The sequence below is a fragment of the Wolffia australiana genome, chromosome 4, assembly GCF_029677425.1.
Source record: "Wolffia australiana isolate 7733 chromosome 4, ASM2967742v1".
NCBI classification, from domain to species: Eukaryota; Viridiplantae; Streptophyta; class Magnoliopsida; order Alismatales; family Araceae; genus Wolffia; species Wolffia australiana.
In genome coordinates this window covers 7493898-7565472 of record NC_135838.1, presented here as the reverse complement: position 1 = coordinate 7565472, position 71575 = coordinate 7493898, and the positions used below count along the sequence as shown (strand labels likewise).

At 42.5% G+C, this 71575-nt stretch overlaps 4 protein-coding genes across 9 annotated transcripts in view; 3 read left to right on the top strand and 1 right to left on the bottom strand.

Annotated features, from left to right (window-relative positions):
* The first annotated feature begins 42991 nt into the window (after nucleotides 1-42991).
* Nucleotides 42992-46643, top strand: LOC144701787 (lysine-specific histone demethylase 1 homolog 1-like). Of its 3 annotated transcripts, none has more exons than XM_078573549.1 (2): nucleotides 42992-45474; nucleotides 46256-46643. In XM_078573549.1, exon 1 carries the CDS (start codon nucleotides 43019-43021, stop codon nucleotides 45356-45358), a length of 2340 nt encoding a protein of 779 aa, XP_078429675.1. In that variant the 5' UTR covers nucleotides 42992-43018; the 3' UTR covers nucleotides 45359-45474; nucleotides 46256-46643. The 3 variants fall into 3 exon arrangements, with proteins under 3 accessions (XP_078429675.1, XP_078429677.1, XP_078429674.1); XM_078573551.1 differs by lacking the exon at nucleotides 46256-46643 and adding an exon at nucleotides 45894-46175; XM_078573548.1 differs by lacking the exon at nucleotides 46256-46643 and adding an exon at nucleotides 45889-46175.
* Nucleotides 46644-52208: 5565 nt separating this feature from the next.
* Nucleotides 52209-58662, top strand: TSD2 (S-adenosyl-L-methionine-dependent methyltransferases superfamily protein). Of its 2 annotated transcripts, none has more exons than XM_078573543.1 (9): nucleotides 52209-52792; nucleotides 52910-53669; nucleotides 53745-53874; nucleotides 54556-54796; nucleotides 55006-55228; nucleotides 56363-56535; nucleotides 56617-56920; nucleotides 57192-57330; nucleotides 58280-58662. In XM_078573543.1, exons 2-9 carry the CDS (start codon nucleotides 53053-53055, stop codon nucleotides 58445-58447), a joined length of 1995 nt encoding a protein of 664 aa, XP_078429669.1. In that variant the 5' UTR covers nucleotides 52209-52792; nucleotides 52910-53052; the 3' UTR covers nucleotides 58448-58662. The 2 variants fall into 2 exon arrangements, with proteins under 2 accessions (XP_078429669.1, XP_078429668.1); XM_078573542.1 differs by having other exon boundaries at nucleotides 52902-53669.
* Nucleotides 58663-58925: 263 nt separating this feature from the next.
* On the bottom strand, nucleotides 58926-61411 carry LOC144701784 (Outer arm dynein light chain 1 protein). The gene is made up of 4 exons (XM_078573544.1): nucleotides 61212-61411; nucleotides 60073-60872; nucleotides 59828-59974; nucleotides 58926-59469 (listed from the first exon to the last, which is right to left on the bottom strand). Exons 2-4 carry the CDS (start codon nucleotides 60626-60628, stop codon nucleotides 59012-59014), a joined length of 1161 nt encoding a protein of 386 aa, XP_078429670.1. The 5' UTR covers nucleotides 60629-60872; nucleotides 61212-61411; the 3' UTR covers nucleotides 58926-59011.
* A 6700-nt stretch (nucleotides 61412-68111) lies between these two features.
* Nucleotides 68112-71575, top strand: part of LOC144701785 (5'-adenylylsulfate reductase-like 3) — a 5599-nt gene continuing 2135 nt past the window's right edge. For 2 of the 3 annotated variants that reach the window (XM_078573546.1, XM_078573545.1), the window contains exons 1-3: nucleotides 68112-68367; nucleotides 69814-70001; nucleotides 70086-70210. In XM_078573546.1, coding sequence (XP_078429672.1) covers nucleotides 68149-68367; nucleotides 69814-70001; nucleotides 70086-70210 — 532 coding nt within the window. In that variant the 5' untranslated portion in view covers nucleotides 68112-68148. The remainder of the gene's footprint in view (nucleotides 68368-69813; nucleotides 70002-70085; nucleotides 70211-71575) is intronic. The other variant, XM_078573547.1, reaches the window with a different exon arrangement.

Sequence of the window (71575 nt, the reverse complement as noted above, 5' to 3'; positions counted from 1 at the left end):
CATTTATGTTGTAAAATGGGGTCTTTATTGGGCCCCTTGTTGGAGTCTTTGTAAGGGGGCCATCATGGCCCTATGTAAGGCCATGATGAGCCCCACGTTCAGATCTAGATCTGGAAGTTTCAGTTTGGCAGTTGCACATTGTTTTCAGATCTCGCTCAAGAAGAAGGAGAGGGAGAGGAAGAGGAAGAAGAAGAGAAGGAGAGGAAGAAAAGCAGAGGAGAAAGGAGAAGAAGGGGTGAGAAGTCGGGATGAGGAACCCTATGACGCCACCCAAACCCCTTTCACCGCGACCTACTGCCAAGTTCTGCACATCTCAATCGACCGCGCTCTCGTGGCCCCCCCCTTGCACAGTGATCTGACATGTTCCGACGATGACCATCGATCCACACCTACATGGCCAACGTTCTTGCATTGAGAACGCAGGACGTCGCTAAATCTATGTGAAAACTGACGGCGCTCGGCGTCATGTTGGGGCCTTCTTTCTATCAATCGTCGACTGCGCCTTCATGTGCATCGTCTGGCACTGACTTCGCGCTGCGGAATCCGTCGCTTGTCACATTGCTACATCGATCTGTCAGCCTTCTCAACGTACCAACATTGGGACCAATAGGGTAACCACGTGATTGGGATGAATCTCCATTCTCGCAGGGGACTACACAACGCGAAACAACATCAACTCGCACCCGGTGATAATTGCTCAACTGCTTCACTCGCACAGAGTCATCCCTCGGCACGATTTTGATTCACAAATCCATGACCAGCTGATTGTGTATAGTGGTGTGTCACGTGACCCTCCAGCCATGTGCCCCAGCTCGTCGTCAGCTCAGCTGTGCGCTCATCTGCCCGCGTACTTCCAAGCGCTGCCTTTCCTGCACGTGACTCCAAGCATCGCCAGTTGTTTTATACGCTGCGGCACATGAGCGTATCCCTACATGACATCTTTGCTCCAACTGCATTAGACCACGTTGTGATCATGTCCTGCAAGTCGAGCCAGCATCGGCACCTGCCGCTGATCACACCGGTGGTCTACTTTCGCTTGCGCCGTCCAATAGTTGCGCCTGCCATCTGTCGAGCCATGCCAGTCCCTTCTCCAGCGCCACTCCAATACTCCTGTCCATCCCAGCCTGTGTACCATCAAAGAATTGACGACGAATGTCACCACCAATGAGGTACATCGTTTCCCCTTGCTCGTCAAGTTATATTACGTCTTTCAGTATATTTTCGATTGCACTCCACCGTGCTCGGGTTAGTTTAGGTGAGAGAGAATTATTTTCAAGAAAACTACTTGCGAGCGTCTTCCAAGGTAAGTTTCGAGCCCATCCGTTATGTGCGAGCCCCTACGGAAATATTTCGTTGGACGCCGTAGTCACCCTCGTCATTCCGACGAGGGTCAGAAGGTCACCATCAACAGCCGCCCATTTCGGAGCTCAGAGCTTGGTGAATCCCACGAGTCGGGTCCTACATGTACATCCGCCTAGGTTCATTCGCATCACATAGTTACATTCACTTTAGTGAGTTCCTCGTCGGAAGACGCCATTGACGACGTCCGGCATCACTATCTTTTCGGACCCGCTAGGCATCATTATTTTGATGCTTTGCTGGCCAAGTGGAGAAAGAAACTGGATGGATGGAACCTTCATTTTCTACCTAAGGGAATACATCCAGCTTATTAGACATGTCCTTATGAGCTTCCCACTGCATACCCTCGTGGTACACTCAGTATCGTTCATAGTCCTCCACTCTGTGAAGTGACTATGCGCACGTTTCTTATGGTCTGATCACCTCGAGGGAGAGAGTCGCCGCCACTAGGTTTCTTGGGAGAAAGCTTGTTGGCCGTATGACGAATGGGTATGTAGAGAGATGGATATCTGGGGCCATCGTAGATGGCGATTTTGGTAGGGACATTGGCTAGCGATAGCATGTCGGCCATGGCAAGATTAGTGCGTGGTATGATACATGGCTTGGCGATGAGCCTTTAGCCCGCTAGCCCAACTTTGCACCCAATCGATTGAGATTGACTGTGACACAACTGCTCACGGCGTGCCACTTTTTGGAGCAACATGGCCTCCCCTTAGGCACGCCATCCCCGGCTCGAAGTACTCTCATCGAGTCTGCTCATGACCGTCCTATTTCGACGCTGGCCCTCGATTGGTCCTTTTACTATAGATCTTCTTGGGAGGATTTCTGTGAGAAATCCCCCATCCAGCATTGGGGTCACTGCATTTGGCATTAGGCGATCATCACCCGCGCCTCTTTCTTCCTCTACAGACATATGCATCACGGCCTCCCGACTAATGATGACTCGTATCGGTCACTCTTCTCAGTTCGCATTGCCATTGTTGCCCCCCATCTCCCTAGGCTGAGACTATGGAGCACCTTTTCTTCCATAGTGAGACAACCTGATGTAACACGATCGGGGTCTTGGATCGAATGACTCGTGTTACACCAAAGGAGGGGCTAATGCGGTCATATCATAGAGCAAAGATGAGTAACGATGATGTCATGATAGTGATAATACGACAATAAACTCGATGAGAAGTATGAATTTGGTGTCGACAAGCGCCAACACCCACTAGGCCACGGCAAGCAGGACCTGGGAATGCCACTAGGTTCCCGATGATCCGGATATCGGGTTGAAGGCCGACGGTGCAAGCTCGGCTACTGCCGCTTTTGCACACAACCTCAACGGCCCCAACCAAGGATGGCTCGAAGGAAATCCTAACGCTCAGAGCGTGAATCCTATCTATCACTAGCCTAACCCCGGCGGTGGAGAAAACGTTCGGAGGCACTGAAAGAAATAATATAATGACGATGGTGAAGTCAAAGAGCGTACCAGGAATGATAGGCCCGGGGGTGTCTTCTTCGGCAGCCGTGGAAGGTGAGCAGCAAGGTGCGGTGGTACCACGATCAGCCGAGATTGGATGCTGGGGCTGACCGAGGCGCGACCCCGGGGGCGGGCACGAGGCGTCCAAAGGGAGACTATGGGGCGCTCGTAGGATTGAACGGTGCCTGCGAGAGAACGGCGGTCGGATGGCCGAGGGGCGGTTGCGGGCCCGGTGATCTAGGGATGGCGTTGACGGTCGGCCCTAGCGGCGCAGTCAGCTTGGCGGCCGCGGAGGTTCGGGCGGCCCTAGTGGCTTGGGCGGCCGCGGTTGACCCTGGCAGCCACAGACGCCGCTGGCGGCCGCGGAGGCCTGGGGTGGCCGCGGCGTCCCATGCCTCCGCGCGCTCGGGCGGCCGCAGAGGCTAGACGGCCGCGGAGGCCTGGGACGGCCGTAGTGGCTCGGGCGACCGCGGAGGCCTGGGGCGGCCGCGGTGGCTTGGGCGGCCGTGGAAGCTCAACGGCCGCGATTGGCCCTGGCGACTGTGGACGCCCTGGCGGCCACGGAGGTCTGAGGCGGCAGCGGTGGCTCGGGCGGCCGCAGCGGCTTTGGCGGCCGCGGTTGGCCCTAGCGGCCACGGTCGGCCTTGGCGGCCGCGATCAGTTCTAGCGGCCTTAGCGGCCGTGGTCGCCGTCGGCGATCGTGGGCGGCCGCTGGCGGCCCTCGGCGGCTGCTGGTGGCCCTCGGCGGCCGCTGGTGGCCCGGAGGGTCAGCTGGCGGCGCTAGGCAGCCTCAGGAATGGTCGCCAGAATTTCGGCAACGGTGGCGGAGACAGCGGTTTCCGGCGATTGCGGCGGCGGTTTCCAGCGATCTTTAGGGTTCTCTCTCTCTCTCCTAACTTTGCAGTGGCATTTTCATAAATATGTCGAAAACTAAAAAAACACTAAAAATCAGAAAAATAGCTAAAAATCACATTTTCTTGAGTCTTTTTTCTTCTTCTTCCCCATGGGCGCCCCCCACCTTTTATAGGGGAAAATATGGGCCTTGTCCCCTTAAAAATAAAGGAGAGAAAGGCCCAATTAAAGAGTAGGGCCCCCCTATCAGGAGAGAGGGAGAGCGTCACACGACTATACCTACACATGCGCTAACACACAGCAACGTGCAGGTTTTACAACGGTTTAAACACGCGCGAATAAACAAAACAAGCAAACAATTGGCCGACGTACATGGCTGACTAAACAAGAAAATGCAAGTAAAGATAACGTCAAACCTTGCTGGGCCGTTGACGAGGTCGCGTACTCCGAAGACTGGATCATACGCGTGAACCTTCACGTGACGAAGTGGATGAATGAAGGCTTCGAAGTGGATGGTCCCCCATCACAACCCCTAGACTGTTGGCGTCAAATTACACATCATTGATGCCCACTACTTTGTACTCCTTCTACTCTTACACTAGTAGAGTGTTTTGAAAACATTTTTCTCTCGCCAACATGCTCTAAGCGGAGCCCATTCCTTCACGTCATCATAACTTACTTATTATGGGAGATCTAGAAGGGCAAAATTCTCCTCATTTTGTAGGGACCCCCATGCGAGCACTAGAAATCATGTGATGATTCCAACAGTGGATAAGATGCACTCACCATCTCATACCGCCCCTCGCCTACAGCTCAGCCCTCACATGCGATCTCCTTTGCACTTGGGGCATTTTGATGACCCTCGCCCCCATCACCATTCAGCTATATCTTGTCCATTGGCACCCACCGCCAATTGGAATCCTCAAGTTGAATGTGGATGGTGCTGTCAAAAGGGAACCCAAAACCTCTCGGAGGGGACAATATCCTCCGCGATTACATAGGGAGTATTCTCTTTGCCTTTTATTTTTTTATTGCCTCCAATCTAACATTGCAGCCGAGGCTATGGCGATTCTTGATGGTTTGCTCCTCTGCGAGGTGTGAAACCTTCATAATGTTGTCATAGAATTGGAGCCACATGTTAGTAAACATGCTCCGTGCATGTATCTGCTCTCAGTGGTGATTGCAGCAAGTATGACAGGACATCATACGGTGTCGATCCCGGTTGATCAGTATCTGTCACCAGTTGTGTGAAGGAAACCAGACTGCAGATGCCCTTGCCAGCCATGCGGTATGCCCTCGAGCCCCTTCTACTCTTCACTCGTCCTGACAGGAACTCCCTCGGGCAGCTCATAGTAGCCACCGCGTTGAGTGCCTTGGCTTGGCGAACCTTCACACTCGTGGTAGCCACCACACAATACCCCCGTGACTAGTGTATTGCGTGGAGCACTGATAAGCCTAAAAATGATGTGTAAATACGTCGTTGATTGGGCTTTAGACTTATGCAATAAAATTTATAAATACCCTTAATCATTAAATACAGTGTATGGAGCGAGCAAGGGGTCGAACCACAGGGAGGCAACAAGCAAGAATATTTATCCAATATTTAATAAATTATTTCAAGAATGAATTAGATTTGCAATTAATAAACCTTAATTATACTTAATTATGCTTTTAATTAATCAAAATTAAGATAAATAAATTTAATTATAAGATCAGATTAATTCAAATCAGTAATTTCCCAATTATTATAAAATTTTAAAACAATTTTTATGAATTAAAATTGGGAATTAATAATCAAAAAGGGGTTTTTGAAATTGGACTTTAAGATGGACGAATTGTTGGATGAAATTTTATATTTAGGTTTTTCATATATTGAATTGAATTTCCAAACAATCAATTTTGAAATCCAGGGAGAGAAAATAGACAAATTAACCAAGAGAGAGAAAGTGAAGAATTTGGGGAAAAAGTGAAATCTGAGCCTAATTTAAAAATCTAAAAATGCTGAATTGATCCAAATCTATTTAACACTAAAGATTAAAAATCAGATCTCGAATCAGACTCTAATTGCAATGCTAATTTTATTCAAAACAACTTCTAGGGCATGTATATTTCACCCATGCCAAGGCGTTTTAGAACCTCTCAAGAAGAAGTTCAAAATACAAATCATAAACTTAAAACATTGAATGCAAAATCAAGATCTATCGACTTCCAAAGCAACTCCTATCTCCTTCCTGGCCAAATCCTTGGGGAGAGCTTCAAAAATTGAATTTTGCCTTTTTCCAAACTCTATTTAAAGATCCAACCGTATGGATTGTAGAGGGATAAAATTTCAGCTCAATCGAATGCCTAGATCTCAAGATATCGTCATTTTACTAGCGTTTAACTGCAGCCGTTGGATCTTTTATCTCTCTTCAAAAAATCTCATAAAATGGCATTTTCTGATTGGCTGGCGCTTATTTTCTTGTTTTCCCCCTTCTCGGATTGTGTTCTGACATGTCCTTGTGCGCGTCCACAGCGCGCAATCATTGGAGAATGATCCTTCAATGAAACGATTCGCAAAATGCCACGTCGCCCTCGTAAGCCCCTTTAAAATAAAAAAAATCAATAAAGTGGTGAGATTACCACCATTTTTTAATGCATGCATCGTCAATTTCTGCATGCATTTAATGCATGTGGCAAATCGAGGCTGTAGATATTAAATAAAAGGGACGTTCTTTTGTGAATAATAATTGCATGTATGTCGGTTAGCGCATGCATTAAATGCAACTGGCTAACCGATTTCACATGCAAAGAATATAGGATATTCTTGTTTCATAAATGCACACGGAGATCGATTCTCCGCGTGCATTTATTGCATAAAAAAGTAAAAAAAATGTTCCTTTTCTTATCGCCGATCGTGCCACCTTATTCTTTTCGATCTAATGATTTGCTCATTATGGCATCACGATTTGTGATGCCATGATGAGCCAATAATGCTCTCTCTTTCTATCATTATTATTTAAAAATATGCATCCAGTTATTCGCCCAAATTTCGGGTGAATGACGTGGATGCCACATGGTATATGTGTAAAAAAATTATAAAAATGCTTTCTTAAAATGTCAAATAAATAAAATATGTATTATTTAAACCCGTAAAATTATTTCTTGGCTAAATATTGGTGAATAAATTATAAAAAATATGGAAAAAATCCATCAAAATTAGGAAAACACTTACCAACCTTTAGCTAAGTATTTTTAGCCTGGTAAAAAATATTTCTTCAATGCAATGAGGTTAAATACCATGTAAAAAAATACTAAAAAATTAGAAACAATAATTAAATAATTTATATCATTTTTCTCCATTTATATATTATAACATGCAAATATGGTCATTAAAACAGATAAATATAATGTAATACTCATCAATTAAACATGTTAATTTTCAAGTTATCAAGCACTAGAGGCAAGAGCGCTGGCCCTCTCGCCTGACTGATGTACACACCACACACCTCAACTTTGACACCTATTTAAGGTGTGAAAAGCTGTGGACACTTCATGCACCATCACAACTAGGGGGGGGGACCTTGTGCAACGCCCGCACGAGCGACCTTCTCGGAGTATCTCCTAGGTACACTCATGTATGTTTTCTTTTATTGCACCATGGGCGTGGATGAGTAGGATACAAGTGTAATGGGAATGTTTATGCTCGCTCCACGCCTATAAACGCTGATAAACAACCCACTTCATATATAAAATCCCCCTTGGGTGGCTTCTATGGCATGGCTGGATTAGTCTACGGGCACAACCGCAAGGTTGGACGTACCCTACACCATGTATTTTGCCAAAAAAATTCTTCCATCACATCCATTGGTTAGATCATTATCACTTCTTCCACCATTCTATTTCACCACTATCCATCCACATCCACTCACATCCATTTTCCCATTTCATCATCTTATCTTCTTATTCATCTTCAACATCTATCATCACTTCACATCATCAATCTCATAATCGCATTTCCGTTTGATCTAAACACACCCTCCTATCTAGTCATCATATTATTATTCACATCATCCTTATAATATAATAACTAGCACCCTCTCAACACCTTGAATCCATCACATCTCCATCCCTTATTTTATATGTATATCCTTTTATCCTCCTTGAACCATCATTTAAAGAGTGTTTAAACCCTAATATCCATTCCTTGTGGAGGAGACCCATGCTCATCACCAACTAGTCAAGTTATTTTTTGACTAAAGGTTTCCAAATTTTATTAATAAAAATTAACTTCATAACAACTAAAATTTACTCCTAAATTTGAGTTTATCATGTACACGAGGTTTCCCTACCCCTACTTTGGCACCACCCCTGGTCAACGAATGCTTTGCACAAAGGCCAACGTTGACTCCCTATCAGTCATTCCCTAGGACCAGGACCCGCATTACCCCCCAAATGTTGCATGCATGGCGCACGTGAAGGATGCACACACACACCGTCAATTATGGTGCGTTTGCCATTATTATCGTAAACCAGGCACGCGTGGAGAGCTATTGTTTGTCCCTCAAAATGTCAACCACCGTCGCTGCCAAGAGTGTGTATACTGCTGCCACTCTTATGGACAGGTAGCAAGATGCCCAGCCTGTGTGGGATGCCATTGGGAGCATGCCTAGATGGCACCTTCCTACCATGCGTAATGCTACTAAGGAGCTCAATCACGGGAGTTGATGAACCATAATTTTGGTTAAATAAGTTGTTTTAAGGCTCTGATTTATGCAAAAATATTTATAAATTTATTCTTACTTATAATACAGTAAGGGTTGAATCTAGAAGGAACAGGTAATGAGAGATTAAATTGTAATTCAAATATATATAAAAATAATTTTTAAGGTGATTTTATATTATATTTTTTCTATTTGACAAAGAGAAAATCAATGAAATAAATATTTATTTTGTTTCCAATAGTTTATAATGACTTTTAACAAATTTCTGGTATTTTTAGGGCAAGAAATAAATTTCAGGGCAAACATTGTTGGGTTCTATGCCTTGGTTCTGCCATGAAAAACATGTTCCATGGATGCAAAAGAGTGTCGATTGATTAAAAATCGATCTTCAAAACAAAACATTTGAAAGTACCTTTTGGGGAACTCATTCCACCCTTGACTTTGCTGCTCCGAGATCATTTTGAAGCCATTCACTCATCCTCCCTCTTGAAGTATCTACGCGATCACTCGACACTTGGATCTCCATGTCTTCTTCTTCAACTCTTCTTGAAAATCTAGAAGATCTCCTCACCATGAAGACACTCCTCCTTGGATGAGTGGAGAAGAGAGTGGAGAAAGGGAGAGACTCTCAAATCAGTGTTGCATGTGTGCTTAAAATGAGACCCCTTTTCCCTCTTTATATTTCACTTAAGGTTTTTCTCAAAAACCCTACAAAGGAAAATATATCCACCAATGCCCTAATGAACTTGTGCGTGTGACCCTCTAAGGCCATGTATCATTCTAGTTAATAACTTTAATGGCCCAATTACATTTATTGACCAATCTTATTAATTAACTTTATCAACACATAGATTAATTAAATAAGGATTGATTTAACCAAATCGATAGGTTAAGTTTCCAACCTGTGGGGTGCCAAGCTACACCTCGTGCTCTAGAAGATACCGAGTAGACTTGAATTCTCTCATGAAACCTTTACCATCATCAGTTATTGTATATGTATAATCCATCATCCGCGTGAGACTCTCGAACGACTTAGGGCACGGTTTATTGTCAAACCCTAATCCATCATTCGATTTGTACTGATACGTAACGGGGATCATTGGAGAATGCCTTCTCTAATATCCTCACTACCCTGGCCAGGGATTTTTCTACATTGTCTTCCTTGACTCAATATCATCTTAAACCGAGGATGGATGATCCCGTCTTGACCACTCAATCATCTCCATAAGCTTCTTAGTACATCCAATCTACAACTTATTTGAATCCCATGATTAGAGGCTCCTAAGTTGTATTCAAAACGTAGTTGTCCATTCACAAAATGTCCTTGGTGTCTCAGGTCAATGGATCACTTATACAATTGTGACTTGAATCAACTAGATTGACGTTAGGTATAATACCATTCAGGGATTCGTACGGATCAATTCAGTGAAATCTTTCTCTAAGGAGAACCCACTATTTTTCCTTAGTGTCATCACATTAATAGCTACAAGATCAGCTATACTTATCGTATAAGTAGGATTAGCTATACTTATCATATAAGTAGGATCGGCTAGTGCTATTCTATCTGGATAATTTGATGTCCGTCTTGATTATCCGTCGAATAGGAATATTTAGAATACATATTTAAAGACTAGTGATCACTATATTATGATATCATCATAATTCACTGTATTATGATATCATCATAATTCACTAGGTCATTGCACGTATTCATGGACTTCATTATAAACATCACACGGAATAATAATGAACACAAATATTTTATTCAATTAACTTAAATAAATATGGTAGTATGATTGGCTTGACTAATACATAATATCCATCAAATAGTGCCTTAGGCCTCCCTTCTCGCAATGAACATTGGTTGCACTGCGGAGTGGCAGAAATAGGAAGTGGATGAAAAATATTTGGACATTTTCTACAAGAGGCATTTTCTAATGTTGTTTGATGCGTTGGACATCTTAAAGTCTAGGCAATCCACTGGAATATTTACCTAGATAAAATGATGAGAAAATTCAAATCAGACATCCAGGAGATCGCACAATACTTGTTGTCACTTCCCCTAGGGCCAAGTGATGATTTTTCTCCAAGAATGTTGATCACCCTTGAACTCTGTATCCCAATCTCTTGCAGAACAATAATGGATAAAAAAATCTAATGCAATAGGCCTCAAATTATAAGTTGGTATCAGAAATACAAGATGATATACAAAGAGAGGGAAGAGATTAAATAAAAGTGCTCTAACTCTCCCAGGAATTGAAATTAATTCCAAGGGTTTGGAAGGCTAGGATTTCATGTTTTTAAGCATGGATGTATATTCCTTCCTTCCCAGATTTGAAAACAGTCCTTTCAACTTCAAATTGTGGGTTAATTTCAGAATTCTTGGCTTTAGTTGACCAGATTATTGAAGAGGTTTGAATGGGCTTCAAGAGTGGACATTTTGTACATTGGGCCTCTTCTTATTATCAAAGAGATATTTAAGTTTATTGTTTTGTCACATTTGTATCTCAAATTCACCATTTTATTTACCTAATTTTTGCATTTCAATTAAAACTCCAATAGCATGTGACAATCCACTAGTAATGAGCCAAGTGGGGTTAGTCTCAAAGGTCAGAAAAATAAATTAGATAGAGCTTAGGAAAATAAATTATAAATTTATCATTTTATCCTTCAAATTTTAATAATACAAATGCTAATATAAAAAAGAGAGGTAAAAAAAGTATAAAAGTGTAATTTTATTGATCTAATTTGATGTTATCAGGCGGCCCTATTTCCCATCCACCAGCTACACTAGTGGTGCAGATGTTGGGCTCACGAACAACACAATAGAAACCCAACTAGATGGGGGGCCTCACACTCTCTTCCTCCCTCTCATACTCCCTCTTCTCCCTCTCTCCTCCTCTCTCTCTCTGCCTCTCCTTCTTTCTTTATCTCTCTCTTCCTCCCCCCTTTATTTCCCTCTTTCTCTATCTCTCTCTCTTCCTCCCCCTCCTTGACTCCCTCTTTCTCTATCTCTCTCTTCCTCCCCCTCTTTGTCTCCCTCTTTCTCTATCTCTCTCTCTCTTCTTCTTCCCCGTCTTTGTCTCCCTCTTTCCTTATCTCTCTCTCTCTTCCTCCCCATCTCTGGCTCCCTATTTCTCTCTCTTCCTCCCCCTATCTGTCTCCCTCTTTATCTCTCTCTCTCTCTCTCTCTTCCTCCCTCTCACCCTCCCTATCTCTCTCTCTTTCTTGCTCCCCCTATCTATCTCCCTCTTTCTCTATATGAATCTTCCTCCCCTTCCGTGTCTCCTTCTTTTTCTATCTCTCTCTTTCTCCCCCCTCGTCTCTTTCTTTCTCTATCTCGCTCTTCCTCCTCTCTCTGTCCCCATCTTTTTTATCTCTCTCTCTTCTTCATCTCTCTGTCTACATCTTTCTCTATCTCTCTCTTCCTCACCCTCTCCCTCTCCCTCTTCCTCTCTCTCTCTCTCCCCCTTATCTCTCTCTTCCTCTCCCTCTCCCTCTCTCTAGCTACCCCCCCATCCCATATCCCATCTCTCCCTCTCCCTCTCTCTCCCCATCCACTTAGTTGTATATACCTGAATTAGAGCCTTCCAATTGGTTCTATTTGTAATAGGATATATGACACTCACTCACTACATTTTAATCATAGCCCTATATAACCCCTCAAGTTCAATCCCAAGTAGTTGTAACTTTATCATGTATACATGTTATACGATGTTCTAGATTTCAGTCTATATTGAATCTTAGTTTCTAGATCTATCAAGGAGAATAGGTGTACATGTTGTTGATAAAAACATTTGTGAAATCTCATATTATAAATCCTATAGGCCACTAGATTATTAGGATAACCTTATGTTAAATCCTATTGATAATAACAAATGCTGGATATGCACCAGATGGCTGAGTTGCTGACTTCTCACCATATCCCTCTCTGCCCCTGTCTCCACCTCTCCCTCTCTTCATCATCCTCTCTCTCCCACTCCCTCTCTTCCTCTCACTCTCTCTCCCTTACCCTTCTCTCATTCTCCTTCTACCTCTCTCTGTCCCTCTTTTCCTCTCCCTCGCTCTTTCTGTCTCCCACTCCATTTCCCTCAGACTCTTTCCCTCTATCTATTTGTTTCCCTATCTCTTTCCCTTTTCCTCTCTTTCTCCCTATCACTCCCTCTCTTCCACTTCCTCTCCCCCTCCCTCTCTCTTTCTCTTTCTCTTCAGATTCTCACAAGTGGTTGCATCAGCTCTGGCTGTGTTGGTGGCAATGAGAGGGAGAGAGAATGAGAGTGAGAGATCAGGAGAGAGATGGAATGAGAAAAAGAATTAGAGAAAGAAGGAGACAATGACTGAGAGGTTGAGACAAAGTTGGAGAGGGCAAATGACTCTGGCAGGAAGGACATGGGGGGTTATGTGTGAGAGGGCTATTTTTCTCAATAACCTATGGCAAATCAGATGAAATTAGGTGTTGAAGGTATAAGTTGAAGAATAAAAAGTGGACAAGGATGACATCTGGTGATGGGACAAAGATGGGATGTGAGGGCATGTGATGTGCACTGAGGTTTTGGAAACCCAGGGATGTGCAAAAGGATGGGATATGTGATGAGCTATATGTCACAGTTTTGTTTCTTACCTATTCCCATCTGTCACGTCACGTCCCATATGTCCCATCCGGAACATGCGAAACTCTATTATCATGTTTCTCATCTCTCATCCGGAACATGTGAAACTCTATTCACATGACTGTAAATCATACCTTGCTCCATTGCGCCTTTTACATTGCAAATCATAGCATTATGCTCTTAAACCTAACTGCCTTTCCCTAGTTGATACTCGAAGTGTACTAGGATCCACAAAAAATATTTCTATTTATTTAATATATATACTCAAAAAAATAAGAAGAGAATTCGAATCACAAATATTTTAAGGGCAGTCAATAAGAAATAATAACTTAATGTATTTGAAGGAAAATACTTTGAATGTTCAATATAGTATAACAATATGGTTGAATATACCTTGATTTTATCTGTCTCAAGATTATCTTGTTTCTGTCTTCTTATCTCGATAATCAGGCTGTGGATCTCTATTTAATATTGCTCAAGATGAAACTCTCCAGCATTTATAAATGTATATAAATCAGTCTTTGTCTGCAGTATCTCTAGAGTTGTTATGTATATTTCCTTATCTTGAATATTACCTTAAAAATAAGCAAAAATGATTTTGTGATGATTCTTTGAGTGAATCTCTCATAAATCATATCATGATGGGCTAGTTCCTTTTCTTTGTGATTTTAGAATTCTCTAATTTACTCCTATAACTTATTCAATTATGCATCAACTAGGACGGTTCTAGATGATTTGAGTTTAGAAATCACTAGTTTTTCAGCAAATGTTTTTTTAAAACTGGGGAAATCTCCAAAGGATGATCTCAAGGACAAGGTTCTTGATAATGTAAGGCTTTGGTCACAAAATCTTCATCCTTGATGTTTTATGAATCATGAATCAACTGGAACGAACTTTAAATCCTGTAAATTTGTATGGATGTTCTAAAATAATTTGCATCTTTTCTTTCATATTCAAATGAACATGTAATTTTTTAACTTCCTCTTTTCCTCCATATTATGCAAATTTTCACAACATGGCTCACCTAAATCAACAATGTTGAGCTTCCTAACACTAAATAGAGATTATGTTCCAATTATCTTTAATTTTCCTAACACTTTAATATTCTAATAAGACAAAAATAACTGAATTTCTCTGAATTCGAAACATAAAATTTTTTTCATCTGAATGATGAATTAAAAAAGTGTATATCAAGTCTAAACAATGACCTGTCTTTAATCGTGACATAAATGCCCTATTACATCCATTTTAGCTGAATCATCATTCTCCGCATAGATGACCCTTTCAGCCTAATGTGGTTTCTAATAATCTCAAAATTGGTGTAAAATTATGTCATTGTGAAATTGAGTTTACTCAATAACATTTAAAAACCTATACTCATATAATAATTTAGTTATCTAGTGATGAGTAAGGGTGGTCTCCACAGGGAACATATATTAGAGATAGAAGTCTCTCGATCGGGTGAGTTCGAGAACATAAGATTAGTTACGTATGGTGCAAGAGGTAGTGAATGGGTAGTAATTTTAAGGTTACGATAGAGCTAGGAGGAATTTAAGAAGAAGGATGAGTAGCGTGTTCATACTAGTAGTGGATCCTAAGGAGATACCACTTCCTCATGAATTTATCTTCAATCGCGTGGTGCACGTTAGGGCACACCACATCATCTCGTTCTACCTGAAAACCTATAAAAAAATGACACATGCATGTCACTCGTACATGTGCAGGCATGTGTTGTGTGTGACACATCAACATAGGTGCTATTATTGATTGGTTAGATGAGAGACATGAAAGTAATATTTTCTTGATCAGTAGCCCCATATTAAAACCATCACATGTCAAAGGATAATGATGCAAGATTAACTTACGAACTAACCTGAGAAACCAGATTACCTTTCTTGGCTCAAAACACATGATTCTTAGGTCAGTACATCTTAATATATCCCTTTTCCCTAAAATGGAAGCAAGTCAAAACTTTATCTTGCTTATGTTGCTTCTTTAGATTTGGCTCAATGGCAGCCATGTTCGGTTTTTCTGCTTCTTCCTTTTTTCCTTGAAAAGTTTTGGCCAACTTATTTCTTTCATGATGGGGGACCATCTAGCTTCGAAGATCCTGTCTCAACTACTCCATCGAGCGAGGGCTGAGGCACATGACGCTGCCTTCAAAGTACTCGGCCTTGTCAACGGGCCACAAAGATTTGACTTTATCTTTCAATATATTTTCCTTGCTTAGTACGCCTTGTATTTTGGCCGCGTATTTGTTTATGTCTGTCTGTCCGCACATGTTTGGGCTGCTGTACGGACCTACACGTTTGTGCGAGTGTGAGCCCGTGTGTGGGCATGTTAGTGGGTCTCTCTCTCCTATGAGGGGGGCCCTAGGACCCTTTTAATGGGCCTTCTCCCCTTTATTTCTAAAAGGGAAGGCCCATATTTACCCCTATAAGAGGGGGTGGCACCCATAGGCAGAAGGGAGAGAAGAATTTTGAAAAAATGTGATTTTTAAGAATTTTTCATTTTTTTAGTTTTTTTTAAGTTTTCCTCGAAATTACCAAAATTCCACTACAAGTTTGAAGGGTCAGAAAACCCTAGAATCACCAACACCGTCATCGCCACTGCCGCCTCCACCGCCATCGTCGCGGCCTCCACCGGCGCTCCGGCCGCCGACGGCCTTACCCCCTCCGCGATCGATGCTCCCTCGGTTGCCTACGCCAACCTGCGGCCATTCCGCAGTCGTCCCATGCCGCCTGCACCCCCCGCGCTCTCCCGCAGCCCTGTGGGTGCCCTCGTCACTTCTGCGGCCTGACGCGGGCAGCCTCGCCGCTTCTTTGGCCTCACCTTGTTGCCCTAGCCACTCCAGCGGCCGCCCTCCCCGATTCAGCTGTCGCCCTTGCTGCTCCTGCAACCCTCTTGCCTCTCCCATGCCTACCCTCACCATTTTGGTAGCCGCTAGGGGCCTCCCTTGCCGCTCTTGTGGCCACCCTTGTCATTTCTACGACCACCCTTGCTGCTCTCGCTGCCGCCCTTGCTGCTCTTGTAGCTGCCCTCACAGCTCCCACGGTTGCCAGCAGCTGCCCTCGCCGCTTTTGCGGCCGTCCTCGTGGCTGCCCACGGTAACCAGTGGCTGCCCTTGCCACTTTTGTGGCCACCCTCGTGGCTGCCCGCAGTCGCATGCGCTGCTTCCCCGGCCTGCCGTGACCTGCCACCGCCTCGCCGCCTCTACCATGCTGCCGTACTGCTGCACTGCCATTGCGCCTCTGCGTCGCCGCCGTTGTGCCGCCGACACGCCATCGCGCCACTTTGCCTTATTGCTGCTGCGCTGCCATCGCGCCTTAAGGTTACTATTCTGTGGTGCCACCACACCTGCTCTTGTGCCCGTTACCGTTTCCACCGTAGCTCTCGGTGCTGCTCCCACTGCCGCGTTCTCCTCCACCATGCCTGCCACCACCGCGTGTGCCGCCTCAACGCCATTGCTGTTGGTCCACTACTACAGCACCGTCGTTGCCACTCAACCATGTGCGCCGAAGCCGCTTGTCAGCACCAGCCGCCACCACTCATAAGCTTATGTCATCGCCGCTCATTAGCGCTCGCCACCGCCTGTCATCATTGCTTGGCCTCACACCCGGCCGCATGCCCGCCAGCTCGTTATCATTGATACAAATGTCAGGCCCGCAACGAATCAGGTACACATACACTTCTTCCCTTGTTGCATTATGTTATTTTCTTCAGTACCTCTCGAGCGTGTCTACACTATCACGGTTAGGATAGTGATAGATAGGAGTAACTTATAGTGGGATAGGTTTCTATCGGTACGACCTTGGTTAGCGTGTTGACACTGCACGCACTAGCAGCAGTGGTCGTGGTTGCACTATTGACCTTTAACCTGCCGTCCGGGTCATCAGGAGTCTAGTGGCATTCCCAGGCCACAATTAGCATAACATAGTAGTCGTTGGTGTCCGTAGACATCGTGTTTACACTTCTTAGTGATTTCATCGACGCATTATCACTTGCATCACATCCACTTTATTCATCTCTACTGCATGACATGAGCTATTCGATCTCAGCGTCCTTCATGATACATCATTTCATGACTCTCTATATTTAACTTTTTTTCTCAAGCATGTAGTAAAATAAAAATGTTAGTGTTCCTTTTATCATGCTGAACCTTGTATGCCAACTTGAACATATTATATTTGTGTAGGAGTTGAATATTGAAAAAATGCAGGAGCATGATTTTAGACAATTCCATGCCCAATTGCCCTATTTTAGTGGGAACTGATAACATCTCTAGAAAATGTTATCTAACATGATCCTTGCCATGAAACTTCATGGATATCAACTTCTATATAAGCTCATGGACTTCACGCTCTTCACGATTAAACACTTATTTTCAACACTTTCTATAATATTAATGCCATTGTATGATCTCATAAAGGCTGCATTCGATATGATCCAGGAACAACATGTTGCATTGTTATCAAACACACAAAATTGGATATTTTCCATTCCAGTAGAATTACTTCATTGGATTCATCTGCTTTTCAGATATAATTGTCTACTAAAGATTAGAGTAGGAAAGGGTGCACATCACATCATTTTTCTGTCTTAAAGTTTGTTTATCAAGAATACTATGCCCATGTATTGTGATGTACTATAATTCAGGCGCAACATTATATGAAAAATAGCTCACAGGACTTGAATTGCAAATAATACACAAAACACAAGGACTTGAATGAAAAATAGCTCAAAACATTGGGTGCACCATTAATGTATCATATTTGTATGATAACATTAACAAAAAATAACAACTGAATAACAACATCCAAAATAAGTTTTACTAAAAATAAAGTCATATTGATAATTCTCTCATGTCATCTGAAGTTTACAGTGTTTCATCCATTACCTCTGTATATTTGGCCCAGATAGTGCTGATTTTTAACATGCATACACAACATCCAATGTATCAAGCAAACATTCCACAATAGAACCCAATTGTGGGATGTTGTTTGAATAAAAAACTCAATAAAAGATGATACACTAAATTTCCATGAGTTTTACTGCTTTTTTATGCCTTTGATCATTTATATCCTTCAGTTATTACAAATCATAATGGTGAACATAATATTCCATTCTTCCCTTTCATATATATACAAATGCCTCTATTTGGGCACAAACTGTCCATCAAGATGTAGTTCAAGTGAATGTCCAGCAGTTTTAGCCTCTTCACTATCTTTGTTGGTTCATCAAGATCATTACTGAGTGGCCCACATTGTGTTCCTAATATTTTTCCAGGCCCCTGTGCACATAAAATGGCCCAAATAGGATGTCGTTACTGTTTAAAAGGCTTATTTGGCACCTTTATGCCCTAAAACGGCCCAACTAGGTTGTCTTTAGGGTTGCAGGAGCATGCTTGGCAACCCAGGCCTTACTAAGATAAAAAACTTTCAAAAAGGCCCAGCTAGGTGAACTGGGCGACTCAAAGGCCTAGAGCATCCCTCATTAGGCTGCTCAATTTTGTCGCTAAACTGGCCACGAAGGGCCCTAATTAGTCAAAAGTAAGCTGCCCAAAATGAGCCTTTGAGGTAGTGACCACTTGTCCATCAAACAGATTGATCCAAAATTATCCCACTAAAATGGGCTTATTAGGTCCTTAACTAGTAACAACTTAATTGATCAGCGCCCAACATGAAAATTGGACTTATTTGTCTACATAGAAGCTCAAAGTGGGCTGCTTAAGCTGTGGAGGTGGTAACCACTTGCATGATCACCGCCAGCCTTAGGAAATTCTCTAAGGGTGATAACTAATATAAATTTATGTTTTCAGTAACCCAGTCACCCATTTCATATCACATCCAAAATTGATTGATGCAGCATATTCATTATAATGCACGTATCATTCTTTGATGAAATCCACAGATACATGTACTAACTATATTATGATGCGATCATACGAGGGAGATCAATATTCTTTCACTATGTATTCAAAATAGTCATTCCATTGATAATGGTGAAGGATATAAACATATGCCCGTAGAATAGCACTATCTAGTATCACTTGTATTATGAATATGGTTAACACCCATATCATTATTGTGAAGATATGGAGGACATACTAGGACATAGTAAGACATAAGGGACAGAGTTCATATAACTGATCACAATGAATACCTAAATGGTGTGATATCAAACTATCACTCTAGTTGATTCATGTCACAATTATGAAGTAGTCATTAGACTTGAGATACCAAAAACTTATTGGATGGATGATTTTGCTTCAATTTTGACCTACTGGATCATGGTTATGGTATTCCAAACAATCTAAGCTTGGCTGTACCAAACAATTGACAAATATGAGTGAGTGGTCAAGATAGTGTTGGATTGACCTCATTATAACATGAGACAACTCATGGATGATGATGCAACTAAATCCTTGGTCATCTCTCAGCATCTTTTCTCTAGATCTTCATCTGTTTATCTCTTAGCCCATCTATTAGTTATCTCATTCTCTCTTGATTCTCATGTCTCTCTATGCTCGAATCCAAGTTATTTCTTTCTCTCCAAATGTTTCTCTCTCTTCTCTTTCTTTGTCTTGATTTTGACTTTGTCTCTCTTTCTTTGCTGGTTTTTCTGTCATTTGTTTTTCTATTGATTCTTATCTCCCCTCCTCTCTCTCTTCAATTTTTTGTTATCTCTTTTACTCTCATTTGTCATTACTGTATGTCGCTCTCTCCTCATATCTTTTTTGCTCTCCCTCTTCGCTCAGGTTTCAATTTGAATCCTTATGAGTGTTGTTTCTATCTACTATTATCTCAAAATAATCAAGTTATTAATGAGTGGACAAAACCAAGTGATGGGGGACGTGGTCAGTGACGGCGTTCGACGGGTAAATTTCCTATGGGAATGTAACAACGTGAATGCAGCGTCCTAGGTGGATGTACGTGCAGGCCCAGACTCATGGGTTTTGCTGAGTTCTGAGCTCTAGGGTGGGCGACTGGTGATGATGACGGTGACCTCCCAGCCCTCGTTAGAGCAATGACGATGACTACAACATCAAGCAAAATAATTCCGTTGACGCTCACACAAAATGGACAGGCTCAACCCATACCAAAGAACTCGCTCAAGTCATAGTTTTCAGGATATAAACTCTCACCTAATCTAACCCGAGTGCGGTGGAGTGCATCCAAAGATATACTATAGAAGATAATGTACCTGACGCGCAAAGGGGAACGACATACCTCATCGGTGGTGTCGCCCCCCGTTGATATAATAATTGGCGAAACGGCCGGTGCGGGGAGATGCAGTGGAGGCGTAGCCGAATACGGGCACGACATCACTCGAAAGGCGGGGGGTGCGCAGCGCTGGAATGTGATGTCAGAAGACAAAGACGTGGTGGCATGAACAACGGCATCGGCATCACTGTGTTAGGATGGCACGAGAGGCTTGGCGGGCACGATACACACGGTGGTCGCAGCGGCGCGTAGGGTGCAGCATGGTGTGATACAATTATAGTTCAGGGACGCAGACTGGACAATATTTTTGTCCCAGGATGAAAAAATCATCCTGTCCGAGGATATGGACAAATTTTGGGACAAAAATTTGTCTTGTTGACCACCAAACAGGACGGTTCTCGTCCCGTGGGACGAAAAAACCATCCATAAGGAGGTCTCAGACGATGGACAGACAGATGTGGATGAAAAACCGCCGGATTAACATCCGACAGTTGAGATCCCGCCACGTGGCCTCGCTATGACAATTTGCATTAAGGTCCTTGTTTTTTTTCGCGCGTTTAAATTGACGTCGCTCAGAATTAATTGTACATATCTCCAGTTGCATTCTCTCTCCTCCATATTTCGTTTAAAATACTAATAAAAATCTATATTAATATATAAAAAATATAAAATGGGTTTTTTTCATCTGGGACAAATTTTGGGACAAAAATTTGTCCCGGGAGGACATGATGGGACCAAAAACCGTCCCGAGATTATTGGACGGGACGATTTTTTTGCTAGTGGACGAAAAGTCATCTTGTCCTTCATCCTTGAGCTAACGTCGGAGGTAGGATGGTTTGAAATAAGTCATGTCCCGTCCTTCGTCCACGTCTGAGACGATCTGGAACTAGAGATGCAATGGCGTGCATTGGCAGCGGTGGCCTGCGAGCGGCGACAACGGCGGCTATAGGCCGCAGCACATGGGCTGGGCGTCGAGCAGTGGGCGGCACGCATAGGGCAGTGGGGTGCACTCGGCGTGACATACAACCAAAAGCAAGTTGGCATCGCCAGTGCACTAGAGGTGAGAGCGTTCGGCGGCACAATCACGCGGGCGAGGTGGTTTGGAGGACTCTCTGGAGGCGGGCTCAACAGACGCTCGACAGGGCAGTCTTCAGCTAGCGTATCATTGCATCGTGGCATCAAAGATGTGTGCAGCGGCGGAGAGAAACCAGTCACACAACCGCGTGAGAACAGATTGCATGGTGTGGCCTGACGGATCAACCAACGGTGGCTCAATGGTCGCAGGGCAATCAGTGCATGTGTGGTGCAAGCTCTAGAGGGCATTGTGAAGCCGTTCAGAGGCTTGCACGGGCCGCGTGTAATGCTAGGGTGACATATCGTGGTGCTACTGGTAGGCGAGGGTGGTTCACAAGATGCTGGCGGCGCCGCGCCAGTCGCAGGGCACAATGATGACTGATTGCATGCATACAACACAATGACAATGAGGGAGCGTGAGGTGGCACTTTCTTCCTCTTTCTCTCCCTCCTCTTCCTCTTCCTCTCCTTCTTCTTCCTCTCAATGAGCAACGATCCTCTTTCTTTTTTTGACCTAAAAATTTTTCAACAAAAGGAATGTCTCTATGTAGGTAGGGCACCCATCATGCCGTTATATAGGGGGGCATCATGGACCCTTACAAAGGGTCCGATAGCCCTTACAAAGGGTCCATTAACCCTCAAATTGGTCCAATATGGAAGGCCCCTTATACATAGGACCCCCCTTTAAAAACAAATTAAAAATGACAAGACATGCAAAATATAATGACAGGAAAATGAAACAACACTAGACGGACACGAACACTAACACACGAACAAAGTAAAACGACGAACATAACAAGCATGTGCTAACAAAAATCAGAAAAGTCAAATATGCGTACGTGCTTCACTTGGGGTATTTGAACCCATATGTCTTCTACTTCGCCTTGGCGCGCCAGTCAGGTTGGACATGACCAGCGAGGCCATCTATGACGAGCTGATTGCTCTGAAGACGTCTCCGATGGAGTGGGCTGGCACACTCCATCACCAAGAAATAACCCCTCACATGATCAAACAATTCCATCGAATTGAGTATGGATCTTCAAATTCATAGAGATATTGAGAGAGATGAAGAATTCTCACTATTTCTTAGATTCATGGATTAAATTCTATCATGGGATATTTCTCTCCAGATTCTCCCCTCTCTTTCTCTATGTGCATATTCCGGTCACCTGGTTATCTCTCAATATTTTTCTCTTGCTCTCTATTACCATATCTATGTTGTTCATAGTTTTGTCTCAATTTGACAGTCTCCCATTCTTTGTGCCTGTTACTGCTATTTTTTTCTCTCATTTTTTTTCCTTCCCTCTCTCTTGTCACATCTATCTATTATATCTTTTACGCTTTATTCTCCTCTATCTCTTTTTCTCTATATGTTTCCCCATATGTCTCATTTTTCTCTTTCTTGATTCTCCTCTCCTTCACTCTCTCTTGCGCACTCTCTCTCTCTATTTGTATATATATAGATTACCTCATCTCTCTCCCTTTTTCTTTCTTGATTATCCTGTCTCTCTCTCTTCTCTCGCACTCATACTTCTCTTCTCTTCTCATATTCTCTCTTCTTGCTCTCATCATTCTCTCTCTCATCCCTCTCTTTCTCTCTTTGCTCATGTCTCTCGCTATCTATCTATCTATTTCTCTCTCTCTCTCTTTATTGATTTCTCTCTAAATCTCTTTTTCTCTGGACCATCATTTGACTCTTGCTCTCTCTTTTTGGATAGTTCTATTATCTTTTCTTGCTGGATTTTAGCCTCGCTTTCTCTCTCTTTATTTCTCTATCTATCAACTGCCTCTCATTCTTTCACTTTCTCTCTTTAGGGCTCTCTCTGCTCATAGCATTCTCATGTCTTTTTCCCTGGATTCTTGCATCTCACTCTCCCATCCTGTCTTCATTCATCACTCTCTAATCTCTTTTTTCTGTCAATTTGTATCCCTCTCTCATGTCATCTTTCTGTTATCTTTTCTTGTTTAATTGTCATCTTTCTTACACACTCTCTCTCCCTCACAATCTCTCTTTCTCTATGTCTCTACCTTGATCTCCCTCTTGTCCAATCACTTTCTCACTTTCTCAATCTCACTCACTCTCTCTCGCTCTTCTCATCACTCTCTCTCCCTTTACCCATCTCTCTATTATCTCTTTTCCTCTCAATCCTTGTCTCTCTATCTTTTTCCCCATATGTCTCTTATTACTCTGTCTCTCTTGTAAACTAGGTCTGAGTTTCTTTTTCCAGCACATTTATCATGCAAGGGTACTAGGGAGGTGGGAAAGGCTTCCCCATGGGCAAAAATTTACTCACAGATGTGCAACTATTCTTAATGTCAGGCTGACGCTTCTATCCCATGTGACAGCCAGGACTGCCTCTTCATCAAACCCCATAGTGTTAAACTGACAATCTTCTTGGGGTCCTATAGGATGTAAGTTGGCAAAATGTCTCTTTTTAAGGGGATAGAAACAGATAGACGTGTACAAACATAACTTGTTTTCATTGATCTACGATGAATTGTACATTTATATATACAAAGAACTCTTCCCCGTCATTCTACTAATTTTGCCAATCTGTTTATCACATCATCTTCCTTGTGCTGTCTCATCTCAAACCAAGGGTTAACAATCCCATCTCGAACACTCCACCATGTTTGTGTTATTCTTGGTGCACTCGAGATAAGACAGTTTTGAATTAAGTAGATAGAAACTAGTAGGTCATAGTCAAAGCAAAACTATTCATCTACTAGCCATTTTTGATGTCTCTACATTTACACGAAAATGACTCAAAATAACTAGATTGATAGTTTGTTATAATAACAATTTAAGATTGATACATATCAATTATGTGAAGTATTCCCTTAAAAATCACAGATCGTATGTCCTTAGTATCTCCACACTAATGGCTACAGGATCGGCCATACTCATCGTATGAGTAATACTAGATTGTGTTATTCTATCTTGAATTTTGATGTGCTTCTCAAGTATCCTTTGAAGAAAAGCATTTTTAATGAAATATGCATTATATTAGTTGAATAGGTATATAATACATGCTTAAGGACTAGTCATTGGTTTACTATGATCTCATCTTAATTTGTTGGTCATTGCATGTATTCATGGACTTCATTACATGTGAAATATAATGAATATATTATATAAATGAACGTAGAATGAGATATGTAATGTGGTGGCGCGCACAATCACGCACCATCACCGGACGTGACACCACTACAGCAAGACAGGTCCTGTGTCATGACGCACCGCTAACGTCAACTTTGGACCCGGGATCCGAGCGTAATTTAAAATTAGATTTAAATTTTACAGTTATTTAAAGTTTTATTTTCCTTCCAAGTCCTATAAATAGGCAATTGTTGTAATGAACTTCTTGGTGATTATCTTTGGAATTCAAGTTTTCTTCACAAGCAATTGCCCAAGTTTTCTCTCCATCGCTTCTGCCGCCGTTGTCGCTGTCGCTACTACTAAGAGGAGGCTGTCCTCCCCACGCCCAATTGTCTTCAGTGCACCACCGCTGTCAACCACCACACTCAATCGCCCGTGCCATCACCCGCCAGGTGCAACCACCACACAGATGCCTGCCACGCGCAGTCGCTCGCACTGTTGCCCGTAATGTGCAATTGCCCACGGGATACCTATTGCACGCAGCCGACCGCCACATGCAACCGCCCGTGTTGTTGCCTTTTTTGCGCAGTCGCCCATGTCATTGCCCGTTGCGCACCGTGCAATCGCCCGTCGCATGCAGACGCCTGTCCACGTAGCCACCACACATAGCCGCCCAGCCTGTCGCCCGTTGCGTACTGCCGCCCGCCCATGCATCCGCGGCACGCAATCGCCCATTCACGCGGCTGCCTGCGCAGACACCACTCCTTGCCCCTACCATTGAGATTGGATCCACGTCCACCCTATTGAAGCACATGTCACCCACTCCCGCCAATGACATGTCGACAACTTTCCGCATTGTCCCATCGCACTACGCTGGTGCTAAAGTTCTTCTTTCCCTCTTTGGTGTTCTACATTATTTCCTTCAGTGTTTTCTCATGTGTTTTTCCACCACCGTCAGACTAAGTAGAATAGGTGTGCGTCTTCCAGTAATTGACCATTCGAGATATTGGATTTGGAGCTTTGTTTTCACTGCGGTGGTTGAAAGACAATCCTCTCGCCCTCGACCGAGGAAAGGGACTGCACCATCAGCATTTTCACCGACTTTAATGTTCGAAGTCGATCATTTTGATTTGTGGCCTATTTTGTTCATCCTTAGTTAAGTTAGCCATCCTACCCGTGTTAGTCCTAGCCATCTTGCATCAGAATGTCTGCTTGGGTTGTTCGTGCCAAATATTTCCAACACATTTGCCATTTTACTTGATTTCTGAAATATCCTAGACAAAAGATTATTATCTTAGGAAGATTTAGAGATGGAAATGAGACTCTCCAATGGATTTCAGGTACTCTCAAAAAACAAAAGGATTATGATTTAAGACCCTAAAATCAACAAAGACTTCATTTTTATATCATTTGATTATGTTCCATAGTAATATCTGGAATAATCCCAGTCAAAATGTATTCATGTATCACTATTTTTATTAAAATGAATGGTGAAAAAATCTGCCTTTTCCTATCAACTAGTAAATGGCAGGCAGAGACAATTAGATTAAGTGTCCTGTAATTTTACAAGTTTTCATCACATTATCAGATAATGCCATGTGTTAGATACATATTCATTGTATCTAAAAACTTTTGTTTATTTTCATAAGTGAATAATTCAGGGAAATTATTACTTTCGAGAAAGGGTGGAGTAGCCCTCTCAACTGCTTCTGATGCATATCAATGTCCCTTTTATCCCACGCTCACCTAATTATGGGTTGGTATATGGGAGGATAACCTACTCCACGTAGCATCCACCTCATTTCCTAAGGCCGATCTTGGTCTGATTACCATACCTTGATGTTTACTAAAATAAATTTAAGATTCTTAGGAAATAAAAAATGTATAAAAATATGTATTGGGTTACTGATGCTTTACGTGTATCACCTCAAAATGTGCATGCTTATTTTGGATTAAAATTACATCAAATAGATAAATCTGTTATTACAACATTCAATTAAAATCACACTTTCCTTCATAGTTTTATATCAAGTGTTTTATATACTATATAAACCAGTAATCCAAAAATGTAATATTTTCTAAATTAATGAGCAACTATCAAATGCCATAATGTATTACATGTTCGAAGTTACACACTAGAAGCTCTATTGGAAGTTTCTAGTTCAATCTCCATGCTGGATGCATCAAATCAAGTAGAAGAACAAAGCATAACCAATCTATTCCATCACCCAAGGTCTACAAATGGATACTACCTAGTCATCTGAATTAGAATTAAATAATTGTGTGATATACTTTCATGCCTTTCAAATACATTTGTATTTACTCCTGATCATGATTCCTCTTCGATAACTTTAAATTGATAAAATTTATACTAAAAAAAAATTGGGATTCTATTGTGGTACTTCATATGATCTTTTACAATTTATGGATGATGAAACATAAAAATTCTCAGCCATTACATGGATGATGAAATCCGAAAATTCACTCTCTTGACCTTTCATCAAATTATGAGGGATATGGAAAAATATAAGGTAAAGTGAAAGATAATGAATCCTGTTCTTGAATCCAGTGTTTTTAATAAGCTTAATTTTACTGTAATTAACTAGGTTAATTACTATCATTTTTTGAAATCCATATATACAATAGTATTTATAATGGTCCCTCTATATTAAGATGAAAATGATAAGTAGAGGGGTTGTCCACAGGGAAGAAGAGTTCAAGGATTTAGTTCAAGCAAATTTGAATGGATTTTTAATAGGTTTAATATTGGTTCCACATGATCTTCAATTAAAATCAGGTCTCCAAGATTAAATGGGGATGATTTGTATTGATTTCCTTTATAAATAGAAGGGTTGATCCTTAGAGATCGTAAGGGAAAAGTGATGTTGGACGTCGTCAAAGGCATCATCCGACGGGTAAAACCACTAAGTGAATGTAACTATGTGATGCGTATGTCCTAGATGGAATGTACGTGCAGGCCGCGACGCGTAAAGATTCGCCGAACTCCAAGCTCCGAAGTAGATGACTAGTGATAGTGAAGATGACCTTCTGACACTCGTCCAAGTGACGTTGGCGACTACGGCGCCGAACGGATCAAATCTGTAGGGGCTCGCACGTAACGGATGGGCATGGTCCATACCTAGAAAGACTCTCAATTCGTAGTTTTCTCGAAGTGATTATCTCACCTATTCTAACCCGAGCGGGGTGGAGTGCAGCGGAAAATATACTGTAGAAAGTAATTTAACGGGTGAGCAAGGGGAACGATGTACCTCGTTGGTGACGGCGTTTGTCATCGAGGTTTGTTTGACAGTGTACATACCGGTTCGAGCTGAACTTGTGAGGGACGTGCCGAGGAAAGGTACAGTTGACTCAAAGGCGGCAATGAAGTGGCGCAAGATGATGTTGTTGGAGGTCGTAGTGAGGAGGGGCATGGCGACGGGCGCTGTGGGCGCGCGGACTGCGATTAACAGCTGGCTCTCGGGCGCGCGGGTAGCGTCAGGCTTGCGGATGCACTAGAAGGGGCCGATGGCGGGCGCGCTGATGGCGGCCGGAAGCGGGCGTATAGGCAGCGGTTCGAGGTGAGCGAGTGGTAGTGGCTGGCGAAGGACTCGTGGGTGAGCTAGCACGTGGTCGGCGACCGTTAGAGGGAGCAGGTGCAGCTGGTGGAGGACGCACAGACGACGGCCGTCTGTGGCGCACGAGTGGCGATCGAAGGCGAGCAAGCGGGCAGCAGTTGGAGGTGAGCGAGCAGCCGAGGCTGGAGATAGGCTCATGGGCGAGCAAGCGCACGGTCGGCGGCCGTTAGTGGGAACACAGGCGCGCAGGTGCAACCAACAGAGGATACACAGGTGACGGCCGGCTGTGGGTGCGCGAGTGGCGGCCAAAGGTGAGCAAGCGGGCAGCAACTAGAGGTGGGTGAGCGACCGAGGCTGGTGATGGACTCGGGGGTTAGCAAACGCAGGATCGACGGTCATCAGAGGGAATGCAGGCGTGCAGGTCCAACCAGCAGAGGACGCACGAGCATCGGCCAGCTGTGGGCGCGCGACTAGTGGCCATAGGCACGCAAGTGGCAACAGGTGGGTGACTGGCGGGCGGGCGAGCGCGCGGATAGCGGTCGGAAATAGGCACGTGGGCGCCTTGGCAGCAGCCAGTGATAGTCGTGCGGCGAAGTCAGCCGTAGGCACGTGGGCAACGTCCATGCGTGGGCAAGCGGGCAGCAGCCGAGCGGATCTACGGGCGTGCGGATGGCCAGTCGGCGGGATGTATCAGGCACGAGGGTGCACGGGCAGCGGATGACAGAGGGCGGTCGCACGATCCGACGGCTGACGGCGTTTGCGTGGTACACTGGCATTGGCCGGTGGAAATTTTGCAGATGGCAGAGGTCGACAGGAGGGGAGGGAAAGAAGGTACCCTTCTCCTTCTCCTTCTTCCTCTTCGCCTCCTTCCTTTCCTTCTTCCTCTGCTTCTTCTTCTCCTCTTCCTCTTCCTCCGATTCTTCTCCTTTCCTCTTTTCTCATAGTGAGACCTAGACGATAACTGACAACTGCAATCTGAAAGAGAACGTGGGGCTCATCATGGCCTTATATAGAGCTATTATGGGCCCCTTACAAGGAGTCCAACTATGGGACTCAATAAGAGGCTCCATTTTACAACATAAATTAAAGGAACTAAAAGATTAAAAATCATACGAAATTAAAACGATACGAAGATAACGGAAAATACGAAGATATGGACACGGTCATGCTCTACCCAGGGTATTTAAACATGGGCGTCTTCACAGCCGCTTTGGCGTGCCGGTCGGGCTGGACACGGACCGACGGTGATGCTGATGTCAACGAAGATGGCTCTGATGACGTGTTGTCGATGACTCTTGGGTGCGCTCCGTTAAAAAGAATTGAGAAGAGGGAGGTAGAAGAAATGAGAAAACATGAAGAGAATGTAGGTCCTCACTTCATTCAACCTGGTCCTCAAAAGAAATCTAGAATCAGAAGTGTCATGATATTAGAACGGTATTTAAAATAAAATTTTACACAATAATGGTTCAAGAAGAATGTAGAGATTTAGAGGACGGTAAGGGATAGATAATCTATCTAACTTTAAGGGTATTTTGATATATGATTATAGAATCTAATAATTAGCTTACTTTATTCTTCAATCAAGACATGGGCTTGTACATTTCGCCCTAGCCAAGGCGATATAGAAGAATACAAATCAATATCAATGAAGAATGAAACAGAAAATCAAATACAATAGAAGGATAAAATTGAATCCCAGGAGACCTCCCTTCTGAGTGCAGACTATGTCAAGCATCCAAGAATAAAAAAAGAGAGAGAAATTAGGAATTTCTACCTAGGGTAGAGGGTCGAGACAGTTCCAGTTTTTCTGCCATGTTTTCCTTCATTTTATTTATTTTTAGGACTCTACTAGTTGATCCATACCTATGGAAAAAGAATACAATGAAGAACTTGCCCTCGAAATTTGAACTCAGCCTGTCTGTTGGATCTTCAGATATCAAGGATTGACTCTTGAGCAATCTAAGGCGTTTGATCTTTTTGGCCTTCTCTCCCTTCACAAAATTTTAGAGAAACACCTCCTCTTGTGTACAATCTTATTTTAGTGCTAGTCCTATAAATTTTTGGATATATACCCCTCCGCTCCTATTTCACTTGAAAAAATGTGAAAGGTCCTCTATTCTTCCAAAAAAAGTTTAAATACCAAAAAAATTACTCAAATCGGAGATTTGAGCGTCCAAAAACTACCTAGAGAAATTTTAGAGCTATTTTCTTCATGTTCTCCACTCCATAATTTCAAGAAAAATCCAAAAAATTAATAAAATCAGGAAAATTCACGTGAATACAATAAAGATTATTTTTAATTGTAGTAACATTAAATTGTAATAATTCACTAAAGTTGGGTTTTAAGGATTCAATTTATTACTAGACATCACACTTTTGTGTAGTAGGAGATAGAAAATACTTGTAGAATTGATTTAAAACTATAGATGTTCACATCACCTTGTATGGAACTAGTTCCACCCTTGAGTTTTTCCATGGAAGAGCTTCTTCAAGACGTTCATGTGCTTGACCTCTAAAAATATTTATACAATCGATGTGATGATGGATTCCATCTTCTTCTTCTTCTCCTATTCTCTTGAAGATTTAGTACATCTTCTCACAATCAAGTCTCACTAGTGGAGTGAGTGGATTGATCAGAAAATAATAAATGGTGGTGTTTAGGCCTGGTTGGCATGGGCACCTAAATGGATGAACCCCTCTATTTATCCTTCAACTTAAAAATATTGGTCAACGTCAATATATCCTGAGTGTGACCCTTTATGTCCATGTGTCAGACAGTCAAATCTGGAGATAAGAAGAATGCTCAGATTGAACATGTGCCGGCCTCAACGTTTGGCCAGAAATGTTGAACAGCCTTTTCTTGGGCAGCGAAAGTCTATTGGAATAGCTTTAGATTGCTTGGAGGTTAAGGAGAGGAGGTAGGGCTAGGCCCCATACATGAATTGGGACATTGCATTATAATGAACAAGTTTACATCGCAAGGGTGGCCATTACGTAAGGGAAGACTGGGGATAATACCTAAGTAAAGAGACAAGGCGCAACGCGCGTTGACTGGTAGTAGCACTCCTACACCTTGAAGCTCGTAGCCTTGCACGCGCACCTGCTGGCACCATCTCTGCAAGCATGCCCTCGAACCAGGTGACATACGTCAGTGGAGCATGGCTCCCGGTTCACCTGCCACTCTGTCCAAGCCGTGATGCTCCACACACCACCAACACCCACACTGACAGCTCCATGCTTGGTCCACTTTGGCACAGCTGTGCTTAGCACCCTAAGCCTTGGCACTGTGCTGCAGCACTACCTGTAGGGGCGCCTCGCACCCCGTAGTCATCTTGTTGCTCTCAACGACAATGCCTTAGTCTCCTCGAGGAATGGCTCCCATCTTGTGACCCATGCGCACAGCACGTGCGATGCACGCACATCATGTGCACTACGCACATATTTGACGCTTAGCACCCTCATGTATCGTGCTTAGCACCTGTGCATGCACAGTTTTCTGCATGCAATGCCTGTACCTCTGCTGCATAACCAGCCTGGCCCGTGTGCACACAACGCACAACACCCGCAAATGTCCTTGGCGGCCTGCATGCATGGCCTGCCCTGATCTGCCATGCTTATGCATCGACGAGCACGAGGTACTATGGGCTTTGGCTTTAAAGATCAGGCTAAGGTGTCACCACCCATGATGCATGGAGTGTCTATGCTTACGAACTTGATCTCCAATTCTGAGACCAAGTATATGGGCTTGCTCTCAATAGTTAGCATGAAGGCCTCTTTGCAAAAATGCTGCCTACTTTTGGACCTTACACAATGTATTAGTTTAATTAACAACTTTCATGGCCTAATAACATGTATTGGGAAACCATATTAACTATCCGACATCAAGATTAATTATCCTAATTCATATGTTAAGTTTTCAGCTTGTGGTATGCCAAGCCAAAACTTATGCTCTAGAAGATAAGCAGTATTAAATAACCTCTCTCATGGAACCCTTACCGCATTGGTTTACAGTATCTTATAATCCTTTATCTACTCGACAATCCCCGAATGACTTAGGGTATGGTTAACCATAAAACCACATTATGTAATTCCAGTTATTACTAATGTGCAATGGAAATCATGGGAGAACGCCTTTTCAAATATCTGCACTATTGTGGCGAGGGATTTACTGTATCTTCTTCTTCCACCCAATATTCTCATACTTCAAGATGGACTATCCCATATTGACCATTACACCATCTTTACGTACTTATTGCTATATTCCGTAAAATGGATGTATAAATAGTTATGTTAAGGTATATAAAATATAAAATTTTAAAATATTTCACAATCAAGGTTTTAAGTTTACTTAAAACGTACTTCCTATTTTATGGAATCATACTCTTTTGTATATCATATCTATATGTTGCCTATAAATATATACTTCTATAGAACTCATAATTTAAGTATGAATATGTATCCTTTGTATCTTTCTCTATTTCTAGCCCTCTATCTGTAATTCCATGTGTGTTTGAATTTTATTTCATTACTTGTGGATTTTTATTGATATATCATTTTTAAGGTCTATCAATTTTTTCCAGGATTTTGTGCAGGGTTTCTCTAAATAGATCTCAATATATATCCCTCACTATCTATTTACTTCACACTCTTCCTCTGTTATTCTTGATCTAGCTCTATCAATATCTCTCGGCATCTCTCATTATCTCCTATACCTCTACCTCACCCTCTCTTTCTCTATCTGTATCTTTTTATGTATCTCTGTCTTTAACTATCTCAAAATCTATGGTTATCCCTCTCTACCTACTTTGCTATCTCTATTTCTATCCATCTATCCCCCTCTTTATCTCTTTATCTTTATTTTTATTTTCTTATTTTTTATATTACTATATGCACCTCCGTCTCTAGCTCTGGGTCTATCTTTCTAGCTGCAAATCTTCCCAGATTGATATATATCTCTAGCCTTACATCCTTACCCCTTTTCTATCTATTCTTTATCCCCATCTCAATCTCTCTCTAGGTGAACCTCTGTCTCCTCTGTATATGTATCTATGTCTCTATACCAATTTTTAACTGTCTTTTTCTATGTCTCTCCCTAATCCTCTCTATATCCACCTCTATATTTGCTGATACGGGACCAGGTCTTTGAAGCATCATTCATGTTACCTACCCACACCGAAGTGGGCGATTTTTCCATCATAGGCGTCATCTAATCCTTGGGTCACTGTCCCAACGTCATCCTTTCCTGATACCTCCGTCCATACCCGTAACGTGATGAACACAAATTAGGTTATGTGGAGACATGCAAAGAGCGTCTATCCTTTCTTGTTTCTTTGTATCGATGTGAAGAAAGAGAGATGGGTAGCCTGGCAGAGACACGTACAAGAAAGAAGAAAATGGAGCCCACCAGAAGAAGAGAGAGAAAATGAGTGGACGCAAAGAAGAGTGGAAAAAGAAAGTGAGGGAGACAGAGGGAGAAAGAGGAAGAAAATGAGGGAAAAGTAAATGAGACATGACTAAAGATTAGCCAATGGAGAGAGCGATAACGTGGAAGAAAGATTGGAGAAAAGAGAGCAGGAGATATACATCGAGAGAGGAGAGAGAAAGGAAGATAGGGTGGAAGGGAAGGGAGGAGAGATTGGCGACGATAGGGTGAGAAAGAAAGAGAAGATAGACAGACAGAGGTAGAGAGCAAGAGGGAGATAGAGAGGGATGCGTAGAGAACGAAAGAGAGATAAAGGGATAGGCAGAGGGATATAGAGCGCGAGAGAGATGGTTACAGAACAAGAGAGAGATAAAGATAGAGACATTGTGACAGAGCGAGAGAGAGATACAGGGACAGATGGATAGAGAATAAGAGGGAGACACAGAGCTAGACAGGGAGAGAGCGAGAGATATTTACACAGGGAGAGATGGGTAGAGATACAAAGATAGACAGAGGGAGAGAGCGAGAGAGAGATAGAAAGATAGACCGAGGGAGAGAGCAGGACAGAGATACAAAGAGAAATAAAACAAGAGAGAGAGAGAGACAGAGGGATGAATAGAAAACAAGAGAGAGATAAAGAGCTAGACGGAAGAAGAGAGAAAGAGAGAGAGACAAAGAGACAGATGGATAGAGACATAACAGAAGGGAGATAAACAGACAGAGAGAGGAAGAGAGATATAGACAAATATGTCGGTGGATAGAGAGAGAGAGAAGTGGCAAGGAAGGTAGACAGAGAGAGAGGTCCAGAGAGATATTGAGAGGAAGATAGATACAGAGAGCTCGAGAGAAAGAGAGACGGATAGAGATCAAGAGAGAGATCCACAGACAGAAAGATTATTAAGGGGAGAATTACGCAGCCAAACCTGAAAAGACGACCCATGGGCATCAACTCAAGCTCCGCGAAGTTCATTCCTTCAAACAGCGGCGAAGAAGCCGAGCGGAAGCCCACCGTAAGCGACGAAATCTTCCTCCCCGGATCACCACCTTAACCACGCCGGTGCACTTGGGGCAGGTCGCCTTGAGCCTCAGCCACCACCCAACGCAGTCCCCATGATAGCTGTGGCCGCATCCCAGCCGGCGGATCACCTCCCCGTCTTCAAACTCCGCCAAGCAAACCGCGCAATCGCCCTCCCTCTCCTCCTCCCCCGCCTGGAAAACGAAGCTGTCTATCTCTTCTATCTCTATCTCCGTCAGTCCGCCGGCGGGGCCGCCGGCTAAGCGGCTCAAGCTCTTGGCGACGGCCACAACGGCGAGGAATCCGGGGGCCGCCATGGCAAAGGGGACGAAGGTAATGAAGGTGAAGAAGCCGGCGATGAACAAGACTGTAAACCCGTCCTTAGCTAGAATCCTCCACGCCTGGCCTATCCCCAGCAGATATCGCCGCGGAGCGGCCTCGCCGGAGGAGATGGCGTTGTTCATGGCTTGAGAAAGAGTACCCTTCTTTGAATTGTAAACGCTGGTGGCTCTCGTTGGTTTTATACGCGGCCTCCGTAGATTGGTTTTATCGATGTAGGCGGATGTGGGGGATATTCATTAGTCTGGGCTGGTCGATGGATGAAGAATTAACGTTGGAAGTCGAGAAGAATGTCCTATTCACCTTTTTTCTGTCCAGCGTAACTCGAGGGTGGATGGGACGGATGATTAGTCACCCTCTTGAGGCCCACCCATGACAGGAACGTAACAGGATGGATTTTTCGTCCCACGATGAAAAAATAGTCCCATCGCCGAGGTTACACTAAAACTGGAAATTCGGCTCGGGATGAGCCGAGGGGACGGTTTTCGTACACTCGTACGAAAAAACCGTCCCGTCCAGAGGCATTGTATGAAAAAACTGTCCGCATCCCTGCAATGATTCGGGACACCGGACGGGACGATATTTGTCCCGTTCCGTCCATCGTCCACGTCCCGGACGATCCGGAACTATAGTTAATGATCTTGAGCAGTTATATGCTTCTTTGACAGTCCATCTAAAATAGTGAAACAGCGGAGAAACGAAAATTCGGGAGTATGTTCAAAAACTGTAAGAGCGTTACTTGAGGTATTTATGATTAGGAGAAGTTTGATCCCAATACTTGGACATTCCACTTAAATAAGTAAAGATAAAAGAAAATAAATTTCATCCGTAAAATTATTTTGTAAAAGTTAAATACACCTTTATACATATATTTAAGCTAGTGAGGTTAGAAAATAATTAGAGAATTCAGTTTAAAATTAAATAAATTAAATTATGAGAGTGCTACTCCAGTTATGTAGAAATTAAACGTATGCTGCCACATCATTTGAATTAGTCAACTTACAATAAAAAATTTAGATTAAATTAAAAATCAGACCAAAGTTTCACAATATTATTTCCTAAAACTTCCTAGACATTCAATTTTAATTATTGAGGTTGCCTGAATTTCTTTGTATATGAACAGTCACATATAAAATTCTTTATTTATGAATGTTCATGAAGCTAAGCATATTGTCTACAAAATTTATCAATGAATCAAAGTGATAACCAATGTTAAGTAGGAGAATCCATAAATTATTAGCACCCATTATGAATTACATTCAAATGTTATAGGTTATATTGAAATAAAATTATAAAGTTAATAAATCATGAGACCTTAGCTGACCTGAATTACAATTTGGAGTTGAAATAAGAAATAACATAATTAAAAAATTACAAGATTTAGGATTTCATTCTAATGCACTAAGTACGAATACATTCAATTGACTAAGGTTATACTGAAATAAATTATATTTAATAAACCCCAAGATATTATCCAAGCATAAGTAGATTTAAAATTGTAAATATGATAAATGAAATGGTTCAAAGAAACTCTGTTGTCGGATTCATTCAAATGCACTGAGTAGGAACACATTCAAATAATTACGGTTATATTGAAATAAAATATGAATTTAATAAATCATGAGGATATTTTTAAAACTTTGTAGATTTAACAGTCTAGATACGTATATTTAACATAGTATAATTTTTCGTAGGATTATAAGAAATTTAATTAGCCTAACTAGGATCCAGAACACCTGTTGGAATTATACAAAGAATTTAAGTTCTGCAATAGGTTAAGATTAGAATATGATCCATTAAGGGTGTGCATGCTGTTAATGAAACTTATGAAATCATAAAATTAAGATTTTGAATTATAACGGAATTAAATTAAGCAGGATTTCAAGGAACTAGAATCAACTAACGGCAGAATATAAAAAACCCATCAAAAAAGCTACACCCGATGACGTCAATAATTTTAAGTCATTAAGATGATGAAATTGGACTAGTTTTTTACTTTCGACAGTATGTCTATATGCTGGTACGAGTGTCAGCTGCCCCTGAAAAAATCAAATGGGCTGGCAACCAGTGAATTATAGTATAAAGGACTTACCACTTATGTCATATTTTCCCAATCATGTAATCATTATCATCATGTATTTTATCATGCCACTTTTATCTCTCCCGCTAGAATTAGCACTCATTCATGAAGAGCTCAATCCTTCTTGCAGTAAGCCATACATAGTTTAAGTGACTCTTACCCAAATAAAAGAGGTAAAATTAATTGGAGGAGTAGTTGTTTGACAAAATTCACTTTTAATCTATTCAGTGCCGCCATTATGTTTGCGGCATTTTGGATGCAAGCCCAGAATGTAAGCGGGATATCCCCATGTTCCATGTACCTTGTGCAAAGGTTAGGTGTCCAATTTGTTACTGGGGGAGAATTATGATGGGTATACACCAGTCTATTTCTATAACGCCTATTTTAACCTAAAAATGATGGAAGGCTGATGGGTATTGAGTGGCCTAAGATAATAACACTCATATATCTTGTTATATTCATCCAAATATAAAAACTCATTATTATTCATATGTGATGTTCATGGTAAAGTTTAAAGTGTTATGAGATCCTAATATAGACATTAGTAATCTTGAAAATAGGTTATAAATATCTGTATCTAAAGACTACACAAAGCGATAAATATGAAACCTTGATGTTATAATTGTGCAAGAGGTCTTTAACTTTAAACATTTTGTGTATGGAAGGTGATGGATAGAACATGACCTAAAATTTTCTATGCACAGGATTCAAACATGATAAGTTAGAACACGACAATAAGTTCATGAAGGTGATTTTTGGGTAAATAATACCCTTATATAAAAGATGTCATTGATTCAAGGCACAAGTTGTAGTGAAGTCCCTAGCAAGGTTAAGCTTCTAACATGAGAGGTGCCAAGCTACATCTTATGCTCTAAAAGACACATAGAAGTAAAATAAACTCTCTCTTGTGACATTTACCATTATCAGCTATTGTTTATGTATAATCTTTCATCCACATAAGGCTCTTAAGTACGATTAACCATCATACCCTAATAAGTGACACATCATTCTAGAACAGCTTCATATATATGTCCACTACCATTGATTGAGATTTAATTCATAGTCTTCATCAAGACAATCTCGTCTTATATTGAGGCAGACAATCACATCTTGACTACTCAATTACCTTTGTGTAATGATTGAATCCAATAATCAGGGACATCCAAGCTGTCTCCATTACCCTTGATATATCAAAGCTAAGAATAAGTTGAAACCCAATATTAGGGACTCATAAGTCTTTTTCAAAATATACCCTTTCATGCCCAAAATATGTTTGGTGTCTCAAGACTCCGTTCCACTTACAAGATCGTGACATGAATTGACTTGATTCATGTTTAGGTACAATATCATCCAGGGATCCATAAAGATCAATTCAATCAGCTCTATCTTCAAAGAGCACCCAATGTATGTGCTTAGTGGATCTTCACTAATGGCTATACGATCAGCCATGTTTATTTTGTGAATTATGCTTATAATGAAGTCCATGAATACATGATTGGACTTAGTGAATTATGATGAGATCGTAATAAGAATATCGCTTGTCTTTAAGAATGTGTTCTAAATATTCTTATTCAAAGGATAATCAAGACGAGCATAAAAATATCTAAGTAGAATAACATTGCCTACCCTCACTCATATGATGAGTACAACCGGTCCTATATCCATAAATGTGGATACACTGAGGATATAGTCGGTGCTCTTTAGTGGAAAGAGTTCACTGAACTAATCCATACGAATCTCTGAATAGTATTATAACAAACTATCAATCAAGTTCATTCACGTCACAGTTGTGTGAGTGGACCTTTGACTCGAGACTCCAAAGAAGTCTAGAGGATGGATAGTTGTACTTTGAATATGACCTACAAGTCTCTAACCATGGGATTCTGAACAGTCTTAGTTGGGTTGCATCAAGAAGTTCACAAAGATGACTGATTTGTCAAGATGTAATTAACCATCTTCTCTATAAGAAGAGACGGCTCAAGGAAGGCGATGCAATGAAGTCCTTGGCCAAGGTAGTGAAATATCAGAGAAGAGTTCTCCAATGATTTTCGAACGCATTAGTACTAACTCGGATGACTAATTAGGGTTTGACAATCGACCATACTCTAAGTTGTCGAAGGATTGTCAAGTGGATGGGGGCCTATACATACACGATAACCAATGATGAACAAGTTCCATGAGTGAGTTGATACACACTCCTTTGCACGTTCTCAAACACGAGGTGTAGCTTGGCACCCCACGGGTTGGAAACTTAATATGTCGATTTGATTAAATCAATCCTCCATCGATTAATCTATATTATGATATAGTAAATTAATTTGGAAGGCTAATAATGATTATTGACTCACTTGATTCATTTACTAGACTGATACATGGGCTTAGAGGGTCACACACAAATGGTCTTTTGAACATGAAAGATCTACTTAGGTTTGAGGGGTTTTTATGAAAAATGCCCACTTAGTATAAATAGAGGAAGTCCCTTAATGAAATTCACCTAGGCCATAGCTTTTCAAGGTCTTCCCCTTCTTCTCCCTTCTCCCCATAGCTCCACTCCATTTCTGATGCTATTGCAACATTATAACAATGACGAAAGAGGTTGAACAGAGATTGTCAAGGTGAAGGAGAGTATTCCACATGTCGAGGATTGTGTGGATATGTCTAGAGGCTGCACACATGAGTGGCTTGACTCCTCTCACTCAAGGATCCAAGAAATCACAGATGTAATCACACATATGCTTTGTTTCACTATTTTGTTGATGACGTTACGATTCTATTAAAGTATTCCATTGCAAATCATTTCAAAATTTTCATCTAGATCCAATCCTCCATAACCCAACACCATATACATAATAGATCATTGCTGATTTCCCATCAAACGATTAGTTACCATAACGTCTACATTATCTTTATACCTCCATGATGTCCGCTACGTACCTAACTTGTGAACAACCTCCCATCCATCGATGCCCTAATTCACATCCTTCAATTTCCTTTACGTTTTCCCCCTTTAATTGCACCTTCCATTATCTACATATGGGACAAGGGATCATTTTGGGCTGTGAAAATGGACTTTGACCATAGTAACTCCTTTCAATATTCTTTCCCTCATATCCTCCTCAACTTTTTGTGGCATCGATAGCTCGTAACCAAGGGCTTTCTAAATTTTGTCAAACTTTTCCGTAGATCTATCTATCTCATTTTGAACGCGACTAATATTAATTTGGAAATCACGGCCATTCACACTGTCCATGCATGGATCACATCCCCTCCATTACACCATTTCACCTCGCCCACTACAACATCTGGGGTCCATCTCGTGTTTCTTCACCATTCGGCCAACACTCATGTGTCATCTTTGTTTATGATTACATCCATGTCACTTGGGTATATCATCATATAGATTCATGGCATGTACACACCATAATTCAGTTCTTCATCATAGATGACACCTTTCAATATTCGACCATTCAAAAAAACATTTGCATCAACAATGCTGTTAAATTTATCTAAGGTGCACTCCATGTATTTTGTATCAATTTTAGTATGATCATCAAACCACTTGTCTATACGTTGAAATAAAATATTACTTCGCGCAAAAGATATCCTCTTGTTCGTGGAATAACTCTCACTCGTAGGCATCATCATTGATTCCTCACCATCAATAGATCCATCAACATCACTACATCTAACCTAGTAATCATGCCCTTCCAATTGTTTTATGTAAGGGTAATCCCTCATTTAATCTTGACCGTTTCTCTAATTGTTTTTATTGTTGAACATCTCCACCATACCCTTTTTGTCTTTGCTCTCTTTGTTTCTGTCATAGCATTTCTGTATACATATCTTTAAGCCTTGTAGGTACCTAAGCCTTATGACATGCAATATTTGGAGACATTCTCACTTGGTTGCCTATGATGTTTGGTTTCTCCATCAGCTCAAAATCTTAAATGCATTCCTCAATATAGACCTTATCACCAAGGAATCTCTAGATACGTTACACGTGGGAAGTCATAATAACACTAGCTGATCCAACTTATATGATAAGTATAGCTGATTATGTGGCTATTGTATGACAACACTAAAGACATATAGTGGGTGCTCTTTGGAGAAAGACTTCACTGAATTGAACCATACGAATCCCTAAATGATATTATACCTAAACGTCAATCAGGTTGATTCATGTCACAATTGTATAAGTGATCCTGATGCAGGACAGCTAAGGAAATAAGGTCGACTGAAGGGATGGATAGGACAACGACGGGTGGAGGGAGTAGACGGATTTGGATGGATGGATAAAACAGACCACAGAAATTCATTCGACCGAATTCGGAACTTAAAACCGATGAAATACTGGTGGTGCAGCCCCATTCCTCGTCGAGGGCGGGAGTACTGTCTTCAACCACCGCAACGATGCCGAAGCACCAAATTCAATACCCGAATTCACGTCACGAGAGAAACTCACGATAGAGGGAGTTATAGAGAACTCCAAATCAAGTCAAGGGTGGAACAAGTTCCTCACAAGGTACATTCGATGTTTGTTTTAAAGATCGATTATGAATCAATTACCGCGCTTTCACATCCATGGAATTGTGTTTTCCATGGACAAACAAGAACGAGATCATGAATGAGATTCATGATTTTTATGCGAATTAAGGGACAGCTAGGATTCGATTTAGGAGTTTGATAACCAAGCTACGCAAACATGAGATGGTAGTTTATCGTAATTTGATAAAGTTAACTGGACCTCCATCATCACAAACTATATTTGTAACCTGCAGTTCCAATAGACAAACTGGAACTTCTTAAAAAATATTTGAAAATCTTGAAGAGCGAAAAATAACTCACCCAAGCATGTGTGCAATTATTCCTACAGTGGACAATCCAAGTATTTGTATGTTCTAGGACTACCAGTCCCTCCCCCACCCCCCCCATCTGCTGTCTTCTTCTTCATCTTCCTATAGTAGAGAGTATAGCGTACGATCGTCCAGGTCGGGGACAAAGATTGGGAGGGGAGAAAGATCATCCTATCCCGCGTACCAAATTTTAGAGGTTCATCCGAATCATCCCTGCCAGAGTTTGTCCCATTCCAAATATTTTCATCCACATTCCCTCCCCTCCAAAAACCATCCCATCCAAGACATTCTTGTCCCGTCCAATGTCTAGGACGGGACATTCTTGTCTTACGCCGACCATAGCAGTTGGCCACTCAGAATCAGACACGTGAGACAACACGTGCATCGTCCAGCTGAAGCTCTCAGGCTCCTACTTGACTCCCAGGGGACGTAGAAACCATCCCATATGCCGTCACAGGCCCCGGGCGGTTATTTTGTCCGACAAAAAGATCTTCTCATCCGGAGACCAGCGGACGATTCTATGTCCCGTCGTTCCTCAGAACTCTTTGAGAGAACAACTGTTTCATCCACATATAAAATAACTGTTCTGTCTGCGTCCGATCACTATAGTACTAGATAGGGTTCAGCAGCCATCATCTGTCACGTCACACTTCACGGTGACAGCATCATGACAGATGACTTGACGGTGACATTGACGGAATTAGGGGTCTGTGACGGTGACGATGATGGATGATAACCTAGTCATGACGGTGACGGTGACGGATGACGACCGAGTCATGATGGTGACGTGACGGTGACGGGGGGCATTGGACGGGGGACGCGATGGGACGGCCGTCACGGATGATGGCCATAATGGATTTTTAAAGACTTTTTAAAATCACCTAAAAGACTTAAAAAACGTTAGATTTAAACTTTCTCATGGCTGAGATTTTGCCGCATGGCTTCACTAACTCAATTTTTTGGCATTTTGCAGAAAAGTCCCTGCATTAAGTCGCGCGCAAAAGGATGCCGCCTAAAAATAATTGGAGATACGCTCCTCTGATTCTCTCTCCTCTACAAGGGTTTTCTTCCCGTCACACATGACAGTGACAACATCTGGTGACAGGAACTTGACAGGACATTGCAACGAGGGACGAGTGACGCTGTTGTGATGGATTTTTCCAAAAGCTGTGGACGCGTGACGGGACGGTGACGCGACAGAACTTCCGTTTCGTCACCGTCCTTCAGGGGTCGTCATCCGTCACGTCACGTCGCGGACGTGCCGTTCCCCAGACTGCTAGAGAGGAAAGAAAGAGAGAAAGCTCGCACCTTTCTGCCATGGAAGAGTCCCCTTCTTCTTCCCCAACCCCATGACTGAATCCTCCCCTTCCCCTCCTCCTCTCCCGGCGCCACCCGCCATGACCGCTCCACCAAGCGAGAACTCTCAAGCCCTCCAAGCTCCCCTCGACGGAGACGCGGTCGCGACCCAGCGCCGGCGCCGGAAGCGACCCACCTCCGACCGCGCCCCGGCCCGGACCCTCCGCGGCCTCCGGTCCGCCGCCCGGCGCAGCGCCGTGTACGACGAGAAGCTCCTGGACGAGATCATCAGGATCCAGATCGAGGACGGATCCGACGGCGGATATCGCCGCCCGAGGCGATCGCCGTGGCGGGAGATCGACGTGGAAGCCCAGATCGCGTCCTCGCTAGGGTTCCCCCCCGATTCCCTCATCGAGGAGGAGATCGAATCCAACGTCGTGCCCACCCTCGGCGGAGTCGACCAGGCCAACTACATCGTCGTCCGGAACCACATCGTGGCACGGTGGCGAGCCAACGTCTCGGTCTGGCTCGCCCCGGCCCACGCCATGGAGTCGATCCGGTCCGAGCACCGGGCCCTGGTGACGTCAGCTTATGGGTTCCTGCTCGAGCACGGCTACATCAATTCAGGGCTGGCGCCGGCGATCAAGGAGGCGGGGTGGCGGCGGCCGGGCTCGTCGTCGACGAGGGGCAACGTCGTCGTCGTCGGCGCCGGGCTCGCCGGGCTCGCTGCGGCGCGCCATCTCCTCTCCCTGGGGTTCAAGGTGGCTGTGCTGGAGGGCCGGCTTCGTCCCGGGGGCCGCGTGCTGACGAAGACGATGGCGGCCGCCGGCGTGGCGGCCGCCGCCGACCTCGGTGGCAGCGTGCTGACCGGCATCAACGGTAATCCCCTGGCCGTTCTAGCCAGGCAATTGGGCTTCCCTCTTCACAAAGTGAGGGATCACTGCCCACTGTACCGCCCCGACGGCGCCGCCGTCGATGCCGCCATCGACGGCGCCGTCGAAGCCGCCTTCAACCAGCTCCTCGAGAAGGTCTGCAAGCTGAGGGAGACCATGGCCGAGGAATTGAGCACAATTGACGTGTCTCTGGGCACTGCTCTGGAGGCCTTCAGGACTGTTCACGCCGTGGCGGAGACGGCCGAGGAGAGGATGCTGCTGAGCTGGCACCTTGCCAACCTCGAGTACGCCAACGCGGCGCTGCTGTCGGATCTTTCGATGACGTTCTGGGATCAGGACGATCCGTATGACATGGGCGGCGACCATTGCTTCATTCCAGGGGGTAATGGGAGGTTTGTGAAGGCCCTGGCAGAGAATTTGCCCATCTTCTATGGGAAGAAGGTCAGGAGAGTGCAGTATGGAAGTGATGGGGTGATGGTTTACACTGGAGGAGGGGAGGTGTTCAGAGGGGATGTGGCTCTCTGTACTGTTCCTCTGGGGGTGCTGAAGAAGGGGGAGATCGAGTTTACGCCGGAGCTACCGGCGGAGAAGGCGGCGGCGATCCGACGGCTGGGATTCGGGGTGCTGAACAAGGTGGCCCTGCTGTTCCCCTTTGATTTCTGGGGAGGGGAGATTGATACTTTCGGGACGTTGACGGCGGAGGAGAGGCGGCGGGGGGAGTTCTTCTTGTTCTACAGCTACGCCGCCGTCGCCGGCGGGCCGCTGCTCGTGGCGCTGGTGGCGGGGGAGTCCGCCGTGGAGTTCGAGGGGATGTGCCCGGCGACGGCGGTGAAGAGAGTGATGGATACTCTCAGAAGGATCTTCTCTGTGAAGGGAATTCAAGTGCCTGAGCCAGTTCAAGTGGTGTGCACCAGATGGGGGGCTGACGAGTTTGCCTATGGTTCTTACTCTTATATAGCTGTTGGGAGTTCTGGTGATGATTATGATGTTCTTGCTGAGAGCATGGGAGATGGGAGAGTGTTCTTTGCCGGGGAGGCGACGAGCCGCAAGTACCCGGCGACGATGCATGGGGCTTTGCTGAGTGGCTTGAGAGAGGCAGCCAACATATCAAGAACAGTGAGGATAAGGTCAAGCTCTGTAAGTGAAGTTAAAAGAGGGGAAGTGGTCTTTGATGTGGAGGAGTTTTTCAAGGATCCGGATGCGGCGTTTGGTGGGTTTTCGGTTCTGTATGATCCGGGATCCGGGGAACCAGGATCTCTCTCTCTTCTGAGGCTGGGGTTTAGAGAGAGAAAGCTGGAGGCTGGGTCTGGGGTTCTGTATGCTGTGGTGTCTAGGAAGGAGGTTGAGGAATTGGCCGCCATGGACAGGGATGCAGACAGGTTGAGCTTGCTGGCTAGAAGGTCTGGGACTAAGCTTGTGGGAAGGAAGGGGTTGGGTGTGTCTGGTGAGGCTTTGATCTCTCGGATTGCGACAGCAAGGAAGAGCAAGAGCGTTGACTAATCTGCAACATGAAGATATTGACGTTGACCAATAATACAGAGAGTTTACTGAGATTCTATGTAGTTCAATTCTTTCATATCTTTTGCTTGAAGGTGTCTGAAACAGCAATCTTCGAGGTCAGTTTTCCCACTGGATTATCTTTGATTGTTTTTTTTTTCTTGAGAGAAAAAAGGAAGAGCACCCTGGAATGGTGATCTACCCAATACTCTATAGATATATAAACAAGAGTTTTAAGGAGGACCACATTGGGCCCCGATTCACGTCTTTCTAAACCAGTCTAAAACCAAACCCTTCTCTTCGTAAATGACTCTGACTTTGGGTCAGCCAGATGGAGGATTTCTATGATTCTTTCACAATGTTTGTTGATTTTTATATAAATTATCAATGCGGGACTTTTGACTTGTGCATATACGTGTTAATATTTTAATCGAAAAATTTGGATGTTAGTGTCCATCTGTGTGACTGGTTGCTATCTCTCACATGGGCAAGGGACTATTTAGTGCAGATTGACCATCCATCTGCTACTATAGTGCAGGGGCAGGGTCGCGGAAGGGACGATTGTTTCGTCCGGGGACGAAAAAATCGTCCCATCCAAGGGTATGGACAAAATTTGGGACGAAATTCGCCTGAGGACTATCGGACGGAGGTCTTGGATGATGGACGGAATAATCTGGACGAAAAACTGCCTGATTCACGTCCGACGGTTGAGATGTAACCACGTGGCCTTGGCATGATGATTTGCATCAAGGTCCCTGTATTTTTATGCGCGTGCAAACTGACGCCGCACATATAATTGTACATATGTCCCTTCGCATTCTCTCCTCCGTATTTCCCTAAAAAACTTAGAAAAATCTATATTAATATATTAAAAATATAAAACGGGTTTTTTTTCGTCAGGGACGAGGGATGGGATGGTTTTTTCCCTGGACGGGACGAAAATTTGTTCCGGGAGGACTGGACGGGATGGTTTTTGTACTGTCGGACAAAAAAGTTGTCCTGTCCCGTCCATTCTCCATGTTCGGGACGATCCAGAACTATATCTGCTTCATCTCTCTCTCTCTCGTCTGATGCATGGAAGTGGTGGTCATATTATTATGTATATTTATAGTGCACGAATGTGGATGGGACAGTTTGTTCATCCCGGGGGCGAGATGCATAGTCCTGTCCAAGGCATTGGACAATTGATGAGATGGAAATTCATCCGCCGGACTAAGGATGGACATGGGATGTAATGTAATACATTTTCTTTTTATGATTTTTTATCAAAATTTGAAACTTCTATGAATCGGAACGTCTATTGTTTTCCATTCCAACAAAATGGGATTTACGATGGGACGAAAACCTTCTCGAACCGTCCAGCGTCCCCTGTCCCAGACAATCGTGCACTATATTTGTATGTGCATATTATACCAAGTCTTTCTTTACCATGAGTAGTATGATTTTTTCTTGTATTTTATTAAATCTTCAGTCCTCTTGGGACCTGCCCTTCATTTTTTTCTATTAAATCATGGTCCCTAGTTCATTAATTGGCTGATCTATACCCAACATTTAGCAGCAAAGATTAATGCGTTAGAAGTCTGCCCACGCGCAATAATTATCCAAGGCCTCGGGGCGATTTTTCTGGATTCTGATTATTCATTTGAGTTTGATTTAATTTTTTTTAACTTACCGGCCATCGGACCATCGAAAATTAGGATATTTGTTGCCGTCGAATTTTGCAGGTCAACGGCAAAAAGATTATTTGATCTTCGGATTTTTTTAATCTGTTTTGGTCGTGGAAGGAGATGGGATGAGAATATTTATCCCATTGAAATTTGTACCATCTACTTAAATATTTCAAATTTCTCTCGACGGTAGAGTTACGGTATCTTATTTAAAATGAATTAAACTAGGCGAGTAGGCCAAGCTGCATGTGCATTGGCTAGACTGTGATATATTACGTGCATTGACTTCCTTCTGTGCCATGGTTGGGCCTTCGTTCTCATATCCACCAACCCTTTCTCTCTCTATCTCTCTCTCTCTATCTGTCTCTTTCGTTCTCCACTCTCTCCTCTTACCCTCTACAGCTGTTTTTCTCTCTCGTTCTCCTCTCTCTCATCTCTCTCTCCTCTCACCCTCTATAGCTGTCTATCTCTCTCGTTCTCCTCTCTCTTATCTCTCTCTTCTCTCACCTTTATAGCTGTTTGTCTCTCTAGTTCTCCTCTCTTTAATCTCTCTCTCCTCTCACATTTATAGATGTTTGTCTCTCTCGTTCTCCTCTCTCTCATAACTCTCTCCTCTCACCTTTATAGCTGTTTGTCTCTCTCGTTCTCCTCTCTCTCATCTCTCTCTCCTCTCACCTTTATAGCTGTTTGTCTCTCTCGTTCTCCTCTCTCTCATCTCTCTCTCCTCTCACCTTTATAGCTGTTTGTCTCTCTCGTGCTCCTCTCTCTCATCTCTCTCTCCTCTCACCCTCTATAGCTGTTTGTCTCTCTCGTTCTCCTCTCTCTCTCTCTCTCTCTCTCTCGCTGTTTGTCTCTCGCGCTCTCTCCCGCTCTCTCTCACTGTCAGTCTCCCTTGTTCTCCTCTCTTTCTCTCTTCCTCCCTCTCCTTGTCTCTCGTTATACTCTCTTTTTCTCCCTGACTCTCTCCATAACTGTCTCTCCCTCTCTCTCGTTGTCTGTCTTTCTGGTTATCTCTCTCTTCATCTCTATCTCTCTCGTTCTCTCTCTTCATCGCTCTATCTCTCTCGTTCTCTCTGTCCCCCTAGCTCTCTCTCTCTCTCTCTATCGATCTGTCTCTCTCGTTATCGATCTCTCTATTGCTCTGTCAGTCTCGCGCTCTCTTTCTTGATCGATCTTTCTCTCTATAGCTCTGTCTCTCTAGTTCTCTCTCTAGGGATCTGTCTCTCTCGTTATCCATCTCTCTATTGCTCTGTCAGTCTCGCTCTCTCTCTTTCTCTTTATCGATCTTTCTCTCTATAGCTCTGTCTCTCTCGTTCTCTCCGTCTCTAGTTCTCTCTCTGTATGGATCTGTCTCTCTCGTTATCCATCTCTCTCAACTGCTCTGTCGGTCTCGCTCTCTCTCTTTATCGACTTTCTCTCTATAGCTCTGTCTCTCTCGCTCTCTCTCTTATTTACTGTTTATCTCTGGGCGCTGTCGGTGCCTCATTTTTCATGCTGACGTACAAATGTAGACGTAGAGTATCCATACGCAGTCGCAGTCAAAGGGTCGTCCTCCTAATAAAGAGAGAGAGAGAGAGAGAGAGAGAGAGAGAGAGAGAGAGAGAGAGAGAGAGAGAGAGAGTTAGATAGAAATGGGTTTAGCTAGGATAGATGGATTCTTAGGTCGAGGTTTATAGATGGATGGTTATATATGAGATAGATGGAGAGATAGAGATGGTTTTGGGTAGAATGATAGATTAATGCGAAGATCAATGTTTATAGATGGATGGTTAGACATGAGAAAGATGGATCGATATAATTATGTACATGCATATATGCTGATGGATGGATACATAGATAGATATACCGATGGAGACGAACATAAATAGATAGATTTATAGAAAAGGAGACAGAGATACAGATTAACTTACAGATCGACAGATAGAAAAATGGATAGATCTTTAAATCCATATATAGATAGATAGATAGATATAAATATGGAAAGACAGAAATAAATAGAGATATAGGTCGATAAATAGACACATTGGAAGATTTGTGAGTTGATGGACAGATAGATGGATCAATAGACTGACGGATATATTGACATAAATACATATATCTAGAAAGGTATTCGAGATAACTTGATGAGGCCAGGAGAAAGTATAAAAATCATTTTAAAGCTCTGACAATGATATAAGTATTATATGTCATGTATGCAGTCATGAATTATGATAATGATGCTTACTACTCACTCATAGAAAATTTATTTTCAACATGGATCAGGCGAGGGAGGAAAACCTGTTGCAGCTGAACCCTTGCTTTTCCAATCATTTATTTTTTGGTGATTTAGCGATTCACGTGAATGAGCCCATCATCATTGCTTAGGGGGCACAGCAGTTATTTTCAGAAAATGGGTGCTCTGCATGAAATTGTACAGAGCCAATGGCAAAGTGAAAAGAAAATAAATCCCCCAGTCACTGTTGTAAGAGAGAGAAAATCTCTATTTGGAACAGAGAGAGAGTATGTGTGAGAGAGAGGGAGACAGTATAAGAGAGAGAGTAGGAAAGAGAGAAGTGTGTGTTTGTTACTAGTGAGATACAGAGAGAGAGAGAGAGAGAGAGAGAAAAGCGTTTGTAAAAGAGAGAGAAGTGTATGTGTGTGTTTGTAAAAGAGAGAGAGGGAGTGTCTGTGAAAGAAAGAGAGAGATTGTGTGTATTTGTGAAAGACAGAAAGAGAGAGGAAGAGGGAGAGAGATTGTGTGTTTGTGGAAGACAGAGAGAGAGATAATGATAGAAAGAAAGAGAACGAATGTGTGTGTTTGTGGAAAACAGTGGGAGAGAGATAATGACAGAAAGAAAGAGAGAGATTGTGCGTGTTATGAGTTAGAGAGAGAAAGATAGCGTGTGCGTGTGAGTGAGACAGAGAGCGAGAACGAGAGAGCGTGTGTGTTTGTGAACGAGATATAACAAGAAAGAGAGAGAGAGTGTGTGTGTGTGTTAAACAGAGAAAAAGAAAGAGCGTGTGTTTGTGTCTTGTAAGAGAGAGAGAAATAGAGAGAGATAGAGAAATAGAAAGAGAGAGAAATGGAGAGAAAGATAGAGAAATAGAGAGAGACAGAGAACTAGAGAGAGACAGAGAAATAGAGAATACAGAGAGAGAAAAAAAATAGAGAAAGATAGAAAAATGGAAAGAGAGAGAAATGGAGAGAAAGATAGAGAAATGGAAAGAGAGAAATGGAGAGAAAGATAGAGAGAGAAACGGAGAGAAAGAGAGAGTAGAGAGAAATAGAGAAAGATGGAGAAATGGAAAGAGAGAAATGGAGAGAAAGATAGAGAGAGAAATAGAGAAAGATGGAGAAATGGAAAGAGAGAGAAATGGAGAGAAAGATAGAGAGAGAAATAGAGAAAGATGGAGAAATGGAAAGAGAGAGAAATGGAGAGAAAGATAGAGAGAGAAACGGAGAGAAAGAGAGAGTAGAGAGAAATAGAGAAAGAGAAATGGAAAGAGAGGGAAATGGAGAGAAAGATAGAGAGATACAGAGAGAGATATAGAGAGACAGAGAAATAGAGAGAGATATAGAGAAAGAGAGAGAGAGAGATAGAGAAAAAGAGAGAGATAGAGAAATATAGAGAGTAGAGAGAAAGAGAGAGAGAGAGAGAGAGAGAGAGAGAGAGAGAGAGAGAAGTAGAGAGAGAGAGACTGGAGAGAAAAATAGAAAGAGTTGAGAGAAATAGGAAATAGAGAGAGAGATAAAGAAATAGAGAGAGAGAAATAGAGAGAAATATAGAGAGTAGAGAGAAAGAGAGAGAGAGATAGAGAGATAGAGAAATAGAGAGAGAGAAATGGAGAGAAATATGGAGGGAGTAGAGAGAAAGAGAGAGAGAGATAGAGAAATAGCGAGAGAAATGGAGAGAAATATAGAGAGAATAGAGAGAAAGAGAGAGATAGAGAAATAGAGAGAGAAATGGAGAGAAATTCAGATAGAGCAGCGAGAAAGAGAGAGATAGAGAAAAAGAGAGAGAAATGGAGGGAAATATAGAGAGAAACGATAGAGAGTGATAGGGAGAGAGAAAGATAGAGAAATGGAGAAAGAGAGAAAGACAGAGAAGGGGAAAGAGAGAGAGAAAGATAGAGAAATAGAGAGAGATAGAGAAACAGAGAGAGAGAGAGAAAGACAGAGAAATAGAGAGATATAGAGAAACAGAGAGAGAGAGAGAGAGAGAGAGAGAGAGAGAGAGAGAGAGAGAGAGAGAGAGAGAGAGAGAGAGAGAGAGAGAGAGAGAGAGAGAAAGATAGAGAAATAGAGAGAGATAGAGAAACAGAGAGAGAGAGAGAGAAAGATAGAGAAATAGAGAGAGATAGAGAAACAGAGAGAGAGAGAGAGGAAGATAGAGAAATAGAGAGAGATAGAGAAACAGAGAGAGAGTGAGAGAAAGATAGAGAAATAGAGAGAGATAGAGAAACAGAGAGAGAGAAAGATAGAGAAAAAGAGAGAGATAGAGAAACAGAGAGAGAGAAAGATAGAGAAATAGAGAGAGATAGAGAAACAGAGAGAGAGAGAGAGAGAGAGAGAGAGAGAGAGAGAGAGAGAGAGAGAGAGAAAGATAGAGAAATAGAGAGAGAGAGAGAAACAGAGAGAGAGAGAGAGAGAAAGATAGAGAAATAGAGAGAGATAGAGAAACAGAGAGAGAGAGAGAAAGATAGAGAAATAGAGAGAGATAGAGAAACAGAGAGAGAGAGAGAGAAAGATAGAGAAATAGAGAGAGATAGAGAAACAGAGAGAGAGAAAGATAGAGAAATAGAGAGAGATAGAGAAACAGAGAGAGAGAAAGATAGAGAAATAGAGAGAGATAGAGAAACAGAGAGAGAGTGAGAGAAAGATAGAGAAATAGAGAGAGATAGAGAAACAGAGAGAGAGAAAGATAGAGAAATAGAGAGAGATAGAGAGACAGAGAGAGAGAAAGATAGAGAAATAGAGAGAGATAGAGAAACAGAGAGAGAGAAAGATAGAGAGAGAGAGAGGGGAGAGGAGAGAGATAGAGAGGGAGGAGAGAGAGAGAGAGAGGAAGAGAAAGAAGAAACGCGGCTTTGACTATCGAGAGGGAATGGGGAAGAAGGGGGAAGGCGGCAGTCTGAAGAGCGTCTACAGAGAGAGAAATAAAAAGTCTGGTGTCTTACTCTTACCGAAAGGGAGACGTGAGAAACCTCTGAATCTCGCCACCGACGAGCAACCTCATGAATGCGGACCGTGAATTTAATACCCTGCTGGCGATCAACCTGCGGCCTTCTCTCCCCCCCCCTTTCTTTCTTCCTCTCTACTCCGATCTATCCACTCCTCCTTCCCAAAGCTCCTCTCGTCATCTCCTTCGTCCTCTTCCACATCCTTTCTACCATTCTCGTCGCCGACCCAAGAACAAGAACAAGAACAAGAAGAACTCTCTTTAAAGATTTGGGTATCTCTCCAGCCAGTGAAATTCGCCTCGGATTGGTGTAAGGTCTCTCGTCGACCCATTTCTCCTTCGTCCTCTTCCACATCCTTTCTACCATTTTCGTCGCCGACCCAAGAACAAGAACAAGAGGAACGCTCTGTAAAGATTGGGTATCTCTCCAACCAGTGAAATTCGCCTCGGATTAGTGCCCTCTTCTTCTCTCGTCGACCCATTTCTCCTTCGTCCTCTTCCACATCCTTTCAACCATTCTCGTCGCCGAGCCAAGAACAAGAACAAGAAGAACGCTCTGTAAAGATTGGGTATCTCTCCAACCAGTGAAATTCGCCTCGGATTGGTGAAAGGTCTGCGTCGGCGCCTCCTCTTCTTCTTCTCTCGTCGACCCATTTCTCGTCTCGTTCATCTACGACGTGGGTCTCCACCATAACGAATATTTGACTCGCTTTTCTTCAGAAACGCAGGGGACTGTTGAAAGGCCTCCGTCGGCGCCTCCTTCTCTTCATCTCTCGACGACCCATTTCTTCTTTGCGCATTCTGGGACGTGGGTCTTCGTCGATTTGAGGCCTTGTCTCAGTTTCCTTCAGCGGGCACGCCGGCGACGGCGATGTCGAGGCCGCTGCAAAGAGGGCAATCCGGCGGAGGCGCCTCTAAGTGGCAAGATTACAAGCGGTCGTTCGGGCAAATCCCCAAAGAAAAACTGCCCGACAATGGCGCCGAGCAAGAATCTCGAAGCCCAATTCAACCGCCGCCGTTGAAGACCCGGAAAACCGCAGTGTTCTTCCTCATCAAGCTCTCCATCGTTCTATCCATGGCGGCAGCGGTTTTAATCTCACTCTACTGGACTGTCTCCATCTCTATGACCAGTAGAGGGAAGATCCATAGCAGGATCTACCGGCGTTTGCAAGAACAGCTGGTAGCCGATCTGCAAGAGATTGGGCAGCTTTCGCATTTGCCGATTAGATCTAAAGAACTGGATTGGTGCCCGCCGGAGCTCGAGAACTACGTGCCTTGCTATAACATCTCCGGAGATTCAGATCTTAAGGTGGATGGAGAGATCGAACGGCGGTGCTTGAGGGAGTATTCCAGCGAGGAAGGGTGCGTGGTGGCTCCGCCGTCGGATTACAGAATTCCTCTCAGATGGCCGACGGGGAGGGATTTTATTTGGAAGGATAATGTCAAGATCAGTGGTGAGGAGTTTTCTTCGGGGAGCTTGACCAAGAGGTGAGATGAGTTTGCCTTTTTTTGGGAATTTTCTTGCTTGTTTTCTCAGTTTTTCGGTGTCGGTGTGGGTTGTAGGATGATGGTGGAGGAAGAACACATCGTTTTTCATTCGAATTCTTTGATGGTCAACGGGATGGAGGACTATGTTCATCAGATTGCTGAGATGATCGAGCTCAGAAGCGAGTCTGATTTCAACCGCGCCGGCGTGAGTGGTTTTTTTCCCCCTTTTGATATTATACTTGGGAAGTATAATAACCTGTATTTTTTGCTGTTTTGCTGTATTTCGATGGTTCAATCATCTTCCCACAACGGGAAAAGCTTAGTTTTCTTCTTTTTGAGAGCTTTCTGTGGAAATTATTCTTTCCGATGGTTCAATCATCTTCCCAAAACGGGAAGAGCTTAGTTTTCTTCTTTTTGTGCGCTTTCTGTGGAAATTATTCTTTTCAATGGTTCAATCATCTTCCATAAACGCGAAAAGCTTAGTTTCCTTCTTTTTGGGCGCTTTCTGTGGAAATTATTCTTTTCAATGGTTCAATCATCTTCCATAAACGCGAAAAGCTTAGTTTCCTTCTTTTTGGGCGCTTTCTGTGGAAATTATTCTTTTCAATGGTTCAATCATCTCCCATAAACGGGAAAAGCTTAGTTTTCTTCTTTTGGGGCACTTTCTGTGCAAATTATTCCTTTCGATGGTTCAATCATCTTCCATCAACGGAAAAAGCTTAATTTTCTTCCTTTAAGTCGCGTTCTGTGCAAATTATTCCTTTCGATGGTTCAATCGTCTTCCTGAATAGACTGTTTTCTTTAACCTCAGTCAGAAGCGGCATGATCTTAATTTTCTTTGTCTTCCGACGTTGGATAAAAAAATTTACTTTTTTGTTTTTTTCAGGTGAAGACAGTATTGGACATTGGGTGTGGCTTTGGGAGTTTCGGAGCATACCTCTTTTCAAAGAAAGTTTTGACGATGTGCATTGCAGATTATGAAGCCTCGGGTAGCCAAGTTCAAATAACCCTTGAAAGAGGCCTTCCTGCTATGATCGCTTCTCTCTTATCCAAACAACTCCCTTACCCTTCTCTCTCCTTCGACATGGTTCACTGCGCGCAATGCCTTGTTGACTGGAGCGCAAAAGGTAGCATCTTTTTTTAAAAAAGTAAAAATTGTTGTAATTTCATAATTGAAAAAATCTAAAAATAAATTAAAGACAAATGTTCATCATCCATTGTCTGAACTCAAATTCCTTTCTTTCCCAAGTGGGAGTCGAAATGTGAGGCCAGGTCTGTTTTTTTCCATGTTCTTGGTTTTTTATTAAGATTTATTTTTGGCAAATTTTTGATACAGATGGTATCTATCTTCTCGAAGTGAACCGGGTTCTCCGGCCTGGGGGTTACTTTGTCTGGACCTCTTCGTTAATCTCAATGAGATCTCTGCGGAATCAGGAGAATCGCAAGAAATGGGACCTGATTCGGAGTCTGACAGAGAGCTTCTGCTGGGATTTGATGACCCAACAAGAGGAAACCGTCATCTGGAAGAAGACTGACAAGAAGACCTGTTACAAGTCTCGGTGAGCCCCTTGAAAACACACATTCCTTCTTATGTGTTATTAGGATTGGCATGATGATGAAATTTGCCATCGTAAACCCGAAGTCTTATCATCGTCATTCATGTTTAAGTTTGGATGAATGATGACAAAAATGACAATTTGGCATCAACCAATGGGTGACGATGGTGGCTCTTAGGAACCACTTGCCAATGAGCAATCATCTGTGTCATCGTCTATTGCAATGACTATCATTGGTGCCAAAGTAGAGTTGACGGCCAATGATGAATTCATGATGGTGATCATCATCGTCCAGGTTTAGGTTTTAAAGAATGACAATCTTAATGGCTGTTTCTCATCAACCAATGGATGATAATGACCACGGCGGCTCTTGAAAACTGGTGCCAATGATCGTCCTCTTGGCATCTTGATCATTGACGCCAATCTAGGGTTGGCATATGATAACAGATTTTTCATTGTCATCATCATCCCCAGTTCTCGTCATCATCATCGTCATCAATGGTTAGTCTTGGAAGAATAATGACGGTGATGATGATTTGTCATAATCTAATGTAAGGCCATGACCGCTCTTGGAAATCAGCTGCCGATTACAAATCAGCATTGCCATCCTTATCCCCAAATCTTGTCATCGTCATCCATGTTGGGGCTTCGATGAATGACAATGCCAATTTTTCATCAACCCGATGGATGATGAGGGTGTGTAATTATCATCACACACTAGTCATCGTCATTGTTGATGTCAATTCCTTGTCATCAAGGTGACAGCTCCCAAATTTTCATCATTCTTGTAGATGAGTCAGATGATGTAGTCATCTTTGGCCAAAACTTCTAATCAATTAACGCCCACATTTGGGGAAACAGGAAGAAGGCCCGGAAAGGTTTCAGTAATTTTAGAGAGGTGATGTCAGCATAATTATCTCTGATTAAATCAGCAGGGTGGAAAATTTCTGAGCATCCTACACTCAATATAAACTATTTGGAAAAGATTGCCTGAGCTTTTCGTTTATTAATGTGTAACCGAACCCAGCTCCAAGTTGCAGAAAAAATCAAACATTTGTACTGAATTTCTTCGCGTCTGCATGATGGATGAGAAATTTCTTTCAGAATCATCTCCGACTGAGTTTTCACTTGTGCCAGGAAATCAGGGCCAGAGATTTGCAGCTGGACTCTTGACGTGGAGTGTCCATACTACAAGCCTCTTAGTCCATGCATCGGGGGAACACGTACGCACCGCTGGGTTCCAATCGAGCTCCGGCGACAATGGCCCTCCGTCGCCACTGCCCCTGAATCTTCCCAACTCAGCTTATACGGTAATTAACACCCTCAACCTGTCCTTGAAGGTTGATCAGAGAGACAAGTGCTCTTAAGCCTTTGACTTAATTACAATGCAGGAGTAACTGCAGCGGAATTCGCCGAGGACGAGCAGAGATGGAAGTCAGGTGTTAGTAATTACTGGGCCCTGCTCTCACCGCTGATCTTCTCTGATCATCCAAAGAGGCCCGGCGACGAGGACCCTTCCCCGCCGTCGAACATGGTGAGGAACGTGATGGATATGAATGCCCAGATTGGTGGGTTCACTGCTGCTCTTCTCGCGGCTGGCAAATCTGTGTGGGTGATGAACGTTGTGCCAACAAGCGGCCTCAATCGCCTCCCCCTCATTGTCGATCGTGGATTCCTCGGCGTTCGCCATGACTGGTACAGTCTCTGCCTCTGCCATTTCTTTTAAGCCTCGCCATTTTACAAGATCATGCTTACGGTCTCCTCCAAGTTGGCTAGTTGAGTACTCTGCTTATGCTTACCTCATTGTTAACGAGGCTTCCCTGGAAGTACTATCCTTTTTTTTCTGCATTATCTTTTGATTTCCATTTTTTTCGAAGTTACAATCTTTCAGTTCTTTTGATTTCTCGAATTTGATCGAAAACAGTATCACATGCTGAAAGATTTGCATCTATCGATAAATGTTCAGGTGCGATGCCTTCCCTTCTTACCCAAGAACATACGACATGTTGCACGCCGATAGGCTGCTCTCTTCGGAGACTTTCCAGAAGCACCGTTGCTCCTTCTTGAAGCTATTTCTTGAGATGGATCGCCTCTTGAGACCAGAGGTACCGTCAATTCTCTTTGGCATTCTCTTTCTCTCTCATATCTCTGTTTCTTTCTCTCTCTCTCTCTCTCTCCCTCTCCCTATCGCTTCTCTTTCCCACTCTATTGCTTCTCTATTTCTCTCTCTTTCTCTCTCTATTGCTTCTCTATTTCTCTCTCTCTCTCTCTCTTCCTATCCCTTCTCTTTCCCTCTCTATTGCTTCTCTATTTCTCTTTCTCTCTCTCTCTCTCTCTCTCTCTCTTCCTATCGCTTCTCTTTCCCTCTCTTTTGCTTCTCTATTTCTCTTTCTCTCTCTCTCTCTCTTCCTACCGCTTCTCTTTCCCTCTCTATTGCTTCTCTATTTCTCTTTCTCTCTCTCTCTCTTCCTACCGCTTCTCTTTCCCTCTCTATTGCTTCTCTATTTCTCTTTCTCTCTCTCTCTCTCTCTTCCTATTGCTTCTCTTTCCCTCTCTATTGCTTCTCTATTTCTCTCTCTCTCTCTCTTCCTATTGCTTCTCTTTCCGTCTCTATTGCTTCTCTATTTCTCTTTCTCTCTCTCTCTCTTCTTATCGCTTCTCTTTCCCTCTCTATTGCTTCTCCATTTCTCTTTCTCTCTCTCTATCGCTTCTCTCTTTGTCCTCTCTCTATTTCTCTCTCTCTCTTACTCTCTCCACTCTCTCTCTTCTCTCTTCTCTCTCTCTCTCATGCTCTTCCTCTCGCTCACATTGCTCTCACCCTCCCTCTGGCATGCTCTCCCTTTTACTCTCTCTTTTTCTCCCTATCTCTCACTTGCCCTCCCTTTCTCTCTTTTGCTCTCCCCTCTTACTGTCTCACTCTCTCTTTCTCATGCTCTCCTCCTCTTGCACTGTCTCACCCTCTCTCTGTTTCTGTTTCTCTTACTGTATTGCTCCCTTGCTCTCTCTCTCTCTCTCTACCTAAACAGTGTGATGATCTTGTGGCAACTGATGCAGGGGTGGGTGATAATCCGGGATAATGCGCCGGTGATCGAGTCTGGTCGGACTCTGGCAATGAGGCTGAAGTGGGATTGCAGGAGGATGGAAATGGACGCCAACACCGGCGACAGCCTCCTCCTCTGCCAAAAGCCATTCTTGAAGAAGCCTGTCTTGAGTCTAGTATGAACTCTATTTAGCTTTACCATTTTATTTCTCTTATTATTATTATATTATAATTCATACCCATTTCCCGGGCTCTGTTCATATCAATAATTTTAACCAAGTTGGGTCAAAGTGATGCAAGTGTCCTCCCAGAGCCGCAAGGATTTGTGGGGCCCGTTGTAATTGATTTTTTTTCTTTTTTTTACCCAAAGTCGGATTGGAGCCATTTGCAGGAAAAACTCTGTAATTTTTTTTCCTCCCCCTAGAAATTCATAATAGTCTGGTCTTGATCATGCAAAAAATAATTTCAAAAGGATCGTCTCTTTTAGTGTCCTCACTAGTTGTTCTTGACCCAGGAGAAAAGAAAAACAGCTTCTGGAGTAACTTATGGGTTTCTTTTCATGTTAATGTCATCTGTTCCTGAAAGAAAGAAAAACATTTAGGTGCTCCACTGTCATACCTCAAGAATCTGTTCTTTGCTGAGAAAAAAAACAAAAGAGGAAACTACTTCAAAAACTCCATTTCTGCAATCCAAAAATCTGTTCTTTCAAAGAAAATAAACAAATAAAAGAGAGGTCATCCGGGGCTCTATCTTCTTGGAGCAGAAGCAGAGGGCTTGGGTTTGCGGCGGTGAGCCCTGCCTGCCGACTGAGACGGGCTGGGTCCGGCTTGTCGGGATTGCCGAGACCTCGCCCCCAGACCAGGCCCGGCCGCACCAATAGCCACTTTGGAAATGAGGGCGCCGTCTCTACCCCGTATGGGCTTGATGGCCTGCCGGTTCAAGTAGGCCAGCCTAGGTAGCAGCCCAGTGACCACCTTGCGGAGTTGGTCAACGCCGACGTTGACGAGGACCGGGTTGCCGAGCAAGTTGAGCACTTGAAGGGATTGGTAGTTGGAAATTAGTTGACCCAGCGACTTGGCGGTGGTCAACCGGTTGAAACTCAGGTCAAGAACCTGAAGCTTGAGCAGTCTGTGAAGGCCCTCCACGTCACTTATCTTGTTCCCCGCCAGGTATAACTCCTTGATCAGGGTGCAGTTTCCCAACCCTATTCCCAGCCAGAAAGAGATATATATATATATATATATATATAAGTCAGCATATTGATAGGTAGAGAGATGTGGGAGCAGAGGGATAACAGATGAAGATAAATTTATGTAGATAGAGGAAAAAGAAGAACAGACATCCATCCTTTCATGGAATAGATGGATAGGTGGACAGATGGATCAAGAAAAAAATGTAGATAGAAAGATGGATAGACAAATAACTGTGAACATAAAAATCGATTGACAGAAGGATAGATAAATAACTATAAATATACACATCGATAGGCCGATAGATAGAGAAAAAACTAAAAACATAAAAAATAACTATGAAGGGATAGATGTATACGTAGATTTGCTCACCATGGCCAATGCGGGAGATTTTATTGTAGCTAAGGTTGAGGACCCGGAGACGAGGGAGCTCCCTAAGGCCCTCGATAGCCGCCATCTTGTTCCTCGACAAGTCAAGAGATTGAAGGCTCTTCGGGAGCACCCCGGGGGCGATATGAACTAAACAATAAATTCACCAGAACAATAAGACCCACTTAATAATAATCAAAGTAGTAATAATCAAGCAAAAACTTAAGCAGGAATCCACCATCACCCACCAATGGAATTGCCGGAGAGGTTGATCACTCTGAGGCCAGCAAAGGCAGACATGACGGCGAGTTTCGTCTGCGCAATTTCCTCCGCCGCCCCCCGGCCACTGCTCATCTTCGTCGGTTCAGTTGACTCAAAAGCCTGGTCAAACTCCAAGTCAACGGTCCACGCTGGGTCATCCCCAAGGGAGTTGACCCATTCGTTGACCCTGTCCAGAGGAGAAGAGGAAAAAACTGCAACCTGGGTCTCCAGGTTGGAGCAAGACCGCCGCAGCCTCGGCGATCCTGACGAATCCGACGGTGGCAAGGCACCAGGGTCGCTGACGTGGCTGCTCTGGATGAGCTCCTCCTCTCTCTCAATCATCTCATCAACGTTGATTCTCAGATCATTTACCATCCCTGGACCTGCTGCTTCTTCCTCATGTCCAAGTTTTTGGAAATGGCAAGCAGGTTCATTCCTCTGATCCATCATTGATTTCGTCGTATTCATAATCGTCATCGTCGTCTTCTTCTTCTTCCTGAATAGCAGCCCAGAGAAGCAGTGGATCTTGGCCATCTCTACCATTCTGAATTTTACAGGCTCCAGAAAACTGTCCTTCAGATTAGATCAAGTTCTTGGTTGGATTGAAAACTGTTCTTAAGGGGTTAGCCGTTGTCAATTGGGGATCCCTTAACCCCGCAGTTCAACAGAGATTGATGGAAGAGATGGCTGACGTGGGCTCTTTTCCACACCTTAGTTAAGGTGTGAAGAAGAAGAAGAGATGAGGAGATGGCCAGAATTGCAGGCGGATTTAAAAATCCTCCCTCCCCTGTAATTAAGATACACAGATGAGAAGAAACAAAGACAAACTAAGAAAAATGGCATTACAAGAAACTCGTCTGCAATTAAATATCCCCTTTTCTGACGTGATCGTTTCCTGGGTTAAACCGATATCGTTTCGACCAATGTAATTGAATATCTCACTCACACACTACACACCAACCGTATATTACATGTTTAATTAAGTAAATAGACGATACCCACAATGAATTAAAGATTTGCAAACGAGAATTCGGCGCTGGACGATGAACGAACAGTTTTAAGAAGCATCAAACAACAACGAAATACTGAAATGAACGAGAAAAAAAAACAGAAAGAATCAACGAACCAGAAGAATGCGACCGACCCGGAAGCCCTAACTGAGCTCTGCTTCACCGCAGACCCCAAATGAATCGAAAATCGCAGAGAAGAAGAACAAGCTTGTAGAACATCACCCTTTGCGGTTTTATAGATGTCGGCGGGACGCGGTCAAGCTAGAGAGATAGTGAGAGAAGAGAGAGAAAGAAGAGAGAGGAGGGAGAAGGGAGGGCGATATGGAGAAGGGAGAGAAGGCTTTGCGATATTTGAACGCGCATCTCACGCGGTGAGCCGTCAACGGATATCTGATCGAACACGTGGCGAGAGGATCGTATCGAATGGACGGTGGAGATTGGCTCAGAAGCTTCGGGTTGTGGGCCGGTGGGCCAGCCTGGGCCCAACGGTCTGCGGCATTTAAAAACTCAACGGCTAAACTCTCTCCCAGTTTTTTAATACTAATTTCTTCATCTAAATACTAATTTTCTTTTCTTCCTTCCTTACCGGACAAAAATTTGGGCCCAACACTTGGCACTAGGGTCAGCCCGTCCCTATGATAGTATCGGATGCAGACATTGGAACAGATACTTGTATCGGGTACTAGTAAGCACCGTAACAAAATCTGATATATACATTAGTCAATCTTCGGGGGGTTGCAGTTGGATGACACTTTTCTGGTATTTGGATATTGGATATGGAATATAAGCATCTGATAGTATTCTGGTATTTGGATGCTGATATTGGATATCATATTTGTACGGCAGATATCGGTTTCGGACATAGGTGGGGGAAAGAGGGAGATAAGAGGGGGATAGGAGGGAAATGAGGAAGAAAGAGAGGGAGAGAGCAATGGAGGATGACGGACGGGGAGGGAGAATTTTTTTCATTATGATTATTTTCAGTATTGATATTGTGAATAACATTATTTTGATTTTAGTAATTATTTTTTAGAAAATTCATTGATTTTGCTAATTTATAAGTTTCCTGATTTGATTAAATTTAGTCATAAATAAGTTTAAAACTTTAGTTATTGAGCATGCTAAGATTGTATATAATTATTCTGCTCTGGACAATGGTCGGGAATCATAAATTCTGAAATGCAAACATTCCCAAGTATGGGTCTGTTGAGTGGCATGTTGGGTTCTATGGGCTTTATTGAAGTTCCTAAATCAACTTGCGTAGTGGAAAACATTGAAATCAAACTACATTTAACGAAAAACTTAACATGATATTTTCAACATGTGTGGAATTTATTCCATTCTCACTTTGCTCCCTTGAGGAGTTGCTTCAATCCTTTGATGTGCCCAGCTTGTAGACATATCCATGAAATCGATGTGATGATGCATCTCATCTTGAACAGCTTCAATCATCTGTGAAGATCTACTAGATTTTCTTACCATCTAATCTCACAAGATAGGAGAGAAATCTAATAAGGGAACAAATAGGGGGCTCCTAAAGATGGCAGGCATGGGCACTTAAAATGGTTGTCCCCTCTATTTATAGTTCATTTAGAACTTTTCTCCGAAGCCCATATAATTCACCAACATCCATAGATCTTGTGTGTGTGGCACCCTAGGCCCATATAATTCACCTTAGTATAATCAAGGGGTTGCTGATGTGGCGATGGGTGCACTAGAAGGTTAAGGGGTTCAATGTTTACAATTTAATTCCAATCGTTAACCCCTCTTGAAGCAAGATCTAATGACCAGGGACAGATACGTCCATCTATGCGCCTAGTCATCGGCCCCTCCCAAGGGGACCCTCATAGTTAATCTTAGGGCATGGGAACTGTTGGGTTCTAGAGGCCTTGACATGGATGAATAAATCAAAATATTCCGCAGCGGAAGACTTGAATGGAATCAAAACGACATCAATATAATCATGAAATGAATTACCTTCATACGGATCACATCAGTGATTTCTTGGATCCTAGAGTGAGCCGAGTCAAGCTACTCAAATGTGCAGCCTCTAGATGTATCCACGCGATCCTTGGCACGCCAAATATCCTCCTTCTCATTGACAAACCCCCTTCTTTCTCCGTCATCGTCGTTACGTCGTCACGATCGCATCAGGGATGGAGAGGGGGTGTTGGCAGAGGGGAGAAGAAGGGGAAGGCCCGTGAATAATTCAGGCTTGAGGGAATTTCATTCAATGCCTTCCCCTATTTATACCAAGTGGGTATTTTTCATAAAACCCCCAAAACTTAAGTATATCTTCTAACGTCCAAAATACCATTTGCGTGTGACCCTCTAGGCCCATATATCAGTCTAGTTAACGACTCTAGTGGCCCAATAACCTTTATTGACATTCCAAATTAATTAACTATATTATCATATAGATTAATTAATGTCGACTCAATTTAACCCAATCAATAGATCGAGTCTCCAACACATAGGGTGCCAAACTACACCTCAAGTTCTAGAAGATACAAAGGAGTGTGTATTGACTCACTTCATGGACCCTGTTCATCATCGGTTACCATGTATGTATAATCCCCCATCCACTTGACGCTCCTTGAATGACTTAGGGTATGGTCAACTGTCAAACCCTAATCGGTCATCCGAGCTAGTACTCATGCATTCGAAAATCATCGGAGAACTCTTCTCCCGATATTTCACTACCGTGGCCAAGGACTTCATTGCATTGTCTTCCTTGAGCTGCCACCTCTTATACCGAGGGTGAACGATCCTATCTTGACAACTCAATCATCTTCGTGAACTTCTTGATCTACCCGAACTAATATAATTTAGAATCCCATGATTAAAGACTCGTTGGCCATAGTCAAAGTACAATCGTCCGTCCACAAGATGTCTTTGGTGTCTCAGGTCTAAGGACCACTTACACAATCGTCACATGAATCAACCTGATTGACAGTATGGTATAATACCATTCAGGGATTCATACGGATCAATAAGTGAGCTCTTTCCACTAAAGAACACCAACTATCTATCTTTAGTGTCTCCACACTAATGGCTACGGGACTAGCCATGCTCATCATATGAGTGAAGCTAGATAGTGATATTCTATCTAGATACTTCGATGTCCTTCTCGCATATTATTCGAATAGGAATGTTTAAAACACATGCTTAAAGACTAGTGATTTCTATACTACGATCTCATCACAATTCACTAAGTTTGATCATGTATTCAAGGACTTCATTATAAGCATCACATATGCACTATAATGAATATGTTCTATTAATGAACATGGAACGAGATATCGAATGTGTGATTGGCTAACTGGCCACATATATTTCCATCAACTTGTACATTCTGCTCAAGCCTAGAAATTTAGAAATCAGACCAAGATCAAGAAAAATAATAAGAAAATTTACTAACTAATAATCCCAATTACACTAAAATTCAAATAAAAATACAATGAAGTAAAAAATACCGAATGAAGTTGGTCCAGGCTGGTTCTCCTCTATGTCTTGCAGATGCGAAAGAATTCCTTCCAGAATGACCTTCTCAACTTGAATATCTGCTTTTATATTAGGTTAGACAGTAAAAAACTACAATTTACCCCCATTAAGTAAATATTTTTTATTCATTGATGTAGGATTGACTGAATTATCCAACCATACAAATAGAAAGAAGAGGTTGAGACGAGCAAAGCCATACAAATGTGAGCTCAATCCAACTTCAGGACCAAAAGTCATTAATAAATGAAAATTGGCCAATCTGAAATATTGGATAAATTTTCATTTATTTAATTTAAAATTTTCAATACATGCATTGCTGTGTTGCTCTCTCATTGGTTGGGAAATTTTTTGACTCATTTTGGCGGGTGTTTCTCAAGGCACCATGTACCCCACGGCAGAAATAAGAAAAAAATAAAAAATACAAGATACATATCAATATGTACTTACCTGTACGTTTGTACTGTCGCCATCTAACTGAACACCACCACATCACCACCCGTGTGTGCGCTTTGTATGCGCTGCAAGGGCGATGCACTTACGGCCCTCAAAGGATTTATTTGCGTACAATGTTTAGGCTGTCGGATTCTCTTCTGACGGCCAGATTAGGCCACGTTCCCGCGCGAAACCAATCTCTTGGAGTTTTGCACTAAGTCCCTGCTAAAACTTGCACGTGCAAATAGACACTGCCCAAAAATATTTATGCATATGCCCCTCCAATTTCTCTCTCTTCCATATTTCCTTAAAAACATAGAAAAAATCCAGATTATTTGATAAAACCCTCAACTATTTTTAATTAGATCTTTACGCCTGCAATGCGCAATCGAGAGCTGTTTTAAGGGTATATTTGTAAACAAAATTTCAGAAAAGTCCCTCCGCCTTAAAAAATTGATTTAAACTACTAGTTTCTTTATAATTATATCATTTTTCTACTTAAAAATTCATTTCTTCTTTGAATAAATTCCCAAAAAATTCAATAAAATTCTAGACAAATCTAGAAAAATCAGTAATTCATTTCACATTAATTAACATTAAAATTAATTTTTAAACCTACCATTTACATTTAATAGAGATATTCCAAGCTTAAATAAATTTTATAAAATTCATAAATTAACAGAAAATTAGGAAAAATCAGAATTTACTTAGAATATGAATTAACTTATAAATATACGATAACAACCCTATTTTAAACTCTTTAAATGCATAAAATTTTGCTAGTTATCTGAATTAAGCATAGAGTTTAGGGTGTTATCCTGTACAAATAGGCATCTTAACAAATGTAAAACTCATCTTGGAATTGCTCCTGTTTTAGCAATGCTAGTGAAAGAAATTGATTTTAATATCTAACTATTTTTCTTGGTGCATATTGTAGATTTAAGATAGAAATATAAAGTGAAGTGGATTTACTCTCCTCGGGTCACAAATTTCCTTGATCCTCGTGAAAAATAAGAATCTGAGGTGAGTCTTCTTGCACTTACTTGGTTGTCTTCTTCTCGGCCTCATCCATTGTTTCACATCCATCTATTTTGACCCATTCACACCCATCCACATCCATCCATCCAAATCTACCCATCATTACGCATCATCCATCCATATATTTGTCATCAGATCTTATTGTGCCCAAATTTATGCAGTAATTATCACAAATAGATACATCCTTATATCATCCTTCTCATCTGTATACATTTCTATTTAATAAGATATATCTTCTCATCATCCAATGACCATAAAAAAATGCATTTAATCCAGTACTATATGTTCCCTATGGAGACGACCATTGGTCTTTTCTAACAACTCAAATTATTTTATGAGTGAAGGTTTATAAGTTTTTATTGATTAACTAAAATAACAAAAAACCTTCTCCATGAAATGTCTTAAGTTGGCTCAATTCCTGGTTTCATTGATCAATGATCTCATCAGAGGTCTAATCCAAGATTGTATAGCTTGTCGGATTAACCAATGATCAGGTTATTTTACTAATGTTCAACCCATTCAGCGATCAGACCCTTGATCACATAGCAACCCCACTCAAATGACATGATGGTTGAGGTGATCAAGCTGGCTATGGTCAGCGCATGGTAGAATTCATTTCATTAATTGAATTTGGAATCATGGAGTATCCTAGTGAGATTGAATCCATGAACCCTAAAAGGCGGCTCCAAAAGACCTAATGCTAGTGTGTGTGTGTGTATATATATATATATATATATTTCACTCTTTTACCAGAGTAAAAATATTCACAAACAAACATGAACACAAACGGCACGGTATGTACAATGACACAGTGTTAGGATAATTCACAAAGGAAAAGACCACTCACGAGCTGAAGTCGAGAATTCATGACTTCAACCTTTTCAATTTTTATTTTCAGACTTCTTTATCCGCTGTCACTTCTCTCTTAACTTTCTCTTTGTATTCTCCTATTTCTTTTGTTGACTTCTCTACTTTTTTTTTTGTCCTTTTTCTTTGCATCTGTCTCCCCCTCATTTTTTATATTCATTATTATGTTCAAGCTCTCCATTCTATGTCGTCTTTCTAGATTGAGACGCAGTCTCATAAATGAAATAAAATAAGATTTTTACCCATCCAGATTACCGGGAGATATGAGGATCAATGCTCTTTCTCACTCCAATAAATAATTTAATATTCTTCATATTCAATTAAATTATACATAATTAAAATTAATTAATTTTTATTTATAACAAGTTATTTTCCTCGGATTATTTACAAAACCAGTTTAAAATATGGGCAAACAAGTTAGATTCTTACGGAGACCTTTGCAGGTATCATTAATTTATTTATTGATCTTAGCAGACAGCCGAACATGCATTAACACACTAATATCAATAAGAAAGATAAACAACGTTTGCTCGCCGACACACCGAACTTTTCAACCCTACTCAACAACCCATAATTATAATTCTGATTGATGCCTCTTATCTTAATCAATAATTCATCATGGAGTATAGTGATCATCTTTTTCTATGCTCCTTACTGGAAAGAGTCCCATTTACATCCACATACAAGTGGATATCTAATCTTAAAAATGGCAAAAAGATCATATCCAATCAACGGTGGAGATTGGCCCATCAGGTGAACCTGGGCCAAAGAGTCAACGGCTCCTGAGAACTCAACGCCCTCACCCAATTTTCATCCTAATCTCCTCGTCTAATGCACTTTCTAAAAATTCCACCGTTCAGTCTACTAAATATCTTTTCTACCCTCCTGATGGAGGTGGGTCCCACATGCCTTTTGATCGAGATTTTTATCCTTACTCCGCATCTAATCTACTTAATCAAAATTCCGCCCTGGAGAATTTGAATATCTTTTTCCGGCCTTCTCGGGGCGGGTCCCACAGACCTCAGCCTGTGCCATAAGGGCGATCTCTACCGTCGGATTGAGAACTGACGGTAGAGATTGTCGTCAGCTGGTCGGCCAGCGAGATCATCTCTTCTTCTTCTTCGTCTTCGTCTTCTTCTTCGTCTTCTTCTTCTTCTTCTTCTTCTTCTTCTTCTTCTTCTTCTTCTTCTTCTTCTCTGTGGAGAAGAGGAGATGGCGGGGTGGGCATGGCGGAGGTGGGCAGGAGCGATGGTGGTAGTCTTCTGTGTTCTTGAAAAGGCGTCGGGGATCTCAGTGGCCGAGAAAGATGCAATTTGCCCTCTTGTTCGGGGCTATGATTCATTTCTCGCTGGTGTCCGGGGTTGGTGCCCTGCCTGGCGAATTCCAGCCGCCGGGGGATCGATCGCTGATCTTGTTGTCGTCACGGAGGTTGTTAGTTGATCGCCGAGGATTTTCTACCTCTGATTTATTCAATTTTTTTCTGATTAATGCCACGTGCCGATCGAATTGGAGCTAAAACTGACTGTGGTGGAATTTTGACGGCAAAATGGAGGGAATTTGATGGAAGGTTAAGCTTCGCGGGTGTTGATCAGTGGAGCGATCTGATCGAAATCTTGGAAAAACTCGTTGGCTTTTGGCGTTGGTGCGGTTATAATCTGGGTCTAAGGGATTTTTTTTTACTCATGATGTTTGATTTTGGATCATCCTTTTAGGACAGTTGCATTTTTAATTTGAGGAAATGTCATCTATCAGAGAGTCAAGTCCCGGGACGTCATTTGGATTAGTTATCTCTTGAAAACTTTGAAAATAAACTTTTTTTTGATAACGGGTCGCCTTTGAAATTTCTTAAGACACAGAGTTCTTCATTTTTCAGTAGGCGTTGATGTTCTGCGACTTTTTTTACTTTTCGTTACCTGAATTTTGATAATTCGATCTTTCCTTTTTCAGATCCAACAACGTTTTTCTGCCATCAATTCAATTCTCTTCTCAGAGTACTCCGTTTTCTTTTTTTTTTCGAAGAAAAGTTCTCCGTTTTGATGACATTAAATGAAAATAAAATGCGCGATCATTTTCAATTCTGTTTTTCAAACCCCTCATTTAATCTTCTTCTATAGATGTAACACGGGTTTTTTGATCGTGAGATATTGCATTATATCATCTCTAAACTGTTTATGCTTTTTTAACAACTCCTGACAACAAAGGTGTCTCATTTTTTATGTAGATCGTGAGATAAATGTGTTGTTCTTTGTAAAACTAAACTAGATTGTCCATGGGAAGACTCTGGATAAATAGCGACGGCCAATTCCAAATGGCTGTTATTTATTTTTATTTTTCCAGGCAGTTAATCGAAGCTATCCTAAAATTTCGTTATAAAATTGATTTTGACTCCTAATTATCGATGTATTTATCGGGGATTTACTGATTCTTTCAGACCTCTAGTCATCTATCCTATCATGGGCTGTTAGGATGTAGGTCTACTAATCTAAACCGTTGTATGAAGGGTGTAATAGAGTGAGGACAGGGACGGAAGAAGAACTGGTGAGAGTCAGTAGACTCAAGGGAGATGAGTGACAACCTTTAAAATGCTTGATGCATTATCATTGTCTGTTCATACTGTGTTCTCCTGTTGATTATCTCTTTCTGTCCCCCCACTTCCCAATTATCTCTCTATCTCTCTCCTGTCTGTTCTCCTGTCTATCTCTCTCTTCGTGTCCTCTGCGAGCCTGTTCCATGACAGATAGAAAGGGACCCCGACTGTGGTTCTGACAGAATCTTATTTTTAATTTTTAAAAGAGCAGTCAAGAAAGTACCATCGGGTGCAAAGAAGTGTTCTGTGGGTCCTCAGGAATCTTATATTGCTTTATCTGTGTGTTCCAGGGTAAGGAGGCGATACTGCAGCAGGCATTGAACATTGTTCAAGAAAACAAGAATGATTATGTTGCTTTGCTCTTCTATGCATCATGGTGTCCATTTTCTAAAGCCTGCAAGCCCAACTTCAGCTCTCTGTCTCTGCTCTTTCCTTCCATCCGCCACTTTGCATTTGAAGAATCCGCAATTCGGCCCAGGTTTGTGTCTGAATTTTTTTTTTGAAGAATGAATTTCCAAATTTTTTTTTATAGTGTTTCTAATCTTTTCAATTATTTGGCCAGCATTCTCTCCAAATATGGCGTTCATGGATTTCCAACACTCTTCCTCATAAACTCAACCATGCGCATTCGTTACCATGGGCCTCGAGATGTGCCTTCACTAGTATCTTTCTACAATGATGTCACTGGTAATGCTCTGTTCCTTTTACTTACATAAAATGTTATTTTTATTCAATCAGCACTTTTTTTTCTTCAAGCGACAAACACTTCGATTTTTGGTATTTTTATGTAAATTTAAACCAAGCAGCCCTTTTGTTTCGTTTTTCCATGATGGCATTATTTTTTATTACGATGGATTACTTATTGACTCTTGCCTGAAGCAGAAAATACTTGATTGATAAATTAAAAAATCTCTTTAGTTATTTCTTCTAGTTAGTTTTCTTAGTGTGACATCGTTTTTTTTAAACGGTATGGAAGGCAAAAAGCACCTAAACAATAACCCAACCCATCATATCCAGGGGCGTTTGAGTCCTTTGGCCAGCTAGAGGCATTTTTTGTTGTTTTACCTTCTTGGGGTATTTTTCTCATTTTCCATTTTAGGTTGGTTTTTTCATAAAATATATGTTATCTTTCCTTGGGGAGGGCAGCCGTGAAGTATCATTGATGTGAAGTTTCTGTTTCCCTCTCCTGTTCCCACTGTGCCCAAGTCTCTTCTGTCCGCTACGATCCCTGCCCTCCCTGATTATATCCACTTCACTGCAGTTCCAGGCAAATCATCTCCGTCTGATTCCTTCCCCCTCTGCTCGGCCTCTCCTCTTAATCGTCCCCCGATACAGATATAAATAAATGCTTGTATCAAGCAATACCAGACCCTTGGAAATAAGAAAAAACCTTAAATTCCCTTCAGAAAATTTCAAAACAATGTGACAAGTGTTTATTACCTGCCCTGCTTTTCCATTGGATGACGGTGACTCTTGAAAACAAATATTGGCACAGCTTCTTACTGTTTTTCGGATTGAAAATGGTGCTTGTAAAGATAACCAAAATTTGCCGTGATTACTTGAACAAAATTCCCATCCAGCTCTCTGTCTCTTCTATGCCCGTTTTCAAAATTTCCCGCAACTCTCCTTCCATGAAGCAGTTGGTTTCAACTAGAATAATGGCTAAGAAATTCCATGAATAGTAGTACAAGATTATAGGGGAGGAAGAGAGTACAGGAACAGAGATCATGAACGTGGAGAAGAAAGGACAAACGTCCTTGGAAGGTTAGGTGAATTGATTTAACCTTTCCATTCTGGATTGGGAATGCCCCCCACCTTCTAGCCCTGGTTGCTGCGACAAGTAATCCCAAGAAACGTTGAGGATTACTCATTGCCAATTTCCACATTTACTTTACAGGTTCCCTTATTTGGGTTGACCCGTGTCATGCCATGTTGACCTATGACGTTTTGACCTCCAATAAGTTATGGGTAGACCCGTATCATATTTGTCCAGATTTCCTCTCCATGCTCCTTAAATTTGATAATCTAGACTTTTGTTTGTTTCTGTATTCT

Bases quoted from the DNA above. Each gene is read 5' to 3' on its own strand.
- LOC144701787 (XM_078573549.1), top strand. From the start codon at position 43,019: ATGACTGAATCCTCCCCTTCCCCTCCTCCTCTCCCGGCGCCACCCGCC.
- TSD2 (XM_078573543.1), top strand. From the start codon at position 53,053: ATGTCGAGGCCGCTGCAAAGAGGGCAATCCGGCGGAGGCGCCTCTAAG. The intron at 53,875-54,555 runs GTGAGTGGTTTT...TGTTTTTTTCAG, and splicing joins CTGATTTCAACCGCGCCGGC to GTGAAGACAGTATTGGACAT. The intron at 57,331-58,279 runs GTACCGTCAATT...CAACTGATGCAG, and splicing joins ATCGCCTCTTGAGACCAGAG to GGGTGGGTGATAATCCGGGA.
- LOC144701784 (XM_078573544.1), bottom strand. From the start codon at position 60,628: ATGGTAGAGATGGCCAAGATCCACTGCTTCTCTGGGCTGCTATTCAGG. The intron at 59,975-60,072 runs GTGGGTGATGGT...TTTATTGTTTAG, and splicing joins CCTCTCCGGCAATTCCATTG to TTCATATCGCCCCCGGGGTG. The intron at 59,470-59,827 runs GTGAGCAAATCT...GGCTGGGAATAG, and splicing joins AATCTCCCGCATTGGCCATG to GGTTGGGAAACTGCACCCTG.